Source organism: Arvicanthis niloticus, chromosome 14 (assembly GCF_011762505.2).
Source record: "Arvicanthis niloticus isolate mArvNil1 chromosome 14, mArvNil1.pat.X, whole genome shotgun sequence".
NCBI lineage: Eukaryota > Metazoa > Chordata > Mammalia > Rodentia > Muridae > Arvicanthis > Arvicanthis niloticus.
In genome coordinates this window covers 23,214,458-23,286,385 of record NC_047671.1, presented here as the reverse complement: position 1 = coordinate 23,286,385, position 71,928 = coordinate 23,214,458, and the positions used below count along the sequence as shown (strand labels likewise).

The window sequence follows — 71,928 nt, the reverse complement described above, 5'->3', positions numbered from 1 at the left end:
AGTCCTCATGCTTGTGTGGTAAGACTTTTCCTGACTAAGCTATCTCCCCAGCTTCACTTTGCCTTTTTGAGAAAGGCTCTGTCACGACCTGGAGCTCATCAAGTAGGCTAGACTGGCTCCATTGAGCCCAGGGATCTGCCTGTCTCTACTTCCCCATGGCTGAGGTTGTGAATACTTGCTCATAGTGGAAACCCACCATGTCCAGCCGTTTTTATGTGTTGAACTTGGGTCTCCACGTTGGCATGGATAGTGCTTTACTGACTTATCCATCTCCTCAGCTCCTTATTTTTTTAATTTTAGAGATAAAGTCAGTATCTGGGCTCGGTAGTTCCATCCTGTAATCCTGTAAGTTCAGGAGACTTTCAAGGATAAGTCCTGGTCCTCCTCCCTGGGTTGTAGTATGAGCTCAAGGCCAACAGGGGGTCAAAACAAACAGGGGAAAGAGGGCTTTGTGTATAGTTACATGATATAGTGCTTGCCTAGCGTGGTCTATGTGGCCCAGGGCTATCCCACCATTTGACTTTATGACCCCACACTATCATTTACAAATTTCACTCTCAAAAGATACACAATTGAGTCACACTCATACACACACACTCACAAAAATAGTCCTGTAATGTTTAAGCTTATGGAGTTTGTCTCGGACTGTGTTCACAGCTACTCTAGGGCACACATAGCTCATGGAGCCTCATGTTGAACGTGCCTACTAGGCCTTGTTCCCTTGGATCCATTTCTAGTGCTACTAAAAAGGAGGGGTGGCGGAAGAGGATAGGAAAGGAAAGGAAAGGAAAGGAAAGGAAAGGAAAGGAAGATGAGAACAGTGTGTCAGACTTGACCTTGAAGTCCATGGCTCTTTAATGTCCAGGATGCCGGTCCCATGCCTTTTGTGTTTCTCTGCAGCTCTACCTTCACAACCAGCTGAGGGGTCAATGCTCACTGCTTGATGGCTGGGAGAACTTCTCAGTCTCAGCTTCAAAACCATCCTGACGGCAGCCCACAACCATCACAAAGCTCCAGACAAACATGGAGTCGGTACCTACTTCTGGAGCTGAGCAAGGCCCGTGTGACTCCTGGGACTGATTGGAGAGCAGATGCTTAAGTCTTGCTTCATAGCATCACCAGGCTCTCGGGCTGACTTCCAGAGCTCCCCTAACCCCCGTGTGTGTTGGGGTCTTGAGTAGGCACTCTGGCGTTAATAGTGAAGGTCCCGGGAAGAGTGTGGTGTGATTTGGGTGTCACAGGCTAAAGCAGAGTGCAGAGAGAGAAAGGGTGGTCCAAGCAGGCCATCATTGCTGGTGCAGGCCAATCCCAGTGCTCATAAGAAACCCACCTGAGGACTCGGAAGGCACTTCCTTCAAGCCCTCCAGTCTGGCATCTCGGTCCTAGGTCCTAGGCTAGGGTTGAGCAATCTGGGGTAGTTCTTAAGTCTGGGATCCAGTAAAGTAGGCCTTAAGATGGGATGTAAAGAGCTGCTGAGCCAGGCAAAGTTTGGAGTATTCAGAGATGATAAAATGTAGAAGAAAAAAAAAAAAAAAAAAGGAAAGCAACAGAAAGAGGAAACAAAATGCTGAGTGGACGTAGACTTTCTTTTGCCCTAGCCGGAGGCTGAGAAATGACAGCTGCCGCTGCCCCAAGGTATTAGCACTTCCCTCTCTGCCGTGGCAAGTTCATCTGGCTAAAACCAACTCCTGTGGTTGTGACCTTTTATCAGCTAATATTACTCCTCTCAACGACTCCAAAGCACACAGATAGAGCTGGTGGGCTGCCGAGAAGCCTCACCTGCTCCAGACAGAAGCCTTTCCAAACACTGCGGACTTTTTGGAGGGTTTCTTTCCATTGGGATTTTAGATTGCTGAAAGGTTATCTGTCTCCTGTTCCTACAGGGATCACAAAGGAACAGAAGGAGGGCAAGTTGTGATGTCCGGTGTGTACTTTAACTTCCTTAACAAGTCATGCCCATCTGTCTTCAGTGAATGTGCCCAGTGAAGGGAGGGGATGTCCCAAGTTATTCTAGAAAATAACACTGGAGGAATAAGCTGGAGAGGCGTGTGTGTGTGTGTGTGTGTGTGTGTGTGTGTGTGTGTGTGTGTGTGTATGTGGTCTGGGAGGCGGTACAGGGCAGCAGCTTCCGTGAGGGTGAGAGAGCTCTGGCACCTTTCAAAAATGTTTATTTCCCCCTGGGTTTGGGTGGCTTGGTTATTGGAACTGCAGAGGACTGCCTCATTCCTCAGTTTTCTTGGAAGTGACCTCAAAGACCGTCATAATGACCCTCCTACCATCTTTAGCCCTTCCAGCCTCTCCCACCAGCATATATGTTCTTTGGTTTTTTTTCCTGTGATTCATGCATTTTTATATTGTTTTATATTTTAAATTTTCTTTTCATACAGTAAACCACTACTTTGCCTACTTGAATTCTCCACATTTCTGTCTTATAGCAGAGTGGAATTGCAAATCAGGAGACTAGATTTCTTTTTTTCTTTCTTGTTTTGAAGCAAGGTTTCTCTGCGTAGCCCTGACTGTCTTGAAACTCACCCTGTAGAGCAGGCTGCCCTCAGAGATCCACCTGCCTCTGCCACCCGAGTATTGGCATTAAAGGTGTGCACCACCACACCAATCTTAGATTTTTTTTTCTTTTTTAAGATAGGGTCTCATATAACCTAAGTTGGCCTAGAAGTTGTTATGTATCAGAGTATGACCTTGGACTTCTGATCTTCTACCCCATAAGTTCTGGGGTCATAGGCATGTGCCTCTAGGCTCTGTATATCCAAGGCTAGCAATGAAACACAAGGCTTCCTATGTGCAAGGCAAGCACCCTGCCCACTGAGCTACATTCCCTGCTCACAACACTATATTTTTCATAATTTTATTTGTGAAAACGCAACCACAAAGAAGCCATTTGTGAAAAAAATAAATTGATTTAAGTTCCTATGATTAAAAACATTCAGTCTGAATTGCCGCATGAATGTTTGTTCACAAAGTAGCTACAATATCTGAGTTGACAATCACATTCTCTAGGTCATGCAGTGAAAGATGGAAATGAAGTTCAATTAGCATGTTTTTCAGTTTATTTTATCCTTCTCCATTGGTCTGTCCCTAGATATTGTATTTGTTTTATGAACGATGCATTAGAATATACGAGTCAGCTAGAACCTGTGGAGTGTTGTAAACACCAACATATTCTTAAGATGCTCCATCTCAATAAAATAAGACAATAAATGACGCCTTTAGAATATATATTTTTACCCTGTTGGCTTGACAGATGAGCAGCACGTAATATAGCAATCTAGAAAGGAACTAATTTTATGAAAATGTTTGAAGTCGTTTCTTACATCATCTATTATTTCGATCAGGATCACTTTATGGTCACTGAGACATTTACTCTATGACAATGAGGATCTGGAATCCATGCCTTAGTCAAGTCATGAGAGGGGTTCATCTATCTGGGAAGCAGATAATTTGAGGTGTAGGTATATAAATATCTCGTGGTAGGATACAGAACAAAGTGAGCTCAGGGATATATAACATATAGCATAGTGCATATAATATAAAATGAAGGGAAGAAAAGGGGTGAAGATTGTGTTGTAAAATAAACACTTAGGATTTGGCTATGTGTGTGTATGTGTGTGTGTGTATGTATGTATGTATGTATGTATATGTATGTATATGTATAAGTAGACATGAAACCTATGTTTTCATTATTGAAACTGAATTCTAATAATAAAGAAGACACCTCTGAAACATGCAAAGTGGGGGAGGGTGTTCGTCACAACATGTAACAAGCAACTGCACTAGGTGTTTCTCCACATGAATGCTCTGCTTGACCACTGCTGGCCCTGGGTTGCTCCGGCCCTTCTGGATAAGTGCTTAGAGACCTCACCCCGTGCTTCTCATGGATTCTTCTTCTTCTTCTATTTTTAAATATTTATTTATTTATTTTATATGAATACACTGTAGCTGTCTTCAGCACACCAGAAGGGGGCATCAGATCTCATTACAGATGGTTGTGAGCCACCATGTGTTTGCTGGGAATCGAACTCAGGACCTCTGGAAGAGCAGTCAGTGCTCTTAACCGCTGAGCCATCTCTCCATCCTCCTTCTCATGGATTATTAACTGCAGACTCCGGCTTAGATGGAACTAACTCCTGCAAAGGTTTCAAGCCACGGACTTTCTGGTTCCCTAAGGGATACATGTTTGCTCTGTTGAAGATGGGTCATGGGTAAGTGTGGGGACAGGACAGAAAGTGACAGGCTGTACAGTTTTTGTTTTTTAAATCTTTAAGAGGACCACTTGAACTGAGCCTCAGTTTCCTGATCTATGAAGTGCTCACCCTGTACCAGACAGTATTATCTGGTTTAATCCCCACAGTTACACTTAGAAATAGGCAATAAACAATTGTTCCTCGTAGTTTATGGTTTTCCCTCATATTTTATAGTTAAGAGAAATTGTAAAAGACCTGGCAAAAATGAAGATATTCTAAAGAGGAGGCACGATTGTCTCTCAATTTGACTATAGATTATTCAAACAATGGAAACTTTCCTCAGAAATCTCATGCTGGGGGAAGGGGGAAGGGGGAAGGTATCAGTGAGAGAGGAACTTGTCTCCTTGGAAGAGATCTCAAACAGTTCCAACAATTTGTTACATGCTGTACAAGACAAGACTGAAGCCCAGACAATGCTGAGCCAGCTGTGGGGTGGGCAGTCCCGTGACTGGAACTGTTTAGATATGTGTATCCTTGAGCCTCTATTTAAACTTTGCGCTTACTCCAGGATCCTGAACAGTAGTTCTCAACCTGTGGGTTGCAACCCCACAAGGGTTGTATATCAGATATCCTGCATATCAGGTATCCTGCATATCAGATATCCTGCATATCAGATATCCTGCATATCAGATATTTACATTACCATCCATGACAGTACCAAGATTATAGTTATGAAGTAGCAACAAAAATAATTTATGGTTGGGGGTCACCGCAGCGTGAGGAACTATGTTAAAGGGTCACAGCACCCTAGGAAGGTTGAGAACCACTGATCCTGAAGATGGACTTTGAGGGTTTGCCGGATCCCTTTGTCCATTTTTTCTAATGTGGCGATATTGAATAAATCTCGGTTTATTTTTTGTTTTTGCTTTTTTTTTTTTTTTGCTTCTCCTTTTGATTTGACTCTTTTAATTGACTTATTGAGGATGAGTGGCCCGACTTGACTGGAGGCACAGGCTGTGACCCCCAAGCTCATTAACAAAACAGTGTTTAGAGGAATTGAATGTGTTCCTCAAATAGAGCAACCATGGACCTGGGGTTCCTGCCTGGCAGCCGGCCTGGAGGCTTTGTCCTCAGAACCACTTGGTATTAGAGGTTTCCTTTCAGAAGGAACTGAGGCAGCATCGATAAGAATCTGCCGTGGCTTGAATTGCAATGTTCCTCACAGGCTCATGGCTCCAATTCGTGTTCTCCATCGAATGGCATTAAATGATGGAACATTTAGAAGTTGGGGCCTGGACCCAGAAGGTCCTTGTGGATAGATCATTGACAGTTAATACCTCGCCCTGGTTTTTCTTGCTCCCTCTGTTCCTGGTGCTTCATGATACCAGGTGCCTCCTGCTCTGTGCAAAACTTAGGCACGGAAGGAAATCATTGAAAACAGAAAGCTGGCAAAGATGTGGTTGAACAAGGGGCCATTTCCCAGCCCCAGCAATCAGTAGACCTTGGCAGCTTCAGCCATGTGGTTCTGGCTGTAGAGTCAAGAATAGAAGCAAAGCGTTATTGAATTTCCCTTTGTGAATAAGGAAAAGTTGCTGACGCCAGATGTGTGTCAGGGGTGTCCCTGCACGGATGCCCCAAAAGGCCATTGTGTGAAACTGTGAAGGTGAAGCCTGGATTGCCTTGGGGACCCCAAGGAAAGCAGTTAACAGGGAGTGGAACCAGCCTGAGAGAGAGAGAGAGAGAGAGAGAGAGAGAGAGAGAGAGAGAGAGAGAGAGAGAGAGAGAAAGTGTGTTGCAGTCAACAAAGCTGAAAGCATCTGGAGATCTGAAGAACGCTTTGACATCAGACATGGAGATGATGCAGAGTTTGGAGTTTGCCCAGCTTGGTTTCGGTCTTGCTTTGCTCCAGTATTTCCTCACTGTGCTCCCTTCCCTATGTTTTGGAATGGCCATGCATGTTCTGTGCCATTGTATGTTGGAAGTATGTGATCTGGTTTTGGTTCTGATTTTATGTGGGATTACAGTTAAGAGATTGCCTGAAGAGACTTTGAACTTTGAACTTTTAAACATTTAGAGACTTTTGAAGTTGGACAAAATGTATTTCACATTATGTTATGGCTATGAGCCTATGAGGGCCAGGGAGTGGATTATGGTGGTTTAAGTAGGTATAGCTTCCATAGACTCAAGTGTTTGAATGCTCGGCCCTTAGGGAGTGCCACTATTAGGAGGTGTGGTCTTGTTGGAGTAGGTGCAGCCTTGATGAAGTGTGTCACCGTGGAAGTGGACTTTGAGGTCTCCTATGCTCAAGGTGTGCCCAGTGACACAGTCTCTGTCTGCTGCCTGGGTAGAACTCTTGACCTCTTTAGCACACTGCCATACTTTCCTCCATGATGAGAATGGACCGAACCTCTGAAACTATAATCCACCCCCAATAGAGCTGGGTGATTTCCCACAGAATCCTCCATCTAGAAGATGAACTTCTAATTAAACATGAAATGGCTTCAGCAAGAATACAAGTGTACTATCCAAGTGCCACTGTTTATACACAGGAGTCACAGGACAACCGTAAGTGTCATTTCTTGTCTTATTCCTTGTTTGAAGCAGGGTCTCTTGTTCAGCGCAGAATACATCAGGGCAAGCCAGCCAGCCATTGAGATTTCAGGGCACTGGGGGAGGATTCCCCTGTCTGTTTCTCATCTCAGGATAGGCACACTGGGATTACAAATGCCAGCTACCACATCAGGCTTTATGTGGGTTACGGGGACCTGAATTCTGGTCTTCCTACTTGTACAAGTGCTTTTTCCACTGATCCATCTCCTCAGACTCTGGGATAAGTTATTACCAGTCCCTACAGCATCACAGCCTGCCCCTGGGTGGTAACGGTGGGGCTGAGAATGAGCTGTCTGTGACGGTAGTGAGAGAAAGTGGGTCCTGCCTCATTCTCAGGCCTTCTTGGCCTCCATGTCAGGCTCACCCATTTATGGTTTTTGTTTATTTTTTTTAAATCATATTATTTCTTTATTTTTATTTATATGAGTACACTGTAGCTGTCTTCAGACACATCAGATCCCATTACAGATGGTTGTGAGCCACCATGTGGTTGCTGGGAATCAAACTCAAGACCTCTGGAAGAGCAGTCAGTTTTCTTAACTGCTGAGCCAGCCCCCATCTTCCGTTTCTGAATTTGTGCTTCATGTTGGTAAAACTGCTTTCCATTTTCACCTTTTCTAACTTGCCCACACTGTTTATTGAACTTGATAAGGCGGGCTAAATGGAAACTTAAACTAGAAAGGGGTGATGGAAGGGGAAGCTCCCTACTGCCTTAAAAGATACAGCTTCCTGCCTTCTGTGTGTGGGTGATTTAAGCTTTTTGATCAGTGGCGTGTTAGTGACTTTTGCATTGTTCTGACAAAGTATCTGACAGAAGCAACATATGGGAAAAAGATTTATTTCAGTTCATGGTTTCAGAGGGGTACAGTCCATCATGGTGGGGAAGACATGGGAGATGGGGTTAGTTCATAGCAGCATGTCTCACTTTGGGTTTTATTGATGTGGAGAGACACCATGACCATGGCAACTCTTATAAAAGAAAACATTAATTAGGGCTGGCTTACAATTTCAGAGATTCAGTCTGCTATCATTATGGTGGGAAGCATGGCAGTGTGCAGGCAGACACGGTGCTGGGGGAGCTGAGAGTTCTACATCTTGATCCACAGGCACCAGGAGGAGACTGTGTGCCACATTGAGCATAGCTTGAGCATAGGAGACTTCAGAGCCTGTCCCCAGAGTACACACTTCTTCCAACAAGGTCACATCTACTCAAAGAAGCTACACCTCCTAATAGTGCCACTCCCTAAGGGCCAAGCATTCAAATATTTGAGTCTATGAGGGAGGGGCATCCTACTTAAACCACCCTGGCTACTGTAAGCTTGTAGAGGTTGGAGGTCAAGTGTCAGTAGAGTTGGGTTTTTCTGAAGACTGAAGGGGGAGTTTCTGGCATCTCTGGTGTTCCTTGGCTTACAGATACAATACTCCAGTCTCTTCCTTTATCATTGTGTGGAACTTTTATCATTGTGTGGAACTCATACAACTCCTCTCTCTGTCTCTGTCTCTGTCTCTTTCTCTGTCTCTGTCTCTGTCTCTCTCTCTCTCTCTCTCTCTCTCTCTCTCTCTCTCTCTCTCTCTCACACACACACACACACACGATTTATTGAGTCATTTATTGGTTTTTTCTTTTATTAAGACAGAGATTTGATAAATTTAGCCCTGGCTTATCTGGAACTTGTTATATAAATCAGGCTGGCCTCAAACTTGTGAGAGTTGTTGGGAGCCAGTTCGATCCAAGACATTCTCAGGGGCCAGTCTGGACTGTAGACACCACCATTTTACACCATCCCACATCACATAAAAAGAAGAAAACAGAGGAACAGTTCTTTTGGCGTATGTTTTAGTTCCATCTGTGGCTGCTGTGTGACTGGGAGGAAAATCAGGGCAATGGGGTCCTGTGGCGGAGGACAGATGTTCACTTCGTTGCTGACAGGAAATAGAGAGATACAGGAAGGAGCCACGGGCAAGATATCCTCTAAAACCTACCCTAATGACCTTCTTTTGGTGGTCCATACAATTCTACAGTTTTCAGAACTCTCCTAAAAGGAGCACCACCAGTTGGAGACCAAGCATTTAATATATGGGCTTGTAGGGGACACTTGATATTCAAAGGTCTCTACCTTACCCAGGGTGCTTTGGAGCTAAACATATCTGCCATGCACTGATTCTGAAGGCAACCTCATTCCAAAGTACTGGGGACTTGAAAATGTGAATTTTAGGGAAACACAGTTCATCCAGAATACTTTCAAAACTTTAGGTTTCTTAAGTAAGGTGCTTTTAGAGTCTCTTTGAAACAATATTTCCTACTGCTAAGACCAGTGTAGAAAAGAAAGCCTTTCTTGAAAAAAAAATGTGGAAACTACTGTCTATCAGCTAGCTGCCATTCAAGATGTTAAAGCGAACAATTGCTCAGCAAGGAGAGTACTCCCTTGTTTCTGTGAGATGTGCTGCCAGTCTTGGTAGAGGGACTGAATGTGCCTCCTGGTCCATTCATGAATGGATCCACTGAATGTGGATCCTGGTCCATTCATGAATGGATCCACTGAATGTGGATCCTAAGGTCCATTCATGAGTGGATCCACTGAATGTAGATCCTGGTCCATTCATGAATGGATCCACTGAATATGCCTCTTGGTTCATTCATGAATGGATCCACTGAATGTGCCTCCTGGTCCATTCATGAATGGATCCACTGACTGTGGATCCTAAGGTCCATTATGTTGCAATGAGTTTCAAAGAGGCAGAAGAGACAGTGGCTCTGGTGGAAATCAGTCCCTGCCCTCCTGTCTGCTCTGCTGGAGGCTCCATGATTGCAGGAGGAAGGCACTTTGCTCTTCTCCCACATCTGTGGACCTTCCTCACTCTTCAGTTTTGACTGGTCTTGAGGGGCAGGTTGTGTCAGGGTCCTGTAGGTTTGGCAAGCTCGTCCACACGGTATGCTAATTGCTAAACATACTCTGTTGTTGGTCTAAAATGCTAAGCGGCCATAGGAAAGCCTGTGGACTGGGTGACTGAAGAGCCAATGGGAGGATGGTTCCAGAATGACTCAGTTTGATGTACCACATGGTGACTTGAGAATCACATGGAAGGGACAAGCTGTCAATCCCTAGTCTTTCTAGTTGGAAGGGTTGGCATGTGACCTGGTTCTTGGCAGTGGTGACATTTCCTTTGGCTTGTCCTGTCAATCACACCACAGGGAATATGAATTTTCTCTTGTATAGTGTTTCTGGCTGACATTTCCCAGCAATGGCCTTTTCTGAAAACTCCAATCAAGGAACTATGGAGATCAAAAGGGAGACAGACAGGTGTAGAAAGGGCCGGGACTCCATGGGTGATGAGGAAGCTCCATTCTAACTAAGGGCACAGGAGACTGCTCACAGTGGCCTCATGTGGCCTAAGTAGGACCTAGAAATATTAAGGGCCAAAGTGAGGAGTGCAGCCACATCCTGTCCCGTCTCTATCTGCTGCAACATGGTCCAAGGATGGAGTCGTGTGAGGAGATTTCTGAGTGCTTATGAGAAAACTCCAAGAAACCAAGACGAGAGTCTTGTTACTCCAGTTTCTCTAAAACCATGGAATTGTTCTTAGCTTATGTTTTTTCACTCCTCCCAGGTGTTGCGGATAGAGTTACTTCAGCTTATTCTTTGCAACTGTTTAGTTTTGTTTGTATACCTCTATAAAAAACCATGTTTTGCCACACGTGTCTTGTTCTTGTGATCAAACACTTTACTATGTGACTTTTAACCTTGAGAGTACTACTTGTCTGATGCTCTGAAAAGTTGGCTGTTGCATGGGACTTTAGTCTGTCTGGGTTTTAGGCTCCATTCTCCCAGGTCCCACTGCCTTTAGAGAGGTAAACAACTATCTTTTCTTTTCTTTCTTTCTTTCTTTCTTTCTTTCTTTCTTTCTTTCTTTCTCTCTCTCTCTCTCTCTTTCTTTCTTCTTTCTTTCTTTCTTTCCTTTCCTTCTTTCTTTCTTTTGTTTTTTAAAAAATTATGTTCAAGTAGATTCAGTGACCTGCTTTTCTCTCTTGTCTTGACCTTTCCCTAAGAAAATTATACAGAATTCCTCTGGTGGCTAATGGTTTATATTAGGTTAAGCGTTTCTTGTTTTTAGCTTTCAAGGATATTCATCTATTCAGTGATACCTCGTGTACAGCATTGGAGATGGATCCAACTGCCCCTGGCTTCCTTTTCCATTTATTTTACAGTGCTAGAGGTGGGACCGAGGATTCTGTACATGCAAAGTAAGAGTATTGACACTGGGATTCATCACAGCCCTTGGCTTTACAGAGACTCACAATGGAGCCCTAGATGGCCTAGAAATTGCTAGGTAGAACAGTGTCTTAGTTTGGGTTTTTATTCCTGCACAAACATGATGAAGAAGCAAGCTGGGGAGGAAAGGGTTTATTCAGTTTATACTTCCACATTGCTGTTCATCACCAAAGGAAGTCAGGATGGGAACTCACACAGGGCAGGAAGCAGGAGGCAGAAGCTGATACAGAGGCCATGGAGGGATTTTACTTACTGGCTTGCTCAGCTTGCTTTCTTATAGAACCCAAGACTACAACCCAAGGGATGGTACCAACCACAATGGTCCCTCCCCCCTTGATCACTAATTGAGAAAATGCCTTACAGCTGGATCTCACAGAGGCATTTCCTCAACCGAGACTTCTTTCTCTATGATAACTCCAGCTTGTGTCAAGTTGACACACAAAACCAGCCAGTACAAACAGGTTGGCCTTGAACTCACAAAGATATGCTTGCCTCTGCTTCCCAAGTGCTGGAATTAAAGATGTACACCACCACACTTGCCTTCCCTGACTTCTTAACCTGCTTCTCCCGAGTTTTGGGATAAGTCTGGCCTGCATGTTGCTTCTCTTAAGATTCCTCGTGGTGTTTGCATACCTGTCTCTTTTTCTCTGCTGTCTGTGTCTCTTTGTTGTGTCTGCCTCAATCATCTCCCTGGTTTGTGTAGAGCCTTTCTCAATCTGGTCTTTGCTGAGGAAAGTGTCTTTCTCAACTTTACATACAGAAAACCCACATCTAAGTTGAAACACTATGAAGCTGACTGGTCATTAGAGCTTCCCAATTGTACAAGTTACCTCAGGCCATCTTTAGCCTGCTTAAAGGTTGTTCACCACTCACTTCTGTGATCAACATCACATCCCACCAACAGGTGAAACCATCGGAAGTCACAATTAGCAGACTATTAGCTTCTACCAATCCCAAAGCTAAGAATGGCATCATCCGTCAGCATCTGAGACTGGAGATAGTTCCTCTTTGCTGCAACCTGCCTATTGGATGTTTCCAGTCTATTTGGAAAATGCTTTGGTTTATAACTGTCTTTTGTTCTTACATGGCGAAAGCTTCATGAAACTGCTTCCACATTAGACTTTGTTATTCAGGGCAACTTGGATCTGTATTCCCAGCCCATGGACACTCCTCTCTGGCACAAGAGTAAACTTGCTCCCTTTGAGGCAAGAGCTGTATTTTGTGTCCACAATATTAACCAAGCTACTGAGGTTAGAGACAGTCACCACTGCTGATAGCAGATATGAGGAGAGGGACCTGAAGGAAGGTGGGGGTCAAGCATGTTAGGGGCCAGGTCAGGAAGGAACAATGTCCCTGGAAAAGACATAAGCAGACAAGGAAGCTGGAGCCATTAGCAGCTAGAGCAGGGATTGTGAGAAACCACATGTGTTGAGTTAGGATGTAATTGGTAGAAAGTCTCCTGCTGCACTTAGGTGAACTAAATCAGGAAGCAGGGTTCACAGAGGCCATAGAATAGCAGTCACCAAGGCCCAGGGCTTACAGAAGAGCCACAGAGTACCAACGCCTTGCATTTGGAATCCTGACTTCTGGTTACTCTTTTTTTTTTTTTTCATTATTTATGGCCTATTTAAAGGATGAATCCCAGGTACTTCACATAGTTTGCAGACATGGTACAGACTCTGAAGACTTCGTCTTCTTCAAAACATTTATATTGGTTTTGTGATAGCATAAAGTCTAATGAGTGAGGCATGTTCCAGGCTTTCACTTGCTCCGCTGAAGTGGAAATTTCTGGTTTCTTTAAAGATTCAGTTGTGTCCGCCGGGTGGTGGTGGTTTTACGCCTCTAATCCCAGCACTTGGGAGGCAGAGGAAGGCGGATTTCTGAGTTCGAGGCCAGCCTGGTCTACAGAGTGAGTTCCAGGACAGCCAGGACTACACAGAGAAACCCTGTCTCAAAAAAAACAAAAACAAAAACAAACAAAAAAAAAAAAAAAAAAAAAAAAAGGAAAAAAAAGACTCAGTTGTGTCATGTGATGTTTTTCTGGAAACTGTCTTACAAGAGTATATTTTTGCTGAAGCAGACACATGGGAGGATGTTTTGCTAAGAACAGACATGTAGTGTTTTTCTGGAGACAGCCTAGAAAAAGGGCATGTGATATTTTGCTAGAGCAGATGCTTGAGAGAACACGTAATGATAGGAAAGGATATAAATATAACCCAATGGAGAATGGATGATGCTGGATGGTATTGGTACTCCTTGCCATTCTTTACTGGTCACCATTGGGCTTTGCTGACACTGGTCTTCACTGACAGTGCTGGGTGGTATTGGTTTGCCTTACCATTCTTTGTTGGTTACTGTTTGTCATGACTTCATAGAGAGAAATGCACCAAAAAAACTTCTCTGGTGTTCTGGCAGCTTCTTGCCACACAGATTCGGGCCACTGGTGGATTCTTGCCGGGCTGATTGGCAGAGCCTTGCGGTTTCTTCTGAGTCGACCTGCCACTGACGCTGCTGATTCGTGAATGGTGTTTGTGAGTGGATCCAGCTGCTACTGCTGATTTATGTGAACTGAACGACTGATGTCCTGACAATGCAGACTGGATTTGCTCCAGAGAACTATTTCTAAACAGGTCCACATACCTCTTTGCTCTATTAACCTTTCCTTTCCACTACCCCTGGTGGGTGGTGGGCTAGAAGGGAGGTTAAAACATTCAAGAACCGTTACTAAAAGTAAGTTTTGAAAAATCGAAGTCTACACCCTGCAAATCAGTGACCTCTGGGAGCAAGACTTCGTGTGTCTGATGAACAGGAACGCTCAGGCAAGGGACGAGGTGAACCCCATTCACATTTCCAGGTAGAACCTGACAACACTACAAGACATCACCTTCCATATTTTATGTCAGTCCTTTGGCTTTCTCTCCCTTAGAAGAGGCAGGGTGTCACTCTAAATTCCACACAAGGCCCCGGTGTGGTCAAGATCACCTGACAGTACGTGGCTAGGTTGTGACTGGATTTTGTTTTTCTGACTTCAAGAGGGACACTGTACAGCTGAGTGCTGCTTAATTCAGATCAGTGGTTGTGTTTTTAACAACAGTAAATAAGACTTACAAAGTTCAAACTCATCTGGCAATAGAGTAAGAATGGGGAAGCCCTGTGATAATTTATTGTCAATGACTTTTTCCTGCTGGGCTGCACACAATGATCAAATTCACTGCTCAGAGGTGCCCTTGTGGAAAGCTTGACCTCATTTTGTTTTTTAAATTACATGTATGTATGTATGTATGTATGTATGTATGTACTTGGTGTGTGAGTGGGCATGCATGTGCCATAGTGTACTTGTAGAGGTCAGAGCACTTCCTGTGAGAGTTGGGCATTTTCTTCCCCTATATAGACTCAGGAGGTTAAACTCAGCTCATCAGGATTAGTGGCAATCACTTTTACCTGCAGAGTCATCTCCTGGCCCCTAAACTCATAATTTCATTTTATTTTTGAGACAGGGTATCTCTATGTAGCCCTGGATACCCTGGAACTTGCTTTGTAGACCCAGTTGGTCTTGAACTCATAGAGATCTACCTGCCTCTTCTGCCTCTTGAGTTCTAAGATTAAAGGTATGTGCCACCATGCCCAACTTATCGCCTGTTTACAAAAGTGTGATCTGAGTCTGAGAAACCTGCCCACATGACTCAACTGCTGTCACGACCCAGCTTGTCCCTCCAAAGTTCAAATGTTGACATATCAATCCTCTGGAACTCAGGCATTGATTATATTAGACTGGGAGTCACTGAATGTGTACCAGGCAGAGTAGCTCTATTTCAAAAGGCTTGCATCCTTACAAAAGGGGAAGCGTGGGTACAGAGACCTATCTGTACACAGGAGGATGCCTAGTGTCTTAGTCACTTTTCTACTGCTGTCAAGAGACACCATAGCCAAGGCAATGCTTATAAAAGAAAGCATGTAACTGGGGGCTAGCTTACAGTTTCAGAGGTGAGTCCATTATCTTCATGGCAGGGAGCATGGCTGCAAGCAGGTATGGTGCTGGGGAAGAAGGTAAGAGCTATATTCTGTTCCGCAGGAAACCAGCTAAAGCCCACTCCCAGTGACACACTTCCGTTACTCCAACAATGCCACACCACCTAATCCTTGTTAAATAGTGCCATTTTCTGATGACTAAACATTCAAATATATGAGCCTATGGGGCCATCCTGATTCAAGCCATCATACCAGAGCTGATGAAAGTGGAGACCAATAGTGTCAGCACCCAGTCAGGAGCCAGAGGCAGGCCTGGGACCAACTTTCCCTACAATCCCTAGAAGGAACCAGCCCTGCAGATACCACAACCTCAGATTTCTAGTCCCCAGAGCTGTAAGCCACCACATCTGTAACTCAGAGCCACCCATTAGTGGTACTGGTAAATTGTTGAGAGAATATCTTGTGTATTGTATGGATGCATCACCTGTCAATTAAAAACCCTATGGCCTATGGCTTAGGCAGGAAATAGAACGTGGGACATCTGGGAGGCAGAAAGGATTCTGGGATAGAGCTGGGCAGGAGATTCACCAGGAACATATGAGGATGAGGTGGACGTTTGGTACCTGGCACAGGTAGCTTAGTACCTGAGCACAGGTAACCAGACACATGGCAGAATGTGGACTAAAATAGATGGGTTATCTTAAGTTATGATGCTACTCAGAGAAGAGTTTAGCTATTTGGCCAAGGTATTTATGAATATATTTTGAGTCTGAATCTTATTTCTGGGAGCATGGAGCTGGGAGAAAGAACCAGGGCCCAACTTCTATAATGAATGAGAATCCTATCAGAACTATTTCTTTGGGTATGAAACCAGAAAGCAAACTGAGGTGGGGTCCCCTTGGTCCCCTTCAGACTGTGAGGTCAACTGTGTCTAATGTTTTCTGGGGAGCGAGCACCAAATAACATTTTGAAAGACATCTCTGAGGGATTAGAAGGAAGGGCTGAGAAAGAGGGAGACAGGTTCAGTGAGCCCGAGGGATTTGATTTCTGTACCTTCTGCTCTCCTAGCACTGGGGGATACATGGTGGCTGTCAGGTTTGAAGATCTATGCCAATAGGTGCAGCAGGTATGTGGGCAGTGTCTTCTACATGAAGCACTCCCCAAACACACACATGCTCTAGGCTTCCAGACAAACAGGTCATTGTAATCAGAGTCACAACTGCCTCCTGCCAGCTGGACTTGTTCACTGTTGGCAACAGCTGGTCCTCGTTGACCTGCACACTTCAAACCAGGCACACTCTCCTGACTAACAGCCCTTTAACGGGCTTCCTGGAGACAAACGGAGTTGGAATGTTGCTGCTCTCTTTGCCAGGTAAATAGAGGACAGGCTGTATTAGTCCAAAGGTGTCCAAGGGGCAAGGCACATGAGTGAGGGACAGCATTTTTTTTTTTTCAAATGAAAACAAGGATAAGCTGGTTAGAGGAAGAGCCACCCCTCTGAGGCTGCATGTGGCTTAGAACCTTGTTCTAGGGACAGATGACCTTTCATCATTCAAAGGAAGGTGTCACAGGTCTGTCACAACACACAGCAAGTCTCAGGTAAGATTGACTGCTAGAATAGAAGAAAAGTATGTTTCTCTCTCCCTATGCCTCCTCCCCTCCCCTCCCTTCCCCTCCCCTCCCCTCCCCTCTTCCCCTCCTCTCCTCTTTTCTTTTCTCTTTTGAGACAAAAACTCCTTGCTGTGTAAACCAGGCTCTTTGGAACTCACTCTGTTGTCCATGATGGCCTTGAATATAAGATCTCCCCACTTCAGTCTTTCAAAAACGGGATCACAGCTTTGTGACACTGTGCCTGGGATAAGTGTTTTCTCAACCCTACATCACCAGCAGAGTTCAGAGACAGAGAGCAGCTGAAAATATAGACGGCAGTTTGTTTATATGAAGCTCATTTGGTAAAAGTGAATCATTGACAGTATCTCCTCAAATAGTTCTGGGGAGCAGAGTAGGTGCTGAGGCAGGGGGAGGGGCTGTGTGTAAACAAATAGATGTTTCTATCTCTGAATTTCATTTAACGCTGCCCATCTGGGGGAGGCTTCTTGATGCATGCAATTTGTTAAGTTTTGGATTTGAATATGTGAACATGGATTTACTTTAAAAAAAAAAAGCAAATGCAATTAAAATTAATTAAAAAAAGAGAGATTGCCTGTGTATCTAAAATGCACCAATGTTTGGGATACAACTTTCTCTCTCCAAGGTTCTTGCCCAGTCAGCCTCTTCCCTCTCTTTGCCCTTCCTTTGCCAAGATGCATCTACTCTCTGGGCTGTGCTAAAGAATGGCAGGCTTCGACTCATCTGGTATCAATTTGTTGCTGAACAATTGCCAAAGGCTCGATCCCAAATCAGATGGTGATGAATAGGTGGGCTAAGACACAGCCATCGCCTGCAGGGTGTATTGAGGTGACGTGCAGGCCGAATTATATAAGAATTAATGGCTGCAATAAAGAGCCAGACTTTCTTGACAGGGCTTCTCCTTAGTCATGGTTCTCCAGAGGTGACATCTCAGCCCGCACAGCACCTCACACAACAGCAGTGTAGTCCCTGGGCTGTGACTACATTAGTGTCTGATGACATGATTCAGTCTGATGTTTTGGGTCACGCAGCATCAGCTTAACCTGGGGGTGGTTAGGGGGAAGGCTGGAGCCTGAGCCCAGCCACTGGGCAACTGCAAACAGGATGGCGGAATTCCCGTAAAAACTCTGGAACCCAAGCTTGGGTGAGCTGGCCTGATCGACAATATTTTGTGTAGTGTCCCATTTGGAGCTTAGAAATGCCATAAGTTGACAGAGCAAAACCTGGACTGAACACGAGAGGTCATTCCACTGTATCTTACTGACTGAGCTGGAGTGTTGCTTGCTTTCTATCCCCAGGGCTCAGCTCAGAGTGTCTGTGTGCGTGTGCGTGAGAAAGGGGGGGGGGTTGGAAGATGGGGGCAGTGGGAGTATATGGTAGATTTCCCTCTCTTTCTTATTGGATAGTTTATTTATTTACATTTTAAATGTTATCCCCTTTCCCAGTTTCTCCTCCAGAAACCCCCTATCCCATACTCCCTCCTCCTGCTTCTATGAAGGTGCTCACCCACCCAGCCATTCCCACCTCCCCACCCTGGCATTCTCCTACACTGGGTCATTGAGCCTTCCCAGGTCCAAGGGCCTCTGTATGGTAGATTTTTAAAGAAACTTTTTATTGATGTTTGTGAATTTCACACCATGCACCCCAATCCCATTCATCTCCTACCCCTCTGTCTACCTTCCATCCTTGCAACCTCCCCCCAAAAGAAGACAAAACAAACAAACAAAAAAAACCAAAGCAAGCAAGCAAGCAAACAACAACAATAACAAAACTACCCCAAAAATCTCAAGATGGAAACTGCAGTATGTCATAGTATGTCACACACTAGACGCCTTTGTCCAAACATCTTTATTTGCAAATGTTCATTGCAGTGAGTCATTGGTCTGGTTTGAGACCTCTGGCTTCTGCCACACTATCAGTACTGGATCCTGACTGGGATTCTACTGAGATATTATGTTGTTGCCATGTGTCATGGAGATCCTGCAGCTTTGTATCTGCAGGACTGGCCCCTTCATGTGCTCTAGCAGTTCATCAGTGGGGTAGATGTTGGGGTGGGCCAACTCAAAGCCTGGGTGGTAGTTGATCTGGTCAGTCTGCTAGTTCCACCACCAGGGCCAGCTCTTCAGCTAGCTCACCCAATGCCACGGCTGGAGAGGGGCAGGGACAGGTCTCTCACCCTCACACTCCTGGGGTTGGCTCCTTGGGGCATCTACCTGTGCCCACTCCACCAAGGCCACTTTACTATGCTACCCAGGGGAGGTACAGGCTGCTTTCCTGAATGCTGCAGCCAGGGAGGGGCAGGGCCAGCTCTGTGCATTCCTTGAACATGGTCCCAGGCAGCAGCCCAAACCAGGGACATTTTTGTGGCCTTTGGTAGTATCATGGATCAAGGACATCAATGCTGACCCCTGCTGCTGCAGGACCATGAACCCACATGTGGCCCTCAGAAGCAGCGTGGGCTGGGATTCACCTTGGCCTCTCGTGGCAGTGGTGGCTACTAACATCAGGCAGTTTCTCACTACTCTCCTATTTCCAGTTCCTTTTCTCATAGTAGTACTCAAACTGTTCAGCTTCTCTTTCTCTCCCATCTCTCCACTACAGACTTTCAGGTTGTAATGGTGCCTCCGGGAACTCAGGGAAGTAACCTGGAGGCAGAAACTAAAGCAGACGCCATGGAGGAGTGCTGCTTACTGGCTTGCTCCTCATGGCTTGCTCAGCTATCTTCTTATATAGCACAGGACCACTTACTTGCCTAGGAGTGACACCGCCCACGGTGGGCTGTGCCTTCCCACACCAGCCCTTGTCTTAGTTATGATTTCTATTGTTGTAATAAAGCACAACGATCAAAAGCATAGTGTGTGGGAAAGGGTTTATTTCATCTTACAACTTCCAGGTTACATTCTATCACTAAGGGAAGTTATGGAAGGAACCCAAGACAAGAACCTGAGGGCAAGAAATAACCACGAACTGTGGCAGAACACTGTTTATTGGCTTGCTTACTCATGCTTGCTAAACCTACTTTCTTATACAGGCCAAGACCATCTGCCCAGGGATGGCACTGCTTCCTGTGAGCTGGACCCTCCCACATCAGCTACGGATGAAGAGTATGCTCCACAGGCTGGCCTATAGGCCAGTCTTCTGGAGGCATTTTCTCAACTACTGGTCCTTCTTCCTAGATGACTCTAGCTGGTGTCAACTTGACCCAAAACTAATGAGCATAGGGCATAAATCAGTTCAAATTCCATCTTGAAAGGATTCGCTGTTTCTTTTTCCTTTTTCCAGGAGAGCTATAGGAGACAGCTCCACAAACTGATCCCAGGCAAAGCCTTCCCATGGTTGAACATCTAACATTAGCAAGACATGAGCTCCTATTGTCTGTCACCACCATTTATGACCCTTTTGTTACTACAGCAAAGCAGCATCAGCCGACTGATGTGCCATCTCTCCTGCCTGCCATCTTTGCAATAGCCTTGTTTTCACGTTGATTGGAAGATGACCAAATTATCCCAGTTATCATCTTCTGGCATGATGACATTCGGAGCAAGAAGACAGAGTTTCCATTTCCAGACAAGAACACAGAACATCTCAGGAGACTCCAGTAGGACTTCCCTTCATCATAATAGTGGCCCAGGAAAGAGGAAGGGGATCTACATTCTGTTAGAAAAGATGGGTGTTAATGAAGGTCATGGTGCAAATTGATTCCAGGCTAAGGAATGTACTGGCCTGCCTGAGCTAAGGGTTGAGATTGATGTGCATCTTCACCAAGACCCTCTTCGGTGGCCTAGTGTTTCTCTGTGTCCAGTGGTTTGCTCCTCTGTAGTGTTTCAACTATTGGTGATAACAGTAACCAAGAAGCCCATAACCTACAGCAGCAGTGTATGCTTAAATCTATTCTTTCTAAAGTTATTTCTTTCTTGACTCAGAAGAAAACGACAGAAAACTATGTTGAATTAAGCATTTAAGTAACTCTACTTTCCAGGATGGGGCTGTAGTTCAGTGGTTGGATTCATCTCTAGAAGGTATGAACACACACACACACCACACACACACACACACACACTGAAATGCTTATGGATCTGTCTTAGTTAGGTTTTCTGTGACTGTGATAAAACAGCATGACCAAAAGCAACCTGGAGAGGAAAGCATTTACTTCATCTCACGTGCTCTGATCATGGACTGTCATGAAGGCACGTCAGAGCAGAAACTCAAGCAGGGCAAGAACCTGGAGGCAGGAGCTGAAGCAGAGGCCATGGAGGAACATTACTAACTGGCTTGCTATTAATGTCTCGCTCAGCCCGCTTTCTTATTAAAACTCAGGATCACTACCCTAAGTGGTGCACAGTTCACAGGGAGGTGGGCCCTCTCACACTAATCATTCATCAAGAAAACTCACCATGGGCTTGCCGACAGGCCAATCTAGTGGTGACATTTTTCAATAGAGGTTTCTGTTCCTAAATGATTCTATATCAACTTGACATAAAACTAGCTAGCATACACTCCAATGTACCACTAATTGTCAGACTGTGGTTTGCTTATTGCTGGAGGGCATAACTGTGCTGAGAGGACTCAATCTTTCCAGTCTGGGATCTGCTGTTGGCTGGAGAAACAAGCTCAGAGAAGGCACCAGTCCAGCATTGCCTCCCTTTCTGTACAGCACAGTAGGTGATGGCTTCTGCCCAGGACTGCCTCTATCCTGCAGAAATGATAGATCTTTGGGGAATAGATTCCACTACAATCCTCACTCCTGTTTGTGGAGCTTTGAAGAGAAAGTTCCAGCCCTGGCCACACAGAAACCATATATCCCAAACCAGTTAGAACCAGTAGAAGTTCTCCTCAGAATTAAGTGATTCCTTTCTTTTTAGGGAGTGAAGCCAGAAAGGTGGAAGTCCCTGAACTTCTGGCTGCTAGCCACTGGTCCCATGGGGAAATCCAGTGTCACAGAATGAAATAGATGTGTTTGGAAGTTGAAAGTCAAAGACAGAAGAGGGAGTCCTGAGTCCTAAGGCTTAACCACCCCGTTCTTCCCCTAGATCAGTGGTTCTCAACCTTCCTAATGCTGCGACCCTTTAATACAGCTCCTCATGTTGGGGTGACCCTCCAACTATAAAATTATTTCGTTGCTACTTCATAACTATAATTTTGTTACTGTTATGAATCATAATGTAAATACCAGATATGAAGGATATCTGATATCTGACCCTGGGCTCACGACCCACAGGTTGGGAAACACTGCTCTAGACCATGGTGGAAACTAGAGGATTCTCTTTCTCTTTGTGCAGAGCCAGGTACTTGTCACACAAAGATTCGGATAATTCCTGACCTGAATGATTTCTCAAGATGTAAATATGTTCAGCTATGTGAATGCATGACAAAACTGTTGTTAAGTGACTCTAAGCTCAGGGATAGGGCAACAGAGAGACAGCTGAGCCAGAAGATAAAGAGATATTTGACCCAGATTATATAGCTCTAGAAAAACCAAACCAACCAAACCAAACCAAACCAAACCAAACCAAACCAAACCAAACCAAACCAAACCAAAACCCAAAAACAAACCAAAACTTCAGCAACGCATCCAAAGGTGGAGAAGAATGAATGGCCCCAGTGAGCATGCCTGCTAGTGAGAGAATGAAAGCCTTGAAGCTAGCAGACCATATTCAGACTAGAGTATAAAACCTTGGATGGGAGCAGGGCTCCTGCTGCCAAGCCAAGGTGCGTGTGCTTGTGTGTGTGTGTGTGTGTGTGTGTGTGTGTGTGTGTGGTTTCTCTTGGAAACTTTGAACCCATTACCATTAGTTCATTATAAAGAATAACATTTTTGCCTCAAAGGACAAGAGGATTGCTATTACTGTAAGAAGATAACCATTTCTCATGAAATCTGTGTAAGGGGCATGAGCAGCTTTTTAACCACCACAGAGTAGCTGAGAGGAGAAGGAAAGATGGTCTGGTTCTTGTGAACTGACTATGCAGTGTAGAGGAGGTGGCTCACTCTTTGGGGAATGAGTAGACACGGGTAGCACGGAGTGTGGATGGTGTAGGTGTTAAGACACTCTCTCTCTCTCTCTCTCTCTCTCTCTCTCTGAGACAAGGCTATTCTATGTAGCTCTCGCTAAGAGGCCCTCTCTCTTTCTGTTTCTCTGTGTCTGTCTCTGTGTCCGTCTGTCTCTGTCTCTCTGTCTGCCCCTGTCTCTGTTTCTCTTGTCTCTGTTTCTCTTTCTGTGTCTCTCTCTATCTGTCTGTATCTCTCTGTGCCTCTGCTTCTCTCTCTCTCTCTCTCTCTCTCTCTCTCTCTCTCTCTCTCTCTCTCTCTCTCTCTCTCTCATAGGGCTATTCTGTGTAGCCCTGGCTGTTCTGGGATTCACTATGTAGACAAGTCTGGGCTCACACTCAGAGAGGTCTACTGCTTCCCAAGTGCTAGGATTAAAGAGTGTGCCACAGTATGTCTGACCGCAAGGACACTTCTTAAGCCTCTTGGGCTGTCACTCATCAGTAAAAGCTGTTCCTGCAGCACATCCCAACCTAGATGGGGGTGGGAAGAGGACGGAAGCTCCCGGGACTGCTAAGCCCAGTGGCGCTGCTGGGGAAAACCAGGAGAGCATCTGTTAGGTGACTAGCGACTCTCTCCTGGGCTCATGGGATATTGTTCATTTTTAACAAACACATGGCCCTGATGTGCTGGCACTTCTGGTGAGAACACATTTTGGCAAATAGAAATTTGCTTAAAAAATTAACCCACATTTTGCATTGTGTAGCATCTGTTCCCCAACCCAAAGTATTAGCTCCGAAGTAACTTGGCACTTAAGCAACTTCTCAGACACCAGTCTCTGTGGGTAGCCAGACAGGGAATGTCACAGCTCATCACTGTCTGTGACTGAAACCAGCATCCTACCCCCTTCTGTTCTCACGATTCCAACAAAGACCTCCCATTACATTGCATGGATGGTTTGAAATTGGTTTCAACTTTCCTGGTAGCCAGTAACAGAAAGTCCATCCTGTTGAGCTTAAACCCAAGGTGGACTTTCTTATGGACTCCAAGGTGCCTTTTTGCAATCTAGGGTAGGAGTGAGTTTGTGCTGGGCAATCCAAGGATCATGGAGCTCACATGTGGTCAGGGTTCACTCCATCTCTTATCGTTGTCCTGTGTATCCATTCAGGGTCTTTCTTTTGCTTTGTCTCTACAAGCATTGTCTCTTCTCACTTGGAAACATGACTGTTTATTAACTCAGCCACCAAAGGAGAGGCTGTCAGACTCCAAAGTGCTGCAAAACTTACTGTGCAAGGTTACGTTACCCACTTCTGTATGGAGTCCTCAAAAGCCAGGGTATAAGCACTACAGATAACTAGTTGTGGTCAGGCAGTGAGGCCCTGGCTGGTTTCAGGATCCAATTGTAGTGTGGTGGTTACTCTTGTAGCCACGTCTAGTGAGTAGATGGGCCAGTTATTAAAAAAGGGCGGGGCTGAGGACACAGTCTTAAGGATGTCCATTATACTGTCAGACTGGCCAGCACCCCTGGTCCATCTGTGTTCCATTCTGCTTTACTTGCTGAGGAATTGCTCCGTGCTCACTAGCTTCTGTGCACAGCAGCCATCACCTTCATCAGCAAAGGGGCCACTACTGCAGGAGACCCTGTTGATACTGATGTTTCCTCATAGAAAGGGATTGTGGGTCAAGAGACCCTCACCTGGAATTATAGTCACTCTCTTCAGGACCTTCTGGTCACTTATATGTGACTCTGCCTTAATTACACATGGCCTCCTTGTTTAGGGAGATGCCGAAGTACACAGACAATGGAAGGTTAGCTGAAGTGGAGACTGTCTGTTTGTGCAGCTACAAGAAAGTGGAAATCCGTGCTGGGGCGAGGCTTTCTGGTGGTTTGGGCTGCTTTGGTGCCATAAGTGGTCCTGCAAGCAGCTCCTCCCCCGTGCTTCGTAAATAAGCCCAGAAACCCATTGCTTTCCCAAGTTGGGCTTTAGGAGCAAATAGCTTCTTGTTTACATCTTCCCTGTTACAGGAGGACACGCTCTGCACGTGTCCCTTTTGTTCAGCATGTTCTCTGGTCCCACTCTTTCACCAGTTAGGTCTCAGAGGGACAGATATCTGTGAGTGGGAGGGTCTTGAGAGTTCTTCCTGCCTTGCCCTTTGTCACACGCGTGGATTTCACCTATTGTTTCCAGCTTTCTGGGGACCGGAGACTCATCACCCCTATCAGAAACCCTGCTTCACTTTCTGATTGTGGATCGTTGCCTTTATCATCCCTCTGAAGTGACAACATCTACCTGCATTTTCTGGTTCTTCCTTCTGGCGTCTAAGGTCATCATCCTCTCCAGCTGGTTTAAAATAGTCGTAATGCTGCCTGACGTAAGTAGCACGTAAGTAACATCACAATCTAAGTAGTCCTCACGCCTTTTAGCCCCACCCCTTCCTACTGTGCCATTACATTGCAATCTTCCTGCTCTATTGTTCAAACTTTTCTCTGACGCGCGCTGTTATTTGCCAAGGGTCTTCTTTAAAAAGCTCTAGCTTTTAGCTGTTCAGCACTAGGAACTTTGCTTCAGGGATCCATTCTTGGCCCTGAGAACAGGTTCACAACTGACTGCTGATTCTGCAGAGAACACTTCTATCCACGGGTCTCACCTTGTGCCCTTTCCATCCTGCTCATGATTACTTGCAATTTTCAGTCTGTGAAAATGCCCTGACTTCTATGACTTAGAACTGGACTCCCTGCATGTCCGTCCAACTTCTTCCTTTCCCAGCTTCTGACTCAGCCTCAGTCCAGGGTGCAGCATCACTCCAGTTAAAGGCAGAAGCCCCATCCTGTGAACTGGTACTTGGGAGTTACTGCAGTTCAGTATAGGCATACTTACCACCCCTAGTGGTAGAAGAGAGAACAGCAGGTGTTCTCTGCTGAGCTGGGGCTCAAGTTCTGACTACTGTTTCCATCTTAGTTCTGAGTTAGCAATTGGTTCCTTAGGCGGGAACCCGTTTAAATTCCTGCTCCCAAATTAATTTCCTAGAGCTCTGACAGATGAATGAGTTGCTCCCCTGTTGTGTGCTCCTGGTCACCCAGCAACCAGTTCCCCATCACCTTCTTTCATCTTTGTCCTAGCATTCTTTCCTGCTTGGATGAGTGTCCTTACTTACATATTGCCATAGCCCACCCAAAATTGTAGTCTCAGGTACACACCTGCTGTTCTCTCTTCTACCACTAGGGGTGGTAAGTATGCCTATACTGAACTGCAGTAACTCCCAATATCCACCCATAGGATCAGAAGACTCCAAAAGTGTCCTGCTCCAGCAGGTAGGGTAGATTTATGTTCAGATCTAAATCTTCTCGAGTAATATCTATATGTTTAAAAGCTAAAAAATATTTGACAAAATTAAAGAAATTTAAAAAATGAAAGTGGTTTTAGTATACGGGCTGGACCAGTGGTTCTCTACCTTCCCATCGATGCGGCCCTCACGTTGTGGTGACCCCCCAGCCACAAAATTATTTTTGTTGCTATTTCAAAACTGTAATGTCGCACTATTTTTATAAATTCTAATGTAAATTTTTTTTTTTGAGATAGAGATTTGCCAAAGGGGTTGCAACCCACAGGCTGAGAACCACTGGGCTAAAGTATATTTGATAGATTGTGTTTTATATATGTCTTCATCGTTCCTATACAGGGGAAGAGTCTGGTTTTATATCCCTCAATATTCCTTATTTCCACGGTACCCCAACTCCTAACCCTACGCCCAGCTTAGTGGGGTAGCAAAAGCTTTTTATATGTGGTCATAGCCACTAACAGTCAAGTTATTACAGGCACTTTTTACAAAGCAACTTTATTGGCTAGTGAGATATTTCAGTGAATAAAGTGCTTGCAGTGTAAGCTCGATGATGTAAGTCTGATCCTTAGACTCACAAAGAGTTGGCTCACATCTTAAGTAGCAGCTCACATCTGTAATCCCAGTATTCCTGCGGCAAGATGGAAGGTGCTGAGAGGGGAATGACCCATTCAGAATCTCCTGAGCCAGCCAGCCTGGAGCATACTGCACAGCTGAGACAAAACATCCTGCCTTGACAGGAGATGAGGAGAGCTGATCTCCCCATGGTGTTCTCCACCCACTCACCTTGGTGAGCACTCGCTCCTTGAACTGATAACCCAACTCTTCAGGAAGTTTTAGAAAAGCAAACAGAGATTACACTTTCGAAGACACACCCCCACACCACTCCCACATACATACCCATACACACGGACACAAGACACGAGCAGATGTAATGGTTCTATTGTGTGACCCCACTCACAAACTCAAAAATCTATGACAAACAGGGGCTCAGCAATGTGATCCAAGGTTAACCCCCTAACTCTTGAACAGGGAGGGCTAAGACACCAGCATGGATCTGCTTTCCATTGTTTTAAAATGCGAGCAAAATAGTATCAGTTTGTTGGGGAGTTAATATTGCCATGATACATATTATGCATATAATTCTTTGTGTTTTCAGTAAAGAAAAATATTTAGTAAGGAGAGGTATTACTATTTCAATGGCAATACATTTCTAGGTTAGTATAAATTAATAATTGTTTTTAGTTGCCCATGAATGCTGGCAACTTTGTCAGTTCTGACAATTATTTAAACATGTAATGTTGACCTAAGGTTTTAAAAAGCTGGTAAATTGGGGCTTTGTCATTTGCTTAAAAAGGGAGAGAGGAGAGAGAGAGAGAGAGAGAGAGAGAGAGAGAGAGAGAGAGAGAGAGAGAGAGAGGAGAGAGAGAGAGAGAGAGAGAGAGAGAGAGAGAGAGAGAGAGAGAACTGAGAGATAGCTCTGCAGTCAGAAGCACTGACTGTTCTTTCAGATGACCAGGTTTGGTTTTGAGCATTGGCATAGCAGCCCTCAACCATGTTACTCCAGTCCCAGGGGATCTGAAACCCTCTTCTGGCTGTGGGCACCAAGCACAACACACACACTGCACAGACATTCATGCAGTCAGATCATTCATACACACATTTAAAAACAATTAAAAAGAAAGCCATGTGAACATGTGTGGTGTTCATGGGATGGGACTCAGCTTTGGAGGCTGAGCAAAGGCGTGGTGGTTAAGCACATGCTGCTCTTGCAGAGGATCATGTCGGTTCCCAGGACCTACACTGGATGGCTCCCAACCATCTGCAAGTCCAGCTCCAGGGACTCCAAAGTCCCCTTCTAGACCTTAGGGCCACCTGTACTCACACTGCACACCCCCCTCCATAAATGTGATTAAAACTAAAATAAATCTTAAAAATCAGATTTATTGAGACATAGTTTACAAACATGCAACTCACCTATTTAAGAGCACATTGGAGTCTCTCGGTGTGCTCACAGAGCTGTGAACAACAGAATTTGAGAGAAATTTCATCACATCTGAAAGGAACTCCATATCCTTTGCTTGTCATCCCCCTCCCCCATGCTGTCCAGCTCACTCTATCCTGCTTCTGGCAAGATAACACTGTTTCAATAGATTCAGCTATTCTGGATGTTTCTTATAAATGGAATTATACAATATATCTGTAACCAGTTTAATTTGCTTGGCACAATGCTTTTAAGTTTTATTAATGTTTTAGTTTATGTCAGCATTGCATTTCCTTTTCATTGTTAAAGATTGTTTATTTTCGTGAATGGACACACTATACTTTATTGGTCTATTCATTGGTGAGCTCTGGATTATCTCCAGTATTTTTGTTGTTAAGGACAGTACTGCTTTAACACACATTGTTCCCCCCACCCCATCCTCCTTGGATGTATGTGTTACGGCTTGGCTTGGAAATCTGAGAGCTCATGTGTTGGGGGTTTGATTAACAGATAACAGGCTTTTGAGAGAATTTGGATCTGGAGGGTTCTGACCTATTTCTGGTTTAATCCCTGATGGATTCACAATATGATGGCATTATTTGGAAGTGGGACCTCATTGGAGGCAGCCGTTCATTGGGAGGTGCACCTTGGAAAGATATATCTTGTCTTGATATGCCCTTCATATATCATTTCCCATGATTCTTGGCTGCTGTGGTAAGAGCAGCCTCTGGAACACTCACATTTGCACTGTCTTGATACCCTGCTTCCATCAAGAAAATACATCAATAGAGCCATCTGACCGTGGGCTGACATCTCTGGAACTGGAGCAAAATCAATCTCCTTTCCTTAAGCCATTTTTATGTTAGGCATTTGTCATTGTGATGAAAAACAGGCTAATGGGACTTCAATTCTCTTAGGTGTTTTAGGGATAGAACTAATGAATCAGTATCTCTGTTTAACCATTGGAAACTTGGTTAATTGGTAGACAGCATCCCAAATGGCTTTGGCATTTTATATCTCCATGAGCAGTGGGCAGTTTTCCTGACCCTAGGAGGACACTCCCCTGCTGTCTCTTCCCTTCATTCCCTCTGGTGAACTAGCTAGCATCCATGTTTTGCATGTCTGTATATCTTGAAAATTTCTTTCAAGACTCAGTACCTAGTGCAACAGTCCTGGGGGTGTGGCCTTTGGAGTAATACATCATGCTGGCTCTGCCTTTGTGGATGCCATCAGTGTCTTTCTGAAAGGATGGGAGGGAGCCTGCATATTCCCTTTTGCTCTCTTGGTCAATCTTTCCCTCTCACCTTGTGGTGGTCTTGGAAGCACAGAGAACCTCATTCAGTCACTCTCTCTGCTGATATCTCCATTCCAGACTTCTAAACCTCCAAAATGAGAGTGGTTCCATTTTCTTGGCCACACCCACCTGGAATCTCACTTCAGTCCAGCTGAACTTGAGTGGTGGTGATTTGGTTATGGTCATTTGCCACATGCTCTTAACATTCTTACTGAGCTTTGGCAGATTTTCTTGAATAGATGTTTTTCTTCACTCACTAAAGTCTTTGACAAGTTACAGAGACTTTAGCCAGTTATTTAAAATACATCTCAGCGTTTTTTCTTTTGTTTGTTTAAAAAAAACCTCCAGACTTCCATATGCTACCGTCTAAACTCTTACACTCCTAGTAAAGATCACAGTCTCAGGATTTCTAATGACAAGAAATGCAACTTATGAGAGAGCAATGGCTCCCCCCGCCCCCGGAAGCTTTGGTTTGAAAAGCAAGTGTCCAGGAATCTCAACTGCTGTCTCTCCTTAAGTCTATCTGTTTCTATTTCCTCCAGACCCAGAGTGAACTGAACACTGTGCATGTGTGCACGTATGCACATGAATTTAAGACATTGCACATGTGATGAATTTTTTGTATGTCTCCATTACTCTCTGATTAATAAGATTTTCATTTTTAATGTTGTTATTGGAGTCCAATGCCAAATGGTTTACCATTGGGTATTTTACCATTGGACCCAAACCCATATTCAAGGTTGTTAGAGGACCAGGGCCATGATTTCAAAAAGAAACTGTAACCTTTGGAGCTTTCTATAGTGCTTATCCTTTGAACAGATAACTGAATAAATGAGGTAACTGACATCTTATTGTCCCCACCTCCCTTCCCTCATCTTCACTTTGGGGCGTGTCATTTCACCAAAATGCACCGTTCCATCCAGTTGCCAATGTATAAGCAATGTCCTCATGCTGTTCCTATGACTTACCCATCCTTCGTAGATGGATCCTACACTGCATCTTCACACTCTAAGGCTCCTTCCCATCTCAGGGCTTTTGTGATTTCTCACCCCCATGCCTAGAATGTTCTTCTCTTAGGGCATAGATTATCAGGCTCTCATCGGTTATAACATTTGAAATAGTCGAAATCATCTTTGTTGTTGTTGTTATTGTTGTTGTTATTATTATTATATTATTTTGCTTTCTTACTGTCTTCCCACTAGAATTAAACATCAGGCAAGCACTCAAACTGCTGGATCCTCAGGTTCTAGAACAATGTGAGTGGTGAGGACACACCTCTATGTCAGGCTTTTTTTTTTTTAAAGATTTATTTATTTTATGTATATGAATACACTGTAGCTGTCTTCAAACACACTAAAAGAGGGCATCGGATTCCATTACAGATGGTTGTGAGCCACCATGTGGTTGCTGGGAATTGAACTCAGAGACCTCTGGAAGAGCAGTCAGTGCTCTTAACCACTGAGCCATCTCTCCAGCCCCATGTCTGGCTTTCTCAATACTGCCATTTGAACCCACTGACACACTGTCCGAATATTGTCAGCGACACAATATTGTTTTGTTGGGAACATGGGAGTCTTGCAAAGTCTGAGATTCAAATGGTGAATGTTTGACTTCTAAGGTCAAAGGTGCCATTCAGATGTAAGATTAAAGAGAAGTGGATGGGAAAAAATACCTAGAATATTCCATTACCCTTTGAACTTCCTTCAAAGCTCTTGTAGTTAAGTCACAAGGAGGGGGGTTGAAGGGGCCAGTGAAAGTTACAAGGGCTGTCCTGTCATTTGCTACCTTCCAGCTGAGCCCCACAGGTGGAACAAGCTATAAAACACCTGTCCTTTCCCAGACTAATAATTATTTCATGAAAGTGCATCATTTGGACTTGAGAGTGTCCACAGTTTAGCTAGTGTCCCCGAGCACAAAAGTGGAGGACAATCTGATATAGCTGGGGTTTGGACGTTGTCCAAGAAAGCCCATAGACAGAATGGGTCTACTCAAAGAATGCCAGAGTTTCAGGTAAAGTCGCCAATGATTCTTGTGGGTAGGAGGGCCAGATGCCCCAACAGGACCCCAGGCACTCCAGTGAGGCAGCAAAGACATAATCCAGTGACTCAGACTCCTAAGAATGAAATTAAGCGGGTTACACTTCAAAGGACAAATGAGCACAGCGGAGGCAGATCAGAAGCACACACCTGGTACAAAGGGCTCCTGCCCCCAAGCCCTGCCACATCCCTGAGCCTCTCTGTCGCCTGGGAGCAAGGGCAGGGACAGGAGGGAGCTTCAGAGCCATCTCACTTGAACCAAGTGTTAGAACTGGTACTCGACTGCATTTACCTGCGGCCACGCTGCCAGCAGACTTTAAGACTCACCAAATTACAGGAGATAAAGCTAACCTTTGTGTTTGTGGGAGGCCATGGCTGTGAAACTTGCCAGAGTGCATTTGAGACTGCAAACTTGTCTCTAGAGATAAAGAAACTGAGGCTTCAGTGGTAAGATGGATAGCTCAAGGTGACTCTAGTCTGTATCACATGGGAGGGGACAACCTACTTGTCCTATGCCTTGCTCCTTGGGCTGCTGCCTTCTTATATCAATCAAACTCATGAAGGCAGTACTGAGAATCATCAGTGTATCAAGTGTAAGAAAATGCCCTGTTAGCACACACACACACACATACACACACCACACACACACACACACACACACCACCACCACCACCACCACCACCACCACCACCACCACCACACACACACACACACACACACACACACACACACACACACACCAGAGTATGGCCTTGTGGCAAACGCTTTTAATCCTAGCACTCAAGGGGCAGAGGCAGGTGGGGCTCCATGAGTCTGAGGCCAGCCTTGTCTACATAGTGAGTTCCAGGACAGCCAGTACTACACTGTGAGACACTGTTTTTTTTTTTTTTTTGTTTTTGTTTTTAAGGCATTTTAAGCTCTGATGCCAAGTTGGAAGAGCTTCTGGCTGTTTCATGACCATCAAGTAGCATGGGACATAAAAAAGGTCTTTTGTTACTGAATGTCACTTTCCTTTCCACCCTCACCCCTTGCTACTTCTAACACCTTTTTTAAAAGTAGTAAAACTCCTTGTAGCAACTACAAGCAAAAATGAGAGGTAATCAGAGCAGTTGTCTGGGGTAGGAGACAGTGGCAATTTGAGTAATGGCTTACTTTGACAAGAACACTTAGGCAGCAGAGTGAGGAGGGGCTGGGGAGGACGGGGAGGCAGCCTGAATCACTCCTCCCCTTGGTATGACATCCTGGATATATCCGTGTATGGCTTCTGAGGCATATCCTTTTTCAGCTGGAGAAGCTGGAGAAGGCAGAGGATGACTCGGAAGGCTGGTGTCTGGCATCATTAGCCAGGTACCTCTGACTCAGACCTGTGATGATCAACTTCATCCTACCCTGGTAGTCCAATGTTTCTACTCAGGCTGACTAACATCCCAGTCACTCATTAGCTGCCATCAGATTAGTGATCCTTTAAGAACGGATCTCACCTTTCTCCATCAAGTACCAGCAGACCAGGGGCCAGAGTTTCTGTTGGTGCTTGTGACCTTCAGCTGCTTTGGGTTCCTCCACCATCCAACTTGAACCTGACAACTGGAAGAAGACACTGCCCCCTCACCCACACACCAAGGCGATATCTGCTTATGTAGTCTCTTTGGTCCCAAAGGGAATAAGAACTGAGATTCCGAGTAGATTAACAGTCAGCTTGGATTTGGTGGACCTGAGTTCAAGTTCTAGCTTGCTGTCTCATAGCCTGCCATGTTGAGGAAGTTTGTTGTGACTCAAAATTATCTGTTACTAAGATATAGGTATTTTACAAGAATAAAACTGATACTAAATAGAAAGGTGCATTTGACTGTTACAGAATTGTCCAATTCGGTAACTCATCCTACTCAAAAAGCCGACAGGGAGGTGCTCAAGGGTTCTAAACTAGAGGATGTACCTTGATTATGGCCTTCTCTGTTGCTCTGTTGAGCATGGCTGCATGCTAGAGATTTGATTGGTTCTGAGGGATGCCATTCATCTTTGAATTCTTAGAGGGTCATTTAATGCATTGAGGAGAGCTAGACAGCTGTGAGTGAGCCTTCTTTAAATAACTTCATTTCCGATTATCTCACCTGAGGGGGTGAGGGAATTATTAAAAAGGGGTATGTGACGTCAGCCTATGTTTACAGCATTTAGCAAGAAAACGCACATGCCTATTTCACCACAGGAAAAAAAGGACAAATAAGTAATATTGTGTTTCAGTTTAAAACCACCAAGTAGCAAGAGGGTGCCTGCTACATGGTAGAAAACTTCTCAGAGGTGTGGGCTGCTCTGATGAAACACTCTGTTCGAGAGTAAACGGGAGGAAAGGACGTATTTGGCTTGTTTTTCAGGTCACAATCCACCATGGGTGAAAGTTATGATAGGATCTGAAGCAGGAACTTGAGGCAGGAATCATGAAGGAATTATTCTTGCTGACTCACAGGCTAGTGCTCGGCTTGCTTTTACATACAGCCAGGACCACCTGGCCAGGAATGGTGCGGTCCACAGTAGGTGGGGCTCTCCTGCATCAGTTCTCCATCAGGACAATCTCTCACAGATACATCAGCAGGCCAACTGATTCTCTTAAATTTATTGGTTTTTTTTTTTTTTGAGATTTATTTTATGTGTCTGGGTGTTTTGTCTGCATATATGACTAAGCACCACAGTGTGTGCCTGATGCCCATGGAAGCCAGAAGACAGCATCAGATCCCCTGACACTGGAGTTAGAGATGGTTGTTCACCACTATGTGCTGGGAACTGAACCCTGGTCCTCTGTGAAAGCAGCCAGTGCTTTTAATTACTGAGACATCTCTTTTGGCCCATAAATCTGATTATCTTTAATGTCTCAACTAAGACTTTTTTCCCCTAGGAGATTCTAAGTTGCGTTTGGTTGAGGTTGTCAACCAGGACAGGTAGAGAGAGGAGACTGCCCATTGAGAAGCCAGTGTGACTCACCAAGAAGCCAGCTGAGGTACTGATAAAATTCAGTGCCAGGCAGTCTGTGGTATAATTATGCCATTAAAACTTGCTTGGTGTGAGAAGGACATGGACTTCTGCCTGCCACTGGATCTATACCACAGGAACAAAAACTAAACAAAATCTCACTAAAAGGAGAGGAATCTCTTTCATCCTTCTGCTGGTAGAGCATTGTGCCAGCTATCAAAGGAGAAATGTTCCCAGGGTTCAGATCTTTATCACACAGCAGGGCAAGTAAGAGTAGATTTGGAAAGATGAAGTAAACCGATAACACACACAAGCCACAGGGTTACCTCCTCCGGCTCATAGCGTATACAGTTGAACTTCTAGACAACAATTTGACAACCTTGCACTTCTAAATAAGAAGACACAACTAGGCTTTGCACAGGGTTGTTCCTACTTTCTCCCAAATGAGGACACTTACAGTATGTGTGGGTGCACACATGTGTCTGTACGTGTGGGTTGTGGTAAGCATTTACTGAAAGCAGCTGACAGATTGAAAGCAAACTTAAACAAGAAATATCCCATACATGTTGGAAGCAACCTATAGACACAGGCTGATAACCTATGTGCAGTTTAGACTGCTATTCTAGGCCAGGCGATGATCAGCAAAGTTAACTTCTTCCCTTGTCAACCTCTGTTAAAGATTTCTGTAAAAACAAATACAGGACAAAGCTCCCTTTCAGGAACAGTCAACAGGGACAGACATATCACACACACACACACACACACACACACACACACACACACACACACACACACACACACACACACACGGCTAACAACAGACAGGCCAGAGTACAAACGACAGCCATGAGGAAGACAAAGGAAGAGAAGTGGAGAATTCAAATCTGGACTCATTCTTGGTGTAACTACTGCAAGAAGGAGACTCCTTCTTTATTCCTTAATGTGACATTGATGACCTATAATTTTCAATTAACCTTTGCTTTTGGTCACAGAAGAATTAAAAGCATCCCCGATGGTTTCACACACAGTCATCTTTAGTCCTATTACGCAGCAGCAGCCCGGCTTTTCTGTTGGTAATCAGAGCCAGTTATTCCAGCCATTTTGATGGATTCTAGTTTGGAGGTAGAAGGAACCACAGGGAGTTGAAGGCTACTCCATCTTCAGTGTCCCTGCTGGAAGCATCCCTCTTTGAGGGACAAGATCTCCAAACTGTGGAGTGTGAGCTAGCAAAGTGAGAAGGAAAACAATTGAGAGCGTATTATTGGGTTTAAGGGCGAGAGGGGACACTCATTTGAATTTCTGGGCCATAGTTTCGATCGGTGGAAACAGCACCATGCAAAGGTTATCCAAGTCAACATTCCACACTATTGCTGAATCTCTCAAAAAATTTGTTTTGAGCCATGATCTTGCTGTGTAGCTCAGGTTAGCACTGAACTCTCAATCCTGCCTCAGCCTCTTGAGTGTGCTGATGGTAGGTGTGTGCCACCACATCCAGCCTTCCATCCGCCTTTGCCTTCAGCCCAGTTGCTCGAGAATGATGGGAGTATGTAGTAAAAAGCAGCCTTCTGCACTGGCTTGAACTGGTTTCTATATGTTCTATGATGTAAGATCCACCCCCTTGATCGGAAGCAATACTGGTGTGGTATGGAGAGCCAAGACAGTAAGGCCCACGGTGGCGGGGATGGCAGAAGCATCAAGGACAGGAAGGCAAATCCATAAGCAGATCATGTGACTATATCAGGGAGCACAAATCTCTGCTCTGTCCACAATAGGATATCCAGTACAGTTGATCTGAGGGTAGGTGGCTGCCTAGTTCAACCAAGGAACTGCCAGATTGGGGCTCATTGTTGGTCTCCACTGTTTTCAGAATAGGCAATTTCAGTGGCGTTATTCAGGTCCGTTTTTTTGGGGAAGAAAAAGCCCATGTTGTTAGCCAGCGTATAGCTTCTGTCTTGCCACTGTGTCCACCTAAGTTATGGGAATACTGAGCAAGCACTGGAAAGAGAGGAGAAATGGCTGGTATTCGTGGATAATTTAGCTTTGTGGTTCTATGGTTCTGGTATGAGACAGATGTAGCCATTCACTCGGGATAGGAATATTTCTGTGACTTTGCCTATTTTGAGAGGTCTTTCCATGCTTATCAGTTTTCCCATCCTGATCTTTCCCACTCTTCATCAGTCAGTTTGCAGATCACTGTAGTCTCAGGTCTCTGGTATCTCTTCTGTACAGGGACCTACAGTTCTGCTAAGAGGAGATTTTCCTCTTGAATGTCTACATGGGGCTTTGGATGACCAGCTGTGTCCTTTTAGGTAGTGCTATGATCTTGACTGAGTTCCCCTCCCCCCCCCCCCAGAGGTGCACACGAGGGAGGGACTTGGAGGGTAATGAAGGAGCGCACTGAAGGAAAGCAGCTCATTAAAGGAACCAGAGTCACCTGCTCATGCAAGACACCTGTCCCCTCTGGAGCTGCCTGGATGTGGTTTCTCACATAACATTTCTACTCCAGGGCACTTAGCTGCTGTATCCATCCAAGCTAATGACCACATGGGACAATAAACAGTCCCTGATAGGGAGCTTGGGCTGCATGGTGATCTGAGGTCCTACTGTGTGAAGGGCTATAAAAGGCCCATGCACGGCAAATGTGGAGCTACATTTCCCCCCAGTGTCCTAAAAGCTTGCCTTCATTTGATGCTTGTTAGTTTTCACAGTTTTACTACCTGCCAGAACACTTTGAGATGATAGTGCATCTTGAGATCAAAATGCAAATACTGTATAGTTTAGCTATGTCTACCCTGGTAGAACCTACGTTTTTACGGGGTGACTGTCTTGGTTTTTCAGGTACCTAGAATACCACCAGGCCCATTGTAGCTGTTTGGTAAAGATTCGAGAACAAACAAATAAAACAAAGGATAAGCGCAGAACTGTGGAAATTCTGGAGTTGGACTTTGAGGTCTATTCCATATTCTACAACTTAACCGTGGCTATGGCATAGACCCTTTCTGGGCCTGTCCTTCATCATGGATAAAATAAGATGGCTACTTATTCATTCAGTGAATATCCGCTCTGGTTAACATCTAGAGTCGTCTCGGCTCACAGACTGCTCCATTGCAGTTCTTTCAAGAGCTATTCTTTCACCGTGCAGAACCTCAGTTTCAAAACTCCCGCCTTTCACAGACTCCACCCACCCAACACGCCCATCTTTAGGCCCCGCCCTGATTCCGCACACTCCGCCTGCAGGGCAGAAGCCCCGCCTTCCCTAACTGCAGTCATCCAATGGCCGAGATACACGGCTAGGTGAAAGCGAGGGAGCTTTAGGTGTCCGGCTGGCGCCTGACCAGAGTCTTGGAGTTCTGCTCTACTCAAGCAGTCCCTTCCCCAAGTTTCCACCTAGAGTCGAGGCTCACCAGCTACCTTACAATCCCCTAGAAGGGTCGGCTGAGGCTTCTCAGCCCGCTCGCCACGCTCCCCAGGAGCCCTGGGTCTTCACTGGCCGAGGCTCTTTGCCCGAAGCATTCTGGAATTTGTAGTTCTTCTTCTCTCGGTTTCTCCAGGTCCTATGGGGGAGGTGACCCTCACGAGACTACAATTCCCAGAAGCCTATGCAAGACTATGGTCACGTGGCCCGAAGGATGCGGGCTGGTGGGCGGGGCCGGCCGGTGCTCCGCAGCTGAGTGTGACAGAGCCGGCCGGCCGCCTGGGCCCCCAGAGACCCCGCCATGGTTCGTGCGGGCGCCGTGGGGACGCATCTCCCCACGTCCAGCCTGGACATCTTTGGGGACTTGAGGAAGATGAACAAACGACAGGTAACAGAAGCTCTGGTGGGGGGCGCGTCCAGTGTACCGGTACCCGTTGCGGCTGCAGGAGTTGGGGCTTCCTTGGTGAAGCACTCTAGGGCAAGGACAGTTCCGTGTGACCAGAGCTCCCTGTCACCCAGAGACCCTAGGTTCAGATCTTCCCATACCCACGTGTGGGCAAGTGTTGGCATTCCTGCTTTGACAAGAGCAAACTGGGGAGGGGTTGCGGGAAGGGGAGCGCAATGGGTGTCATATGCGCTTGCGGAAGTGAAGGGAGATGACTGGAGCGCGAGTGACAGCCGTCTGCGCGTTTTGAGGGCCACTCAATGAAGAGGGAACAGCTTTCCCTGTGGCGCTCCAGAGGCCTGGCTGCGCACTGTTGCAAGTGGCTAAGAGGCTGACCGAGGGGAAGGGAAGAACTTTCTTACTGTGGAGCTGTTCAAGGATACCTCCCAAAGGAGTTTCTTCTTCTGAGTTTGTGTGTGTGTGTGTGTGTGTGTGTGTGTTGGGGTGGTTTTCTCGGGGCATGCATCAGGACTCAGTGTTGTGCCTGCATCCTAAGTGGTGCTCAGTCATCGTAGACAGAACCAAGATTCATTAAAGGGTTTCAGAAGTTTCCTCTAACTTTTTCGAGTCCATCCTTGTAGCACCGTCTGTAGAGAAAACCATTAGGGTTTGGGGGGGGGGGTGTCCTTGGACAGCAGGGCTTCACTTTTCACTGCTCTGTAAAAAGCTCGCTAAGGCAAAGTTTCTTCCCTACCCCCCTTACTGTGCACCATCATTTCCTCCATCGGCCCGGAAAAGTATGATCCGGTAAGCTTCTAGGCACTGTAGTGCCCCAGTATCTTGACAGATAGCCACTCTTCTATTACCAATGATGACACACTGTGGTTAGAAAAGTAAGGTCTTTCTTGAAAAGGGGTTGAATGTTTTTGAACATGGTGTTTTCATGATTTGGATGGCACCTAGAGATACTTGTTCCACTAAGTAGACATGGGCACTATGAGAATGAGAGAGTAGTATCTCCCTCCCTCTCCCTTAGCCGCCCTCCTTGTCTTTCCCGTTTTCCTTCCCCCTTTCCCCCCCTTCTTCTATTTCTCTCCCCACATCTTTTTTTTTTCTTTTCTGTAGAATTTCAGAAACACCCAGCCATATGGGACAGTTTGGTGATTTGAATTTCTTGAAATGATTAGGATCTGGTTGTGGCTAGCTGTGCTGATGAACTTCTGTGGTCTGTGGTTATGAAGCGTTTTAGTAGGGAGTATATCACTAGTATCAACAGCAAAGACTAATGCCCCCTGCTCACAGACACTGTTCACAGGAAGAACAGCTTCATTTAAGATTTGGGTTATTGGATAAGGTTTCTTTAATGTTTGGTACTGATTACTAATGGCTGCCATTGCTAACTAGCAGGTGCATGTGTCAGTTCCTCACTCAGTGTGTCCATTGCGTCACTTGGGTCAGTAGCTTGTGTGGCTTGTTCTGCTGGCCTACCAATTAAAATTTAGAAGTTCGATTTCTGTACCGATTTTTTTTTTATAGTTGGAAAAAAAATCCTTTTGTCTTTTTTGCTTGCTTCTTATTCTTTTCCCTTCATAACAGGATCCTGTGACACCTTGTCCGGCTTTGAAGCAGGACCCCCTTTCTCTACTGCCACCACTTACTAAATGAGAGCCACATGCAAGACAAGGGCTCTTTGTTTCTGCAGTGAAGAAGAGAGGAAGTAATACAGTGACTGTTGTTTTTGCTGCTCTGTGGCCAGAATATCTGGCCCGAAATGTTTGCTTAAACCTCCTTGGAACTTGCTGATTCTAGTGACTAGGTGTGGGCTTGCTTTAAAGTCCAGTTGGGGTTGTTATTTGATAAGCCGAAATGAGGAACACCACAAAGCACCATGCACATGTGATGGGGTATATTTGGAAGGGGTTCAGCCTGTCTGTAGTTTGGTTAAAGTTATATTTCCTGGTTGCCAAACTGCACTCAGATTTTAGAGTTAGGGTTTCAGAAGTGTGGCCGGTGGGGAGTTCCGTTGTTAGGCTTTGGTGTCTTTGGCTTTCTCTTCAGCCTTTATCAAAGGAAGTGTTATTAAGGAGTTGACTTTATTACTTCACAATGATTTGTTTTCAAGCACAGAGAATCAGACTGGAAAATGTGTTTTTAACTCAGAGTTTTATTCAATAAGTGTTAAGAGCCTGTAACTTGCTTTTTGGCAAGATAGAGACTGGTGGTCTGAAAACCTACTTACAAAAAATTAGCAGTCCTTATTTAAAGTTATGGTTTGGGACTTTCCCAAGTAGATCTGTAGTTGATAGTGAAACAGCCGTTGTTTTCACACACTGTCCTCTAAGTCAAGCAGAGCAGGTGGAGAAGGTTTGGAACGAATGACATCTGCTGTAGAGTCTCTCTTTTTGTTTTGTTTTGCTTTTGCTCTTCTGGGAATACTGTGATCAGTTCATAATGTGAAAATGGATACAATAGCCAAGTGGTTAAACACAGCGTGTGGCTTGAGTATTGGATTATAGTTCTTTTTCTACTTTCATATTGATTGTACCACATTGGGACACAGTCCAAGAGTGGAGTCGTGTGAGAATTCTGAGTGCTTGTGAGAAAACTCCAACAAGACAAGAAGTCTTGTGACCTCAAGTTTTGTTTTTTCAAATCACAGACTTGTTCTTGTAGTGCTCTGCCCAGGTGCAGCAGATAGGAGTGAGTGTACTTCAGCTGTGCTTATTCATGTGCCTCCATGTATCACGTGGCTTGTCCCTGTGATACAACACATTACTTACGTGATTCTTCTTAACAATTGAGTATAAATTGCCCGATGCTCTGAATAAAGTTGTGTGGAACTTAGTCTGCCTCATCTCTAGGTCCCACTCTTTCAGGCTCACGATGCCAACTAGAGAGTGATGTACAGCACCAAAATACCAAAGTTACTTTAAACTTCTTTTTAGGTCCTCCTTTCAGTTGAATCTTACGATTGCTTCAAGTCCCCTCTTTCCACTGGGTGGTAATACTGGCATTTCCTTTGTTACATCAACTCAGTGCATTTCCATGTCTTACTACTCCTCAAAATGATTACTTTAATGGTCACATATAAGATTCTGGAATCAGTCCATGGGGATTTTTTTAAGAATGATTTTAGTGTTTCTGTTGTTGTGATGCAACACCCTGATCAAAAGCAGCTTGAGGATGATAGTTCTTATATTATCTTACAACGTGTATAGGAAGACAGGGCAGACTTGTAGGCAGGAACCATGGAGGGATGCTGCTTCCCAGGACTACCCTCCTAATGGTAGCACTGCCCACAGTGAGCTGGGCCACCTCCCCCACATCAATCATCAATGAGGAAAATTCACCACAGGCTTGCCCATAGGGCTATCTGATGGAAACACATTCTCAATTGATGTTCCTTCCTTCCTAATGACTCTCTAACCTGTGTCAAGTTGACATAAAACTAGCCAGCACAGGAAGAAAACCAATGCTTGGGGTTGAAAGTTGGCTCAGTCTGGAAAGTGCTTGCTTTACTGGGTTCGACCCTCACTCTCTAGAAATCCATGGAAAAGAGACAGTGTGTTTTAATCTTAGGGCTGGGGGAGTAGATACTAGGCAGATCCCTGAAGCTTGAGTCAGACTCTCCCAGGCTAGTAAACAACCTTGTCTCAAAAACTCAAGATGGATGGTGTCTTAGTTTTTATTGCTGTGAAGAGGCACCATGACCACGCAACTTTTATAAAGGAAAACATTTAATTGGGCTGCCTTGTAGTTCAGAGGTTTTATGGCTGGAAGCATGGCAGCACGCAGGCAGACATAGTGCTGGAGAGGTAGCCAAGAATTCCACATCTGGATTGGGAGGCATCAGGAAGAGAGAGTGACACTGGGCCTGGCTAGAGCATTTGAAACCTTAAAGCCCATCCCCTACGTCCCCTAGTGACACACTTCCTCCAACAAGACCACACCTACTCCAACAAGGCCACATGTTCTAATAGTCTCATTCCTGATGACCCTGTGGGGGCCATTATCATTCAAACCACCTCATACATAATGGTGGCGCGCGCACGCGCGAGCGTGTACACACACACACACACACACACACACACACACACACACACAGAGAGAGAGAGAGAGAGAGAGAGAGAGAGAGAGAGAGAGAGGAGAGATATCAGTGACTTGTAAGTCTACTATCCTAAGATCACCTTTGGGTGTACCTTGGACCACCTCCTGTGCTTATAGTTTGCCAAAGGTCTTCTTGCAGTTGACATCTTTTCAGTCAACATGTTTAGTATTTGATACTAAAGTGTTTACTCATTATTTGAAATAGTGGAGTAATCTTCCTTTTTCTACCCTTTCCTCATTATTAGAAATAAGACTGGTATAAATATCTTTGGACTCCAGTTTCCTATCTGTTGCTGGTTCTGATGAATTCCTTGAAGCAGGAACCCTGGACTGATAGTAATCTTTTGATATTAATGTCAGTTGAGGGTGCTTACATTCTCACGCAGTGTAGCCTTTGGTACTACTCCTGGCTCTTAGCATTGAAAAAACTGAAACTTTAAATTTCCTGGGAAGGTGAGAGAATTATGGGTCTGAACCTTCCAAATGTTTACCTGCTGCTTATATTTATTTCCTCATTGGAAAATTATAGCTTTAAGGTTTTCCCTGCTGTTGACATTCTAGTTTCCTTATAGCTAGTTTGTTGGCATTCGGTTTGTGTTAAGTGTGTTTGTCATTATTTAGCAAATGGAATGCTGACTGTTTCCAGACCTGTGTTGAATATTGAGATACAGTTCTGAACAAGGTGTGGAATGATCTCTGCCACTGTGAAATTCACAGTCTAGTGTAAAGACGAGTGAGTGAGTGTGTGTACAGCTGGCGGTGATAGATGCTGCAAGGAGACACGGGCTGCAGCGAGAACAGGAAACAGGAAGGCGAGCTGGCCTGAGGCAAAGACTGGCAAGCTCCAGTGCTCTGCCAGCTTTTATAAAATTCTCTTGGCACATAGCCGTGCAGATCCTTTTAGATGTTGTCTGTGGCTACTTTCCCAATATAACAGCAGAGCTAAGTGGCTTTGATAGTTATTATGTGGCCTATAAACCTAAACTATTTACTATCAGGCCCTTTAAATAGAAAGTTTGGTGACTCTTGGTCTCCCACATTGGAGAAGGCTTCCCACAGGCACCAGTGTTAAAAGTGGGACTTGAGAACCAGTGAGTTTTGGATATGCCAAGAGTCTAGGGAAAGAACTTTCTGGGCAGAGCAAACCCCTGGGTAAAGGGTTTGAAGAAAGGCACATGGACCGTTTGAAGCACTGATAGATACTACATGTGTGGCTGGGCACAGCGAATTTCACCAGCCAAAGCTGGAGAATGGGGTATTTGTCAGGCAGGGCATCTGAGCCAGTATTAAGAGAGTAGGTTGCAGATGAAGGGGTTATGCATAGCACAGGGGTGACCAGATGACACTGAGAGCAAGCAGAAGTGTGGAGTGGATTAGAAGACCTGTAGGAGGCTCTTACAGTGACCCAGTGGGGCTCTGTTAATAACTTTGATAAGAGTTATAGCAATGGCATATCTGCTTTGTATTAGAAAAGGTAAGGTCAGCTGTGACTTGAAGCATTTCAGCTACCTTTAGAGATTCGCTGTAATTCCGGGCAGTTGGCAATCTCAGCGTTGGGAGGAGTTAGCCTGATGGTGCTGATGGTAACATTTGAAGGTTCAGGTGGTGGAGGAGGAACTGTCAGGAGGATAAAGTATTCAGAGAGTGGATGAACTTTCTACCCAGGGCAGCAGCTCCTTTGAGACCTTGGGCTGTGGAGGAGAAGGGATGTCAAACACGGAAGAAGCTATAATATGGAGGAATTAATAGTTCACGGTGCAGTGTCTTTAGCTGATTGGATGGGAAAGATGTGGAACAGTGGCCATCCCCAACCCACTCACTGCCTCACCCACCCACCAGAATTCCAGGGAACATCGGTGCTGGTGTTTCCTGCCATGGAGTCAGCTGGACTGCTTTCCTGAGCTTTCCCATGTGATTCCGGTAGTAGAGCACAATGACCCTTGGTTTGTGGTCACAAGGCAGCAGCTTCAGTGTCACCTGAGAGCTTGTTTGAAATGCACTTCTCAGGCCTGCCAGATGATTGCAGTATGTGTTTGAAAGCTACTGCTGTGAAAGAAGGTACACACTCAGATGTCAGAACCCTGTAAAGCCGCCCAGCACTTTCCTGCTAGGTATTCCTGACCTAGGTATTCTTGGTTGCATTTTTGTAGGCTGTGTGCATTTTGAAAACTGTATTTTGATGTATATTAAACTGTTTTAAAAATTTGCACTTATTGACTTTGTAGCTTTATGGGGTACAATGTGAAGTTTCAGTCATGTTTACATTGTATAATGATCAAACACAGTGATTAGTGTCACTGTCACCTCAAACATTTATCAGTTGTCTGTGGTAAAGCTTTAAACATCTTGTCATCTCAGTGTATACAGTACACCCCACTGTGCTAGAACACCAAAACTCAAAACCAGTGTAGTCTGTTTCAGTTAAAGTTAAATTTGAATGTTTGAGGAAATGATGTTTACAGCCACATGGTCTGGATCCTGTTCCAAACTCACTTCAAAAGGAAGTGTGCAAGGCCGATAGATACTTAAGATGGGCTCTAACTTGGCTAATTTTACTTCTTCTGAAGCATACTAAGAGGTGTTTCGCCATCAACTATTTCAAAATAGGGAGTCCAGGCAAGGAAACAAGATTTCCTAGGTTCTAGAAGCTGGAAGACAGAGGGAAAAATGGTAACTGAAGTAGCCTGAGAACTAGAATTGCTGAGAGGCTCCAGGGAGGCTGAGGAAAGATGCTATCCCATGACGTGGAATTCTTTGAGACTCAATTGGTTGTAGCTGATGCCTTTGGAAATGGAGAGAAAAGAGGGTAGGCTGAAGTACATTTTCTTTCTTTGAAAGTTGAGATGCGTGAGGTACCCAGTCCTACCCCCTGCACTGACTGGGATTTCCTTTCCCAGATGGAAGACTAAAAAGATAAACATGGGCCGGGCAGCGGTGGCGCACGCCTTTAATCCCAGCGCTTGGGAGACAGAGGCAGGCGGATTTCTGAGGCCAGTCTGATCTACAGAGTGAGTTTTAGGACAGGGCTACACGGAGAAACCCTGTCTTGAAAAACAAAAAACAAACAACAACAACAAAAGCTAATCAGGAAGTATATGGAGTAACAGCTGCCAAGCCTGTGGGAGGTGTGGACACTATTGTGTGAATGCTGTGTGCTGGGGATTGAAAGCTAAGGTGAGGGGCAGAAGGAAGTCCTGAAAGAACAGCCTCGGCTGGCAGCATGTCCAGACATCTAGAGAATGTGAGGCAGGGGAGGAGGGACCACATGGCCTTGAAGTAGTTTCCATTCCAGGGCAGATGGTCCAGGGGAGGGATGAAGGGTACTGGAGCTGAGGGGTCCAGGCTTGAGACAGCTGAGTCCACATGGTTCTGCAGTCATCCTGACAGTTGCAGGACTTGGGGGAGGAAGACTGAGGCAGGCAGGTACCAAAGGCAGGTGTCTTCTTGCCTTGGGGTAAGGCAGGGCCTGAAGAACTCTTCTCTTGGGTAGTGTTAACAAAGGTAGCTTTAGTTTTGGTGGCCTCATGGAGGATGGATGGCATTCTGCTGACGGTTCAGCTACTGTCCAAAGGGAGTTGGGATGTGTACGGGTGTTGATTTTCCCTTTAGTCTCCAGGGATTGGTAGGTATAGCAGGCAGCCGTGGCAAGAGAGAGTCTGTACCACAGCACATGTGTAGCACCAGAGGAGCCAGGTGAGCCTTGTGGGTTGGAGGGAATTCCCGAGGTGGGGCTGGAAAGCTCAGAACCTTACTCACTGCTAATAACAGCCATGACCGGTTGGCTTCTGGGACTCCTCTACTTGTGTTCTTAACCAAATATTTACTGTTCACTTTTTGATGTATTATTGATCATTTAAACATTCAGACATTTTAAAGCTTTGTTTTTAAACTTTTCACAGGTAAGTTTGTTTTGTTTGCAGATGCAGAGGCCTAGTGGTTGAGCCCTGTAGTACTGTCTCGCTTACATTTGAGGCCGTCTTTAGTTGTGAGCTACTGTGCAGTATAGGTGAAGTTACTTTAGACGTGTCAGACTTCCAGGGTGAGAACATGGGACTGACAACTAGCTGATGCTAAGCTGTGTCTGTACCAGGCTGGAATGGAAGCTGCCAGTGGTTGAATTCCAGAGGGGAAATGTTTAGGGTCTGAAGGGTCTGGGAACCTCAGGGCTATTACTAGCCTTGTTGGGGAAAATCCTCAGTCCATATCTGAGAGGCGGCAAGCAGGTATTTAGGATGCTGTATCCAGCGTTTCTGGAGTCATTAAGCCTCACTGCCAGCAGCAACAGAGCCTTGTTATACAGGGGTATTTGAGGGTGAGGAGGCTGTAGCAGTCATGGCTGATCAGGCCCACAGATGGCTGTTTTCCCTTCTTTTTCTCACTGACTGTGAGGTGATATTTGGAAGGCATATCCTGTGTATAAAAGTTGAAATACTACCTGCCCTAGAAGCACATTGTTTAGATTATATAAGCACCTCGGAGCTCTATTGTGTGAATAGTCAATATTTTGCCCTCAGTTCTCACTTTGGGTTTGGCTCGTTTTGTTCCAGCTCTACTACCAGGTTCTAAACTTTGCCATGATCGTGTCTTCTGCACTTATGATATGGAAAGGCTTGATTGTTCTCACGGGCAGCGAGAGTCCCATCGTGGTGGTCCTGAGGTGAGTCCTCATCCCGGCCCTCATTCTGCTTCCCCTGGGATCCAGGAGCCAGGGTGCCTTGTGTGACAGCCATGAGTTTAAGATTTTAATTGGATAAACTACTCGAGAGTCTCTATTGATGGCTCTTGAGAGTGTTTCATTAGTTGGAAAGTAAATGCTGTTTTAGAGCAGTGGTCTCAACCTTCCCAGTGCTGAGACCCTTCAACATAGTTCCTCATATTGTGGTGATCCCCAACCATAAAATTACTTTTGTTGCTCTTTTGCAACTGTAATTTTGCTATTGTTATGAATCTTAATGTAAATATCTGTTTTCCGATGGTCTTAGGTGACCCCTGTGAAAGGGTCATTGGACCCCCAAATGCACCATGACCCACAGGTTGAGAACCACTGTTTTAGAGCTTGTTGAGGACACTGCTTTTAGTATTCTAGAACAACGGCTCAGCAAAGTGAGATACCATTATCTGTAACAAATTGACCTTTATACCTAACTAGTTTAAAATGTTAAGCCATACCTAGTGGGAGGGGTGTGTGTCCCTCCAGTACCCAGCAAGTGTCAGGAGATGTCAATGGTCACTACCTCCTGTCCTGCTTATGAAAGTGAATATGCTTTAGAAGAGTGGATATTGTCAACTTCATGCAGCTGTAAGTTATTCAGGGAGAAATCTTCAGTCCATTTGAAGCCAAATGACTCTGCTTAGAGCCGGCAGGTGCACCAGGGTGCTTTGTCTGGTGTGTCTGACATCATGAAGTCCCATTGTTGGTAGCAATAGAGCCTCTTTGTTGTATGAGGGCAGAAGGGGAGCTGTTGTGGTCACTTGATCAGAGTCATAGCTGACCAGTCCAGGAGCCAAAGCCACCGTGCAGGGCTTTTGCTGTTTTTAAACCAGTGCCTTCCATTGTACTGGGCTCTGCTGACAGATCACAGGGCTGTCGCTTCCCCTAGCTACCTTTGTGTGACTAACCAAGGGGTAGGCGTGGGAAGTGTAGTTCATAGAGGAACATGTGTATGTGTATACGCATGTGTGTGCATGTGCATGCGTGTGTGTTCACACGGTATTTCAGGAGTGCCCTGGGGTCCTGTGGTACATTAGGAGTGAGGAGGGCACCAGGCTCCTGGGTCCTGGACACCATAGCACTGCTTCAGTGGCAGTAACTCAACTTTTGCACATAGGTAGGTCCAGTGCTCAGAAGCTGCTTGAGTTGGAGGGAAATGAGGTTTTTTCTTTTTAAGAAGGCTTGGATGTCATTCAGTGCAAAGCAAGTGCATAGCACATTCAAGGTCCCGAGTTTTATCCTTAGCAAGGGAACAGGAGGAAGGAAGGAGGGAAGGAGAAAAACAAACAAGCTTTTTGGGAAAAGGCCTAGGGGTGTGTGCCAATGGTAGAGTGTATTTGTAGCATGTGTAGGGCACTGGGTTCCATCTTTAGATGCAAGAGGGAGAGGAGGAATCCAGGTGTGTCCTCTCATGCACAATCTGAAGCACACTGAGATTATCACAAGCGTTTCAAGATATCATTTTGTAGAACAACACTGGATCTAAGATCACTAGGCTCCCTTTCCATCACACATGCGAACACAGGCATTTCTGTGAAATTCCAGTGCACGGGGACTTTAAAAAAATCCTTTATGGTTTTAAAGCAGTCTGGTTGAAGTCATAATCTGGTGAAGGCCCTGAGTTGCTTGGGGGTCCCCAGCTATGGAAGAAGAGACATACAAGTTGCTGTACTGGACTTGGAGAATTGCTGGATTCAGCGTCCCCTCTTAGCCCTGGGACTTTGGGAGGTGGTATCTTTGGTCAGTGCAGTCTGTTGTCACAACTAAGAGAGTTTTCTGACACTGACTTCCATACTGGTGGCTTTGGGAAATTCTTTGAAGGACTGAAGATGAAGCCATCAATGGAGAAAGCAGGCATTTTAGCTGTTGTTCTGTATAAGAAAATAAAGTCGGGAAGCACAGCTCACCTTTGGGGGGGGGGCACAGTAGGGGTCCATGGTGGGGCCAAATTTGTTTACCCAGCTGCCTTTTTTTCTTTCCCTTAGTTCTTCTATCAGTCTTATCCCCTTCTTAGTCAGGTTTCCTGGTTAGCCTGCCTGGTCTGAGCCTGTACTCAGAACTTGGGGCTCACTTTAATACAGCCCTTGCACACGCTTAGTGACCACCAGCTTAGCCACGCCCCTCTTCCCTGCCTTCTGTCTGCTGGGATGCTTGTGCAGCACCAGTACTGGGGGTTGGAAGGAGACCCAGCTTCATGAACTGTATTCTCCTTTTTAAAGGCCCCGGAGCTTCAGTGAGCCTGCTTCTTCCTCCTTCCCGATAAACAGATATTACCAGCTTATCCTTGGTTGTGCAGCCCCCCTGCAGCCAGATGTGTAGCGCTATTCTTTTCCTATGCATCACATTTTAACTTTGAAGTCCCAGTAGCTTACAGTTTACTTTGAATACATCAGAGATTTTGGCATAGACTTGAACCATTACCATGAAGAATCTTTACCCATCTTCTACACCAGTAATGCGTCTTAGCATTGGGCTCTTGTAGAACACGGTCAAAAGGCTGCTGCTGCAAGAGGCAAATCTGGGCTTCAGACTTTGTCCCAGCTGTCAGCGTGCTTCAGGACAGGGGCTGCTCGCTATTCATTTGTTTCTCTTGTCTTGGAAACACCCTGCAGTGTGGTGGGTGCTAAGGCTGTGCCGTGAAGCAAGGATTGGCTCTGGATGCTGACAGAGCTGACAGTATGCAGCTCCAGGTGAAATGTATTTGTAGAACTTGTTTTTTTTAAGGCTATATGTAGGCAACTTTTACTTCATAGTTGACTCTGTTCTTGCTTCAGCTCCAATGCAGTTCTTGTTCAGGGAATGAGAAGCAGACAGTGGAGTGACAGGCTGAGGGAAGGAGCCCCTGGTTCCCTTCCATGCATAAGCCTCACCAGCCATTGCCTTATGTGAGTGGAGGGAAACCCTCCAGGTTTGTGTGCAGCGGCTTCGTGAACAAGGACTCAAGGGTGGCTGGGAGTTTACTTGTACCACCCTATGGATACCGGGAGCCACTGACTGTAACTGTGTTTCTTTCCAGTGGCAGCATGGAGCCGGCCTTTCACAGGGGAGATCTGCTGTTCCTCACAAATTTCCGGGAGGACCCCATCAGAGCTGGTGAAATAGTTGTTTTTAAAGTTGAAGGAAGAGACATTCCGATAGTTCACAGAGTAATCAAGGTTCATGAAAAGTAAAGAGGCTTTACTTGCTTTTATTTTGGGATTGTAAATTTTGGTAGATACTTTTAACGATCAGCGAGAAATCAGAAGAGCCAGATTTGTTCTCCTTCCACCATTTATTAACTGGGCAACTTTGCCCCAGTGACCTGACTTGGTCTGGAAACCAGGATGACAGTATTTTACCCACAGTAACTCACAGGGTGATTATGATTGCTAAGGGAGAGAATGATTACTAAAATGTGTAAAAAATATCAAGCAAAACCAAACCCAGACTGCCACACAAATGCAAGGGGTCTGTTATGGTCAAAGGAGTTTCAAAGAGTCACCCTCTAACTAGACTGATTGCTCTGATACCAGGATTTCCTTCTGACATAATAAAGCTAGCTGTTTCTCTGGGTCACTTTAGCAAAGGGTCGCTTTTAGCAGTGACTTCAGCTCTTGCTGAGTAAAACCTTCTTCCATACATGGCCTGTATTAGCCCTTCCCTGACAGCCAGCCTCGCCTTCCTGTTAGGGAGCAGTGACAACATAAGACCTTAATAACATCTGGTTTTTGAAACAGATACATTTAATTCTAGCTCAGATACAGAAAGCTTCCATGTGAGAGCGAGGGATTTACATTTTATATACATACTTGGTGCGTACCCTTACCTTTGTGTAGCTTTTATAACAGCATTTTGTGTTCATGTTTTATACAATTAGATTTAGATATGTATATCTGTCTTTTCAAAGACAGTGGATTTCTCACCATGGGTGGGAGGACAGAGAGTCTGACTCCTGTTTGGACACTCTTGCCTTTCCCTGTTCCAGGTCTACTTAAAATACTCACTTTATTACTCTGACTTTTACACGAATCCAGATTCAGTACACACTGCTCACCAGCAGGCAGGCATTGTTTAATGGTCACGGCCTCTGTTTGCCAACCTCCAGAGGAAGAAGCAGGGATGGCCTGACAGCTTTCACCTCCTGAAAGTCATTTCTAAACACGACAGACAGTGTGTTCAGAGCTGAGCAGTGATGACTTTGCTGTAACTTCCACAAACTGTGGCAGAGGATGCTGCCCTCTGGAGTCCTATAAGCACAGACCAGCCTGTTCCTTTAGATGCGGTTTCAGATGCTTGTAGGCTTTGAGCCTCTTGCCTCATTCTACTGGGGCCTGTTTTCACTTTTCTGAAAGACCCTCTCTTCATAACTCTGTAGAGCTACAGAGTTCTGTTTGTGTTTCCAGTGCCATCTTTACAGTGACTGCCTGTTTAGAACACTTAGTGAGTCCCACCTGTCAGCTGACTGTATTTGTCTGATGGCGCTCCTGACCGTTTCCCTGCAAACAGGGTTTTACACCTTGTGCTGGGTGGTGCAGGAAGTAAAGCATGACATTCAGCATTTGGGAAACCTGAGGGTGGTCGCGAAGCACCATCATCCAGATCAGTGTGGTTCGGGCCAGTTGCTATGTAGACTGAGGAGTAAGGTCCATCCTAGCAGACTTTCCCTACAACTGAGACGGGATGAGAGCGGCATGGGTACTGATTCAGCCCCATCTGATTTCTGACCCAGTCAGACTTGAGGGAAGCAACTGAGGCAAGCGTGGAAAACTTCACTGCCTCCTCCGTGCTGGAGCGCTATGAATCCGGACAGGACCTATTCCCACAATCTTGCCCGTTGATGAGTGACACTAATACTCTTTTTTTTTTTTTTTTTTTTTTTTTTTTTTTTAATGATTAAAAAACAAGTTAAGTACCAGCTCAGGATGCCCGAGTGAGGAGTGATGCTGTGTACCAGTGGCCAGTCATTGCCTTCTCATTGCCTGGGCTTTGCTGTGTGTTTTGGTTGCCAGGGTTACTTGAATGTTTTGGAATTTAAGTCCAAGAAATTGTCATTAGACCTGTGCTTCAGCTGGGTGGTTATCTGTAAGCAATCAACTTAGACCAAAGAGAGGTCAAGTCTTCCTCAACTGCTTTCCAAGTACGTGTGTCTGGCTGTAATGTCTGGGTGAAACTAATACGTTTTTAATGATGCTGTCCTGAAAATGATTTCTGAGAGGATGTCATCTTGCCTTCCAGAGATAATGGAGACATCAAGTTTCTGACTAAAGGAGACAATAACGAAGTTGATGACAGAGGCTTGTACAAAGAAGGCCAGAACTGGCTGGAGAAGAAGGACGTGGTAGGAAGAGCTCGAGGGTGAGGATGAACCTGTTGCTAATCAGAAGGTTCAGAATCCAGGAAAACTCTTATAAATGAAGACACTCGTAAGAGAAGAGAGTCATTTGTCACATGGCACATCAGAAGTGCTGTAAGCAAGTCCAGGCTGTGCTTTGAGACCAATAAAAATCTAAGCCTGGGCTATGCAGTGAGACCCTGTCTTCAACAAAACACATCCAAGGGCTGGAGAGATGGTCAGGCTGTTTAGAGCACTGGCTGCTCTCCCAGAGGACCCAGGTTCAATTCCTAGCACTTCCATGGCAGCTTCAGTCCTGGGGATCTGATGCCCTCTTCTGGCCTCTTCTGGCACTGTACACACTAGCACAGACAGACAAACAGACAAAACACCCATACATATAAAATAAATAATATTTTAAAATGAAAACTTAATGATATCCAAGGATCCAAAGGCTATAACTGAGCTAGAATATACTATCTATACACTGGGTTTAATTCTATTCCAAAACACACCTTCACTTAGAGGTTAGTTATTTGTGGGTTTAAACACCAATGACTAGAAACTTTCCCAGAGATGGCCTCTGCTTAACATTTCAGCGAGTGTCTGGACACTCTCCTGATAGCCACGTGCATATTTACCACACAGTTGTAGCTGGAAGGACTGAGTCTTTATATCCAGGCTACATATTGATGTAAGTGACCGATCATTCGCTCTGTACCATCCTCTCTGGGACCATGGTTGTGTCTGAGTCTGAGTTCCAGGATGCACGTTTGTCTGGGACCATGGTTGTATCTGAGTCTGAGTTCCAGGACGCACGTTTGTGTTCATTCCTCAGGAAACTCATTTGCTAACTTGAAAAGCATTGAAATGAAAATCATGACAATTGTTTAAATTCTGGCCAATTTTCTGTGTGCTTTAAAGCTTTATTTGTTGTCTGGTTTCATTTCAGGTCGTGAAATCTTGTGCTTTTATTTTTGAAGCTTTTTCTGGGAGCTGTTTTTATATAGGCCACCTGAAAATACTTTCTTCCTAAAAACAAAACCAACTAGGTTTATGAAAGTTGCTTATTGTACTTGAGCAAATGGTTCAACTAGTTATTTTAATGATACTAAATACAGCCAGAGAGCTTTGCTGTTCAAACCACGTACCCACTTAAAACTGTTGGCCTGAAGTGTTCGTACACTTTGCTGATCGAGCCTTGAGAAAGGAGTGAGCCCTGACCTTTGGCAGTGGTATGCCCTAGGAGGACTGGTGTCCTGAAGTGTAGAGCAGTAAGTGCTGTGTCAACATACAGTAAGCAAATGTTATATTTTGTGCTTTTCATTCCCACAATTTAGGTTCTTACCTTATGTTGGCATGGTCACCATTATAATGAATGACTATCCAAAATTCAAGGTAGGAATTTATGTGTGTGTATGTTTACTTAAGTTTTAAATATTGGAGCTTTTATCTGTGCAATTGTAAATACGAAGTCATCAAAAAATGTTTTGCCATTGATTTTCTCTGGATCGTTTGTAATTGCCTACAAATTAACATAATAACCTAAATTATTAACATTTAAATTAGTTATTTAAAACAGCTTCTTTTACCTTTTACATTAACTATGTTCTGAAATGGCGCTTACAGGATTGTTGATTATTATGGAAAAATCTTAGCACAATCTGAAGTAGCATCAAAAGCCTGGTCGTATTTATCAGCCAACTTCAGTAGAAATGGCGTTTCTATTTTTAAAAAGGCAATAGGGAATGTACCAAGGAGTAAGCACCACATTAGCCGTGTCTGTCAGGTATTTGGTCCTGAGTCATCAGTATATTTTTGGGTCTTTTTTCAGTGTGTGTTGAGCGGCTAATTCAGAGAACAAGGCCAGTGGGAGAGAGGTCATCTTCTGAGCCTGTTCTCAGTCTAGCATTGAGCAGGCTTCGTCTGAATTCATTTATAAGCCCGAGTTCATTTGTAGACCTCACAATGCTTTCTCACTGTGCTTCCTTTACAGTACGCTCTTTTGGCTGTGATGGGCGCATATGTGTTACTAAAACGTGAATCCTAACATGAGAAGCAATTCCTGGGACCAGATTGAAATGAATTCTGTTGAAAAAGAGAAAAGCTAATATATTTGAAATGTTCCACTTTCTGTATAAAGAGAAACCAGGTGGAGATGTTTTTGTCTTGTCTAAATAAATGATTCACCAGTAAAGATGGCGTTCTTTTGTGGTCTCTGACTGGAATCTGCTCAGTCTCTGCTGCTGGGGGCAGGGGCTCCTACAGAACATGGGGTCAGCAGTACTTCAGGCACTGGGCCATGGGTTCGGGCCTGGCCTGAAGGAGGAAGCATGGCACAGTCTACACGATACAGTCACAGTAACTAGCTTTAAAAACAGAGTTCCTAGCTTACTATGATGCATCCGAGGGAGACAAGTTCTTCAAAGAGGACTTTTTATTCATTCAAGTGTAATCTGATAAACAAATGAAGCCTAAAGCTTTTTCGGAGGAACAGATGCAATCTGCTTTGTTTTTGTGATATATTTTGGGGTGGTTTGTGCAGTTATTTAAAGTATTCAGTAAGTTATAAAGACAGTGTGGGAGCTGGAAAGATAGCTCAGTAATTAGGAGAGCTTACTGCTCTAGCAGAAAACCTGGGTTTGGTTTCCAGCGTCCATGTCAGGCAGTTCATGCCCTCCGGCTTTCTCAGGGACCTGCACACACACACACATACATTCACATGGCAGATATGCATACACAGATGAATAAATGTAAAACAGTGCCAAACCTTTGAGAAATTTGAGAATTCAGAAGTCAAAGGAAGTCATTCTTTCCCTCTCCCCTTTCCATTTCTCAGGGATTTCTTCTGTGGAGTTGGCTAGTTCCACTCTCAATGACCCTGCATCGAAATCAGTCCCTCATTGAAATACTGAGCAAGTACCGAGACTCTTGCCACTGTCTAAGGGGCTGGAGACACATAATCCGAGTCTTGATGGAGATTCTGGTGTAGCAGTTGGAAGAGAGAAACAAATCTGGGGTTTCAGGTGGTGATCATCACTGTGATCAAGGATTTAGCAGAAGCAAATGGAAGGTATCAGAAGTTACTGTTTGAGGGGGAGGGGGATGACAGCTCAGTGAGTAAAGTGCCTTGCACCATAAGAACCAGAGTTTGATCCCCAGGCATGGATATTCATACACCCGTGTTAGCAGAGATATATACTGTTTCTCCCAACATTGTACATTTGTTGTCTGAGGTTGCTTTCAACTTGGCTTCAGCAAATGATTACCACAACCCACACCTACACCTATACCTACACATGTACATTATTCTGGGTCTGGGACATGGAGAAATACATAATTAAAGCTATGCACTTAGGTTAAAGCTGATAACATGGGAAGTGCAAGCCATAGTAAGGTTGGTTACATAACAAGAGAACACTTAACGGCTGGTTAAAATTGAATCAGGCAGAGCACACAGTAGGATACTTGATTGAGCATATAATTTGAAATAATCTCAAGGCATATTTTTAGTTTAACTGTAAGGGTGTGGCAAAAGTTGTCTCTTTGATGGTGTGAGCAGTATCTATCCGAGAGAGATACGAAGGCAGTTCAGTTCAACATGACTCAGTAGCTGGTGTTGGTTCAAACTTTGAAAGTCTGACTTTGAGTAGTTTATTTTAGGCACATTTAAGCAGAGTTTCCTCGTGATAATGTACCCAGTCCCACGATTACAGCAAAATGTAAGACATGACCACTTCAAAACTTTATAATTTGACATCTTCCATAAAGATAGATTCCATAAATTAACTTGAGGAACCAGTCTCAAGAGTCTGGGGGAGGTCTGGCCACACAGATAGCACAAAACTCACCAAGCTATTATCCATGTCCGCTCCCGGCCTTCTGGGCAGATAATAGGTTATACATCTCTTCTTTTGAAAAGACAATTCTGTGTGTCTGACAGGACTGGTTCTGCTGGGGCTTATCAGTGAACACAAGGGCCTACATGCCATCCACATGAAGGCAAGAGGGCATTTCCAAAAGATATCACTACAGCAAGCACAGGAGTCCTGGGGAAGAGCACTCCAGCCTACAGGAACGGAAATTACAAAAGCAGGCAGGTCAGTTCATCTCTTGTCAAGCTTGCTGGAGCCTGCAGGTCTCTGGCTGTGTTGATAGATTCTGGCTCAGGAAGTCTGGGGTTCTATTGTAATGTGCTCCTGGTGGGGGGCTGGGGGGGGGATGCTGAGGTTCCCAGACCACAGACTGCACAGCCAACTTTACAAGAATGAAAGGAGCCAGTGGTGTTTGAATACGCACCTCTGTTTTCTGAGCACTGTGACATCCATGTCTGAGTCTGAATTCAACCGCTTTCATTCTTTGAGAATTTCTTCCATTCTGTTCTAAGACTTTAAAATCTCTGAAAGCTCATTGGTTACCTTCATGGCCTTAGGCAAATTACTTAACTTCCCTCCGCTTCAGATGGAAGATGCAAACTGCACTTACTAAAGTAGGCCACCATAAATAAAGCAGTAGGAGGGTAGGGTTTGACATGTACACACTACACTCGCAGTAAGTGCTGCCCTTTTTTCAGTGTTGGGGTGGTGGAGGCTGCAAGCCAGAGTCACAGCTCAGTCTTACTTCATTGTCTTTATGATAGTCTTCTCAGATGGCAAAAGGCTTCCACCAGATTCCAAGGAGAGGGACCCCCCCCTTTCTTCCCAATCCATATGACTTTCCCTCTTTCTGGCCTGCCTTACTTTGGCACTTCCCTTTCAGTGTGAGCCTGTACCTTGTCATACACCACTCCAGTCCCCTGCAGGGACTCCTGATTTGTTGAAGACCAGGAGGGGTGCTCTGTTGAGGGGCCCCCTGCCTTCCCATCCTGTTAAGCTGTTGCAACTATAATGGGCTGCATCCTGTTAAAATCAGCCAATTTAAAGGGAAAAAAAAGTATTTACAGAATGCTTCCCGTAGACATTGTTTTCCTGTGGCCTTTAATGAAATGATGAAGAAAATCAAGTTTTCTTTCCTTACCGAAAATAGAATTTCAAAATGGTGGGTCAAAACTTGATAGCTTTAGCATCTACTTGGGTCTCTAGTTGGTTGAAACAACCTTTGAAAGGACTCTTATGATTGAGATACTAGGAGTTAGACAGATCCCTGGCAGGAAGGAAGACAGGGGGAAAAGGTACTTCTCCGAGAGAGATAAAGACATGACAAGCTTTTTCTTACTAGAAAAACAAAACAAAACAAAGCCCTATTTATTGGAAGGTTCAAACCTCTAATAAAGGAGGTTTTTGTGGTGGGGACCAACCAGCTTCCTTCCCTTTATCTGAGGGGAAAAGAGATCTCATCACACCTTCAAAGATATGGAAGTTTTGGCTCTGCCAGACAAAGTTGGATTTCCAGTTCTGAATTTCCCCTCAAAACTCAACCCCCACCGGCCTTAAAGGCCAGTGAGCCCAGGGATCCTCCTGCCTCTAACATCCTCAAGCAAACACTATCAAACCTGACTTTCTAAAAAAAAAAAAAAAATTTACACAGATGTTGGGGTTTGAAATCAGTCTCCATGTTTGCAGAGCAAGTACAACCCTCAACAACCATTTCAGCCCCAGAGAGGTCTGTCAGGGCTCTTCTATGCTGTTGGTTTTAATAAAATCGAAGTAATGAGATTCAGTTCATGTTGGATTGAATTTAAACTCGAGGCGTTCCAGTTCCAGTTTCAATATCTGATATGCACCAATAAGTATCACAACTCTCCCAGGTAGTCCTTATCCCTCAGGGAGATTTCCTCCTGGCAGCTTTTTGATGGCATGTGACAGATTTCTCTTATAACTGGGATGGTAAGTTTCCCCTATGACTGGGAAATAGCTCGGAGGCAGCAACGCAACGCAAAGCTGGCAATATGGCTCAGCAAGTTAAGGTGCTTGCCAGAGGCCTGAAAAACTTCCATTAAATCCCAGGACCCACATGGTAGAGGAGAGAGTTGATTTCTTCAAGTTGTCCCCTGATTGTCACACTTGAATGTGACCACAATAAAAAAAAAAATCAGTTTTAATACCCACCAAGAAGGGAGAAAATGAAGTGTAAAAACCAGGCACTACCTCCTATATCACCTTCTATAGGACAGTCCCCAGGATTCAGGCTCCATTACGCATCTGAAAAGGCCATTTATAACATTGCACACTGTGTTTAAGGTCAGTTTAGATTTTCACCCAAACTGCGCAAATTTGCCGTGGAGCGAGCTTCTGGCTGTCCAAGAGGTTAAGATGAAACTGTTCCCAACCCACAGGCCACAGCTGTGTCCCTCAAGCCCTCCCACTTCAGCAATCTGTGTGTTAATCTTCTGCGAACTCCAGACAATGGCCGAAGTGTGTGCTTGCATACACACTCCAAAGATGGATCGCAGGCACTGGATTCCTCTCCTCTATTTAAAGTTTGGACATATTTTGTCCCAACAAACCCAGGCAAATGACCCATTATGACAGAGAGGAATTCTGACCTTTATTTATTTATTTTTTTTTAAATATTTATCTGTATGCTGTGGGGGAAAGAATGCACATGCCACAGCGCATGTATGAAGGTCAGAGAACTACTTGGGTATTGGCCCTAGCTCTTCACCCTGTTTGACTCAAGGCCTCTTGTTTGCAACTGTGTGTGCTCCAGACTGGCTAGCCAGTGAGTGCATCTGGAGACTGTTGTTTCTCCTTCCCACCATGCTGAAGGAAGATGGGAATTACAGATGTGCATTACCACATCTGGTTTTATGTGGTTTCTGGTGATTTAAACTCAGGTCCTCACACTTTGTGACATGGGCTTTACTGAGACATCTCCTTAGCTCAATTCTGGACCTTTCTTTCAAATATATATTTATTATTTCATGTGTATGGGCATTTTGCCATCATGTACGTTTGTCTGTGTAGCATGTGTGTATGTGTGCAGTACCCACAGAGACCAGAAGAGGCTGTTGGCTCCAGTGAAAGTAGAGCTACAGATGTGGGTGCTAGGAACTAAACCCAGGTGGTCTGGAAGAGCAACAAGTGCCCTTAACTGCTGAGCCATCTCTCCAGCCTAGTGACTTTTCTAAATACACCAAGTATGAGAATCTTTAGACTAGGGGAAGCAAGCCTGGGCACCGCAGCCTCCCCAAAACCTCACCCTTAGGTGGCCAATGTTCAGGATTGAGAACCAGGAAAACCAAGCTTCTGCACATATTAGGAATAAATGGGCTTAAGATGCGTGGCTGTTCAGACCTTGCTTCTTGTCTTCGTGAAGACATTTTAAGGTTGCCCGAGACGAAGAAAAGGCAGATACATCATATCTCCATGCCTCTCTCTCACCACATCTCTGCCCAAGACAATGCTAACCTCACTATTAGCGATCATCCAGTTTGCATTTGAACATCGCGTCTTACAGAGCAGCTTTTGGCCCAGTGCCTTGGCCAATCAGTTTATTCTCCTTCTGAAATTCCGGGCAGAGAGCCACCCGTCACCATACTTTGGGTTTAACTGGTTTCCTCTGTTTCCAATGAGACAAATGGTGGCGTGTGGGAGGGTGTAGACAGAAAGAGGGCTCTTGGGTCACAACACAGGATCACAACAGGACCTCTATTTACCACTGAGCAGTTGGTAACCAACTAACTTGGCCCCATTCCATGTCTCCAGAATTAGGATCAGGGCCAAGAACAGATTAAGCATGTAGATGGTAACAAAGCTTTACTCCTTCGAGATCCTCTGGAATATTCCCCACCCCCCTCCCCGGAAGATTCTTAACTACTATCTTTGCCCATAAAAATTCTACTTATATTTTCTCTGAACTTTTTGTTTGCTTGTTTAGATTTATTTGTGTCTTTAATCATGTGTGTGGGTATGTGCCCATGAATGCAGGTGCCTGTGGAGGTCAGAGGTTCCTGCTCTGCCTGTCATTAAGACATCTAGTGTGGGTGCTGGGAACTAAACTCAGGACAGCATTTGACTGGGGCTGGTTTATAGTCCAGAGGTTTAGTCCATAGTCATATTTTTTGTTTGTTTTTGTTTTTCAAGACAGGGTTTCTCTGTGTAGCCCTGGCTGTCCTGGAACTCACTCTGTAGACCAGGCTGGCTTCGAACTCAGAAATCTGTCTGCCTCTGCCTCCCAGGTGCTGGGATTAAAGGCGTGCGCCACCACTGCCCGGTGTACATAATCATCTTGGCGGGAAGCATGGCAGCATGCAGGCAGACATGGTGCTGGAGAAGGAGCTGACAGTTCTACATCTGGATCTTCAGGCAGCAGAAAAGATTGAGCCACACTAGGAGAATCTGAGATCTCTAAACCCACCCCTACAGTGACACACTTCCTCCAACAAGGCCACAACTCCTAAGGATCCTACTCTCTATGGGCTAAGCATTCAAACACATGAGTCTATTCCTATTCAAACTACCACATTGACCTATAGTAACTTAGGGGATAACGGGTTTATTTTGGCTCACAAGTCCAGGCTACAGTGTATCATCATCACAGGGATGTCACTGTGGCAGACTGAGGCAGCTGGTCACATCACACCCACAGTCAAGAATGGAGAGAAATGAGTGCATGCACATGTGCTCGCCTCCTTGCTTGCTTATGCTCAGCTTTTTTCCTCCACCCTTACCCTGTTCAGGACTCCTTGCCTAGAGGACATATCCTAGGATATGTCTTTTTTTCAAGCCTTTGCCCTTAACCCAGCGATGCTTTAGGGTGACTTGAAAAACCATAACCCATCCTGCAGTGAACTTTACTTCTATGCCCAGCTGTGTGTGTGCCCTTTGGAGAAATGGGTACTGCTTCTATGTGATGTCTAAGACCAGGCATTAGATGTTAGGATTTCCTTGAGGCTTTCTGCATCTTCCCTTATTACCCTGGTCTCTCTACTATTTGCCTCTTTTTAGGATTAATGACTTCCTTACAGGGGTGTGGCCTCTCCAATACTGCAGAATTTTCTTTCTTTGATAAGGATTATTTTTAGAGCAGTTTTAAATTCATAACAAAATGTAATGGAAACTACGAAGACTCCCCACATACTCTGTGCATGCATGGCATCTCATATCAACATGCTCTGTCACCATGGCACACATACCACAGTCAGTGAGTTTCCATGATCTGCCACCACCCAAAGTCCACAGTTCACATTTGAGTTTTCCCTTGCTCTTGAACATTCTGTGGGCTTTTAAATACATATGGAATGATGGGTTAGGGTTGGCAAGATGACTCTGTAGGTAAAAGTGCTTGCTGGGTAAGCAAGTTTACCTAGTTTGATCCTGGAACATGTTTACATGTACGAGAAGAAAACGGATTCCATAAAGTTGTCCTCTGACCTCCACATGTGTGCCATGTCACACGAATATACATAAACATCATGCATACCACAATAATAGTAAATAAAAATTTTAAGAAGACCTATCTGCCATTAATCTTGTACAATATTTTCACTGTGCTATAAATTCCCATTCTACCTCCAACTCCTGGAAAATATTGTTCACTTTGTTGTTTCCATAGCTTTGCCTTCCACAGAATGTTCCAGAATTGGAATCACATGCAGTAAAGCTGACCTGCCTTGCTAGACAGGCTTCTTTCACTTAACACCACTCAGTTAAATCTCTTTCATGTCTTTCTGGGGCTTGGCAGCTCATTTATTTTTAAGTGCTGAATAATGTTTCCTCATCTGAACATTGCACAGTTTATCTGCTCACACTCAGAAGGATATGTTCGCTGGGGCTAAAGCTGCCACAGACATCAATGTGCAGGGTTCAGGCCAAGAACGTGATTACTCGAGCCTATGCTAAGAGCGCATTTCATTTTATAAGAGACTGCCAAACTCTCTTTATAAACAGTGGCATTTTTTCTCAGTCTGTATCTTAGTCTGTATCAGTCTGTGTCTTAGATTTTGAGCACGCTAATAGCTATGCAGTGAGTGTCTTTGTGCTTAAACTTGTCCTATGCACATCTGTGTGCTGAGGCATGTGTACCCATGCCTGTATACGTGGAGCCCAGGGAAAGATATCAGATGCCCTGCTCTATCATGCTCCACCTTAATTCCCCTCTGCAGGGCCTCTCACTAACCTTACCAATAAACTGGCAGGCAACAAGCCCCTGTCTCAGCTCCTCCTTGGTAAGGCTGGGGTTATAAGCACGTACGTACGTAGTTATACCCAGCATTTTATGTAGGTTCTAGGGATTTGAACTCAGGTCCTTAAGCTCCTATCCTTTGAGCCAGCACTTTGGCCCATGAAACAATCTTGATTTTCTGATACCATATTGGGCACATTTGCATATCACTCACCTGGATGTTCTGTGGTGAAGGGTTCTGGTGTTTTGCTTATCTTAAATTACTTTCTTACTGCTAAGAGCTCTCTTTTTATATTTTGATTGAGTGTCCTTTAAACAGAATCCTGTTTTGCAAGTATTTTCTCCCAGTCTCTATCAGTCCTCTTGACATTGCCTTTAATTGTTATTAATTTTAACGATGCCCAGCTTATCAACGATCCCTTTTAGGTCATTGTTGGATCCAAGGCCATCTAAATTTTCTTCTGTGTTACCTTCTAGGGGTTGTGCGGTTTTGCAGACTTCAGTCTATGATTCATTCTAGTCAGCTTTTTTAGGTGGTAAGAAAGGTGTGTGGATGTTTGTGTAGATAGCTACTTTTTCCCCCCACACATATTGAGATTATACTTTCTTCATTGTATTATCTTTCTGCCTTTGCCAGAGGTCAATTGGCTAAATTTGTGTGCTTCTATTTCTCCATTCTATTGGTCAGTTTTGGTTTACTTTCCCAGTGCCTCCATGTGTGCATACATGTATATATGTGCATATGTGAGCCATGTGCACGTACATGTGTGTGTGTGTGTGAGTGCATGCATGAGCCAGCCATACACACACGTGTGTTTGTGAGTGCTTGTGGAGTATGTGTGTGCATGTGGGTGTGTACATGTGGAGGCCAGAGGTTGAGATCAGATGTCCCTTTTAATGCCTGTCTAGTTTATTTCTTGAGATGAATCTCTTGCAGAATCTGGGACTTATGGATTCAGTTAGACTGACTGGCCAATGAGCCATCAAGATCAGCCCATCTCCAAACCACCCACCACTACCTGGTGCACACTACCTCTGGGTTCCAAACTCACGTCCTTATGTTTGGGCACTGGTACGCTGGTGACTGAGCCGAAGCTGAAGCCCCTCCTGGTCTTGATTTTAATTGTTAGAATCTAGTACTATGAGTCCTCCAACTTTGTTCTTATCTTTAATATTGTGTTGGGTCTTTGGACACTCCGTATAAACTTTAGACTCTGTTTGCTGATGCTCATACTGTTGAGATTTTGCTAAGAATTTGTCTGGGAGAACAGAGCCTTCCATTGCTTTTCTATTGCAGGTTTTATTCTTTGAACTCATCTATGAGACAGAGTTTTCCCTTTCACTGAAACTTGAGTTGATTTCATCTCCCTTCCCTGATTTGCCCACTGATATGGAAACATCTGATCTCTTCCTCCCTGGTAATTACTGAGAATTTCCTCTGTAATTTTTCTGATTCACTGTGACTCGCCTGCCATCTTTCCCAGCATCCGGTTTCTTTATTATGCTAGGTAGACGTCCTCCGCCTCCTTAGTTATCAGCTTCAAGCCCTTGTGATTAGATCAGTGGATTTAAAGTCAGATAGATTGATTCTATCTCCTCACTAGGGGAGGAAACGGTTCCTAACAGAATCAGGCTGCTACTTATCGCTTCTACCTGTGGCACTGAGAGTAGTCACCCGGAGCTCAAGAGTGGATTAGAGGCCTGAAGGGAGCCTGGTGAGTCACTCTCCAATCTAGCAATCATCCTGAAGATGGGATATTTCAGTCCCTGCCGGGGCAAGGCTATGGTATATGGTCCCACGTCATACAGACACTGCACAGTCCAGATGCCTTTTCAACCAACATGGGGGAACAGAAACGGAAAACAGCGCTGAGAGACTATCTTTCACATCTGTCTAATTAAATGTTATGTTTTCTACTTTCTAGTGTTTAATGTCCACAAATAAACCATTGTGAGGGAGCTGTTTGAAACTGAACAAAGACTCAGTATAAAAGCCTTTTTATATGCATGTGGTAACTGGCTTGTTACTGGTTCTCTGGCCATAAGGAAGAAGGGAGCTTGCTGGGCATTCAAAGGTGTCAGAAGGAGCCTTGTCAAAAAAACTAAAGGGAAGGACTGTGGATATAGCTTTATGGTGGGAGGCTTGCCTAGAGGGAGGCCCTATTTTCAATCTCCAGTACCACACACACTAAAATGGAGTGAAATCAAATAAAGTAATTGGAGGAAGTTGGTTCTCATAGAAAACATTCTCCGTGGTTTTAATTCTAATTCCAAAGAGCCTGTTGAATCTGTTGCTATGCTGGTAATTTTTCTAGCATGTTCAGCTCATGAGAAGGTCATTTTAAAAACACGGTTAGATCGCCCCCCCAACCCCTCCCTCCACCAGCCAACTACTCTGGCTGAGATCCCAGAGGTGGAAGTTTTAGACATGAGTGCCTTTATACGGTCCAGAGAAATGGTGGGAAACACGGAACATTGTGAATTCTGGCACTTTCTCACTTCTGAAGTACATTCTGATGTGGAGAGAGGAGGTTCCATCAGCACGACCACACACGGAATCCCTCGAGTATTTGTCTAGAGCACAAGCCTGCCGTCTTCACAGTAACTTACTGTTTTTCAGAAATGAAGACAACAAAACTCTGGACAGCAATTGCATTGAAAAGGTGAGTGAAGACATGAAGATGCCCATGGAGGAGCACAGACTCCTGGACTGACAGGCAGAATAAAGAAGCAAAGGCTGATGGGGGAGAAAGAGAGAGAGAGAGAGAGAGAGAGAGAGAGAGAGAGAGAGAGAGAGAGAGAGAACATAGTCAATGGTAGCCATGAAGATGAGTGAAAACAGGAAAACTTTTGCTGGGCTCTTACTGGTTGGGGTAAGAGTTGATGTAATAAATTCATGAGGCAAAGGTCATTATATTTCAGTGGTTGAAGGAAAAAGAGGCCAGAGGCTGAGCAGTAGAAAAGCTTTTTTACATGTTCTAGGCAGGGTGTTAAATGAGCAATATTTCCAGTGTCCAGCCAGGTTATTATTCCCATACACTTATTCCATCCATCCATTCATCCCTCCTTCCATGAATCCATCCGTCCATCCACCACTCACCCACCTATCCATCTATCCCCCCATCCACCCATAGCCCCACTCCATTGGTATATCTGGAATAATGACTTTAACCTTAAAGCTTGTACTATGGCATCAAGAGATTCAGGATTGGGAGGACAGACCAAATGCAGCCACCTCAGCATGGCTCATCCAAAGACCACATCTCCTTTCCTCTCTCTCCTTCAAGCCACATGAAAATATTTCCTCACTTAAGACTCCAAGTGTCACCCCTTGGAATCTGTGGATTCCATTCATCTAGGAATGAATGACAAGCTGTGGTCCATCTATGAGTGACAAGCTGTAGTCAATTTGTGAATGACAAGCTGTGGTCCATCTATGAATGACAGACAGGCTGTGGTCCATCTATGAATGACAGACAAGCTGTGGTCCATCTATGAATGACAGACAAGCTGTGGTCCATCTATGAATGACAGACAAGCTGTGGTCCATCTATGAATGACAGACAAGCTGTGGTCCATCTATGAATGACAGACAAGCTGTGGTCCATCTATGGGTGACAAGCTGTGGTCCATCTGAATGACAGACAAGCTGTGGTCCATCTATGGGTGACAAGCTGTGGTCCATCTATGAATGACAGACAAGCTGTGGTCCATCTGTGAATGACAAGCTGTGGTCCATCTATGAATGGCAATACTCATGGAAGAGTGATCCATTATCACAAGCACACTTTCTTCTTCACACTTAAATTACTGAACTTTACATCTAATATTTTGAGGATTCCATTGACTTGAAACAGGTCATCCTCTGGAGGTTTTGAAGGCGATGTCACTGGGATCCCAGATGACCATACTGTTGAGGGAAGATGACCGTGGTTGTTTGGATGAGATTGTCCTCCACAGCTTTGTGAGTTTGAACATAGTCTCAACTTGGTGCTGGTGTGGGAGGTTCAGGAGAGCTGAGCTCTGGAGTTTTATAGTCTGAGTCCATTCCTTGTTTTCTCTGTTTCCAATGTGGGGATCAATGTGATCACTCTGCTTCTTGTTGTCATGACATCCCTGCCTTGACCTCTCTTTCTGGACCTATAAGCCCAAAGAAACCCTCTCTCCCCTCAGTTGCTTTTGGTCAGGGCATACTACCACAGAAACAGGAAAGCAATACACCAACCTGACCTGCAGACATACCTATGTCTTTGAGTTCAGCATCCTCCCACTAATGGAGACTAGGGGATTTCAGCTTAAGTCTGCCCCTACCCTTCTCTCCTATGACATTTCCTGAGACTGTTAAGCTACCCTGACTAGGAGGCCTTGGTTCTCAGGCCCGCTAATAGGCCATATATATGGGTATGGGATTTTGAGCTTCACTGAGCAGTCACAGCAAGTGTCAAAGGCTAAGCCTGAAGCACAAGGAGGCGCGAAGGTCAGGGCGCTTCTGTGCTGGGCTCTGAACACAGAGGCTGTGGCACTGACTTTTGCCATTTTGTCTGTGGACTGGGTGCAGCTGTCATTTATTCTTGATGCTTTATTCATCCTTTCCCCTCAGCTTCTCAACACTGTGTGAGGGCTGTGGAGGTTTATTTAGTCAGTCCTAAACAAACAATAAAAAATAATCCACTAAACTGAAGAGAACATAGTTGAATTTTCTCTCTATGCCACACCCCAGTGCATTTTGGGTCTCCTTGGACCCTCCCTACAGCTTTATCGTCGTCATGCATCTCTCATGAACAGATAGGCAGGATGTAGCAAATTATGAAGACTTGATGTCTACCTGTCTCAGAAGGAGATTGGGAGGGAGGGAGGGAGAGAGAAACAGACAGACAGACAGACAGACAGACAGACACACACACACACACACACACACAGAGAGAGAGAGAGAGAGAGAGAGAGAGAGAGAGACAGAGACAGAGACAGAGACAGAGACAGAGAACTTTCAATCACTGGAGTTTACAATAAAGAGGTCATTGTAGATACCAGGGTAGCTTGGGCAGGGGAATTTGGGGTGTGGAAGACTGTAAATTCCTCATCTACAGAATCCCTCATTTGCTTCCATTCACCAATAGTGATTCCAGCCACTTAGGTGAATTTGAAAGGATGTTCTGTGTGGTCACACATATGTGTAGATCAGTCAGGAACAGATCTGATGCATAAGTGCCTTTATCTACAAGCATAAGCTTGGGCTCAGCCCACAGCCAACCCATAGGGGCAGTTTTGTTGGAGAAGAGCCCCAAACACTTATGGGGCAAGGTTTTATAGAAAGTGGCAAGCAAGGGGTGAGTGTTTATAGCCTGGCAAGCATCTAAGGTGCTACTGAGGTCTTTAGCTGAATTGGCTGGCATTGGGAGTCAAACCACAAACTTAACTTCTGTTTCCCTCTGCATTGGTGGTTATTAGGCAGGGGTGGGCTTGTAATCTGGGGGGTAACCTGGAAACGATGAATTTGTTGGGGAAAGATTAACCTGGAGATGCAGATCTTTTTGGGGTTAGTCTAGAAGGTGGAGCTAAGCTTGGGTTTTGTTGGGGGTTAACTTGGAAACTAATGCTAGGTACTGGCCTGTTAGTTTACCTGAACTCAAACTTAGGTCCGGTTCTCTAAAATGGAGTCTGAACTTAAAAGAGTTGGTCTCTCACTATAGCCACTCAAAATTAACTAATGAAAAATGTCTCGATGTCTACCCATGTTGCCACTGTCACCTGCGGGTAGACACACTCATATCCCATGTGTGGGTATGTAAGTCGTTTTGATGCATAGGTTAGTTTAAAATTTTGGCCCAAACTTGTCCAAAAAATTAAAATAACAAAATTTTATCATTCAAGCATCTGGTAGGAACTTACAAAAAGGAGAAACGGCAGTAAGGAACATGACAGGTGAGACGTACGGTAGAGATTGAGTGACTTAAGAGGAAATTTGAAGACCAAGTAGGCAACGGTAGAAAGATAGAAGGGGTGGATTGCGTGGGCCAGAAGTTCCAGGCAGTTTAGGTAATTCTTCATAAGCTGAACATCCCGGCAATTCTGGAGGGATCTAAACTCCCAGAGCCTCCGCCGTGCTGGAGCTATGTAGCTCTCCCTTATTTCTTGCTACATTTAATTTGTTATCCAGGTGAGGGATAGGGAAAGGGAAGGGGAAGTAGCTCCCTTGTAAACCACCAAAGTCCATTTCTTACAGATGTGAAGTTGGCAAAACCCAAGATCAAGGTGCTGACAGATCCAGTGTCTGGCAAGGGTACTCTTGGGTCTACAGCCAGCCACCATGGGGCTGTGTGATGGCATCCCTTTAGGAAGCCCATTTATAATCCCATTGCCCCTAAAACACTTCTCACACCTTCTCTGTGCACACAGCACCTGGCAAAATATAAGAGCATTAGGGCTGTGGTCTGAGATACTGTGATCTTTAACAAGCTCCCAGCACATGCAGCTGTGGTCACTGGCGGTCGGGAATAGCAAGACCCTAGGACCCTTGTGTCTTCCAACCCCTTTCTTTAAAGCTTGGGGATTACATTTGAAGCTACTGGGTAGTGCTAGCTAAGCCTACCAGGAGTGGGAGAAACCTGCAGTCTTGCCTGGAGAAGGATACATCTGTGTTGCTGCTTCTGTTCTTATCACTCTGAGGCTAGTGCTAGGTTGCAAGGCACAAGGCTTATCAGCAGAAAAATCCTCCTGGATATCAATATGACCTGGAAGATAGTCTTCCTTTGTTTTTCCCCAGTCTGCTACGGTTGCATCATTCAAGGCCATGCCCTCTCCATCCAGGCTGACCTGCTTGACCGGTACCTTCTCCCAACAGCCTTTGCTTTGTGTCTCTAGGGGGTCAAGAGTCTATGATTCCACTGTTGGAATCATACATCATATATCATAACCAAACTACGAAGCAGGACCCCTGTGCTGCAAACTCTCCAGCATGGTCAGCACAGGTTTTGGCTTTCATTTCTTCACAAAACCCTGCCTTTCCTTAGTGTGGGTTTCCAACCTCTTGTTGTTTGCTCAGCCTGCCCATCCAAACAAAGCTTCTTCCCCACAGAGGGACTGGGCAGGGCCAAGTAACCCTCGGAGGAAGGCCAAAGCTATTTGTATCTCCAACCACAAGGAAATGACTACTGACAGCCCCACATAAAGTACAATATTAAGAGAATGGCCACTGAAGTTCCTGTCCCAGAAGAAAGATGGCATATTAATTAAAAAAAATTTAGAGGTCAGAGCACAATTAGATATAAATTGTAAATTATGAACAAGTACTCCGAATCTGCATGGAAGCCAGTTATCTTTGAATCTAGGGATTGGAATCTAGCAACGACATATTCTGTCTTAACTAGCTCTTTTAAAACGGATATTTATGCTAGATTTATCATAGTAGCTGTCTAATTTCCTTATCTGGTTGCCTTCCAGAAACACTAGGTCTATGCTTGTTCTTCAACCCTGAACGGGACAGGCACGGGGCACAGTAAGGAGCTTAGTACTGTTTGTAAGTGCTATAGACATCTGAATTGCGGTGCTGCGAGCTTCTGGTTGACGTGCACAGAAGAAGGCGGATGCAGGAAGGGTAAATGCCAGTCAGTATGTTTTGTACCTATTTATTAAATGTCCTGATGGAAAGGATGAGAGCGGCAAGAAATGCCAGGGTTTTGTCTATTGATACTTAACCTGAGGTTCTTTGCTAGTCTGGTGACCTCGTCTTGTCCTTTGCGCCCGTGACGTGCGTACATGGTATTAATTTTCTGTTGCTAAAGGCCACTCAGGAATACAACAATAATAAATGCTGTCGTCTTAATTAAAAATAAATCCACCCATCATGTTTTATTTTTATCATCTATTCAAAGAGCCTTTTGACGATGCTCATGTGCACTTGTGAATTAATTAGGGGTCAGCGCTCACAAAGACCCTGAGCCTCCTCTTAACCATATATGAAACCAAACCCTCTATGTAGGAATATAATCCATGGCTTCAGAGGCAACAACTCTCATGAAGATATGGTTTCTACTTTAAGACCAATAAATACTCTTTTTAAAAAATCTAAATGAATCATTATCTAATGAGTGCAACCCCAAAGTCTTTTTCTCCCCAAGACAACCATGCAAAGCTTTATTCAATATACTTTGCATGAACAGGTGTGACGTTCAGACAGAAAGTGCCAGGCAACATGACCAGAGATTATACCTGCAGGTGTTCCTTCCCTAAAGTGTTGATTCCTACCTATAATGTAGTGTAATCGGTGTTGGGTACCTTTGTGTATAAGAGAAGGTTGAGGGTTTAGGAAAAGGCTGTGCATGAAAGCTATAATTTAGTGGGAATCTGTGATTCAGTTAGAGGCGCTGTGTGGAGCTGTTGGGGCACCAACCAAGCATCTAAAGGATGTCTGCCAATGAGAGACTGGATGGACTTCATATCATGCATAGCTCATGTTTTGAAGACATCTGTGTCATTAGTTATACCTGTATAACAGTCTGTGGGGATCTTGGCCAAAGGAAGCAAAGTTAAACTATGGTCCACAAGGATTAGGGGACCCACAAGGAATTCTGTATGGCAAGGAAATAGAACCATGGTCTCCATCTGAAAGCAGAGCTGGATGGGTTTTCCTCAGTGTGAAAAAGGAAGACCGGAAGAAACCACCAATAGTCGATCAGCTCACTGCTCTGTGATGGGAGGGAAGGCAGGAAAGGATGGAGCAGGACCCAGACAAAAGCTGCTTCTGTAGCTGGCTAGGTGGTGTTGCAGTGCCTCTCGTATTCTTATTAGAACTTGTTCTGGATTGCAGGATTAGTGGGGATGGTAGAAAAGAAGAGGAAGGGGAGGGGGAAGGGGAGGGGAAAGGGGAGGGAGGAGAGGAAGAGAGAATCTCAGAAAAGATGAGCCCGAGAGCAAACTTTGAAACGTCAACTCTGAAAAGCAATAATAGGAAGATCAATTTAATTTGAAATTAAAATAATATAAACCAACAAACCGATTCTTAAAATATTTTTTTTATTCAGGATGGTTAAAGATAAGTGGGAGAAAAATCACCCCACAAAAATGAGCAAAACATGATAAAACACAAGCCAGAGACAAAGGGATAAAGAAAGGGGGCTCAGGAGACAATCAACGAGAAACCTTATATATATAAAGAATGTAGTTGCTATAGTTAAGAATGCAGTGGCTAGGATAAATTCCAGAGTAGACTAAAGTGAACAGATGAACGAGTAAGCCCTGCTATGGAATCTATATGAACAGTCAGATCAACAAGTGACTTTAGAGGGAGGAGAAAGGCACAAAATAGGACATTGAGGTGGAGAACTGCAATACACACTAACCAAGATTTGAGAAGGCACAGAAGAAAAAACTTCAGAGAAGCATCATTTGAAAAGTTACTGATGAGACTGTTCCAGAGTTTAGTGAAGTCACGAGCTCTCATAACTAAGGCACTGCTTTGGTACTAAGGAAAAGATAGAGAATGAATCTTGTGTCTGGACATGTCTTGGTGATACTCAAGACTACTTGTGAAGAACCCAAGAACATTTCAGTGCTACTGCAACAGAATGCTCTGGGTTTACAGGTTGTTGAGCACACAGCTGAAACACACACAGCAAAGTGATGAAAGAAAAACAAGAGGAGGTAATGTGTACACAGGGAAA

The 71,928-nt window shown here is 44.8% G+C and overlaps 1 protein-coding gene across 2 annotated transcripts; it reads left to right on the top strand.

Moving 5' to 3' along the window:
* The first annotated feature begins 37,901 nt into the window (after positions 1 to 37,901).
* Positions 37,902 to 54,401, top strand: Sec11c (SEC11 homolog C, signal peptidase complex subunit). 2 transcript variants are annotated; one of them, XM_034518700.2, is made up of 6 exons: positions 37,904 to 38,078; positions 46,730 to 46,839; positions 49,910 to 50,059; positions 52,108 to 52,227; positions 53,545 to 53,602; positions 54,201 to 54,401. In XM_034518700.2, the coding sequence occupies exons 1-6, from the start codon at positions 37,992 to 37,994 to the stop codon at positions 54,252 to 54,254; spliced, it is 579 nt and encodes a 192-aa protein (XP_034374591.1). In that variant the 5' UTR covers positions 37,904 to 37,991; the 3' UTR covers positions 54,255 to 54,401. The 2 variants fall into 2 exon arrangements, with proteins under 2 accessions (XP_076768652.1, XP_034374591.1); XM_076912537.1 differs by lacking the exon at positions 49,910 to 50,059 and having other exon boundaries at positions 37,902 to 38,078.
* Positions 54,402 to 71,928: the final 17,527 nt, after the last annotated feature.

What these genes read in the sequence shown, in the direction of transcription:
- Sec11c (XM_034518700.2), top strand. Translation starts at nt 37,992, where the DNA reads ATGGTTCGTGCGGGCGCCGTGGGGACGCATCTCCCCACGTCCAGCCTG. An exon ending in GGAAGATGAACAAACGACAG is followed by an intron (nt 38,079 to 46,729) that starts GTAACAGAAGCT and finishes GTTTTGTTCCAG; the next exon opens with CTCTACTACCAGGTTCTAAA. An exon ending in ATGACTATCCAAAATTCAAG is followed by an intron (nt 53,603 to 54,200) that starts GTAGGAATTTAT and finishes CTTCCTTTACAG; the next exon opens with TACGCTCTTTTGGCTGTGAT.